This window comes from Dendrobium catenatum, unplaced genomic scaffold (genome assembly GCF_001605985.2).
Source record: "Dendrobium catenatum unplaced genomic scaffold, ASM160598v2 fragScaff_scaffold_231, whole genome shotgun sequence".
NCBI lineage: Eukaryota > Viridiplantae > Streptophyta > Magnoliopsida > Asparagales > Orchidaceae > Dendrobium > Dendrobium catenatum.
In genome coordinates this window covers 10,136,958-10,202,004 of record NW_021318693.1, presented here as the reverse complement: position 1 = coordinate 10,202,004, position 65,047 = coordinate 10,136,958, and the positions used below count along the sequence as shown (strand labels likewise).

Here is a 65,047-nt window from a genome sequence, read left to right as displayed (position 1 = left end):
AGCCTTTTGAAGGGCAATGAAATATGCAGATTGGTTAAAAATTACTGATCATTTTCTATCAGCAAATCTTGGTGAAGTTTGACCATTTAAAGTGAATTGGATAGCTAAGCCTGATAAATGAAGATGATTCGAATCTCGTAGAGCTTGAATTGTGTTCTTGCAAATTTTGTATAAGTTTTGTATAATGGATAGAACTATATCTTATTGGTTGATGGAATTTGTTTCTTTCGGTGGATTTGCGCTTAAATACCCTAATTGCCCAAAAAAAAGTTGTGTCAGGTCTTTTGCCTTTTGACATTTGATGGGTTTTTTTATTTTGGAAAAATTAAGAGTGTTGTGTCTTGGACTATTCGCAGCGGTGGAGAAATATAAAGTTGAACGTTTTAGCTTTGTATGAAGATTTAGCAAACAATCAGATAAAAGAGAGGGTGTATTGTTTATAAGAGAGATTAGAGTTTTTACGTAGAAACCTCTAAAATAAGGGAAAAATTATGGGGCGTGGCCTAGTTTGAATGAATCCATTAGTATTTGCACCCAATTACAAATGAGCCATTTCCTTGGGGGAAAGGCCTTGGTTTGATGTAACAAATATACATAGAGTGCATTACATGGTGGGAATTGGAACACTTAGTATTGATAAGTTCGTTTGGTTGGCAGGGTTATAGTCGGCGGGCAATAGATGTTAGAAAGACTATAGTCGGGTGACAATGGTCTGAAGGACCATAGTCGTCGGACGACGGAGGTGGGAAAGATAGTTGTCAGGCGATGTAGGTCGGAAGGACCATAATCAGCATTCAACGAAGGTTAGAAAGATCATAGTTGGGTGACGAAGGGCGAAAGGACCGTAGTTGGCGGACGACGGTGGTTGAAAAGACTACTATCTGATGACAGAGGTTGAAAGGGTCGTTGTCGGCAGGAGACAGTGGTTAGAAAAATCGTTGTCTGATGATGGAGGTCGGAAGGACAATAGTCAGCGGGCAACGGTGGACAGAAAGGCTGTTATCTGGCGACGGAGGTTGGAATTATCTAAGTCGGCCAGTGATGGTGGTCAGAAAGACCGTTGTCTGGCGACGAAGGTTAGAAGTATTGTAGTAAGCGAGCGACAATGGTCAAAATTAATATTGTATGGTGATATAGGCATTAAGGACCATAATCAGCTGGCGATAATGGTCAGAAAGACTATTGTCTGGCGACCAAGGTTGGAAGAACCAACGACAGTCGGTGGTTAGGTGTAAATCTGGTTTAAGTTGGTGGCCGAGTGTAAATCCGACGATAGTTGGTGTTGAAGAATTTTTGTTATCCTCAAACGGATTGTATACTTTATGATTCAACACGACATAAGAATGATGATATATTACCCCGAAGGATAAAAATATCATTTTCCTATGAACTCAATGATAAAATTTATAATTTAACAAAAATTCCTCCATTCGATGTTTGGTTGAATGAGGTTTATTTTATTTTTGGGGTACAGATGTCCCATAGGGGCAAGCTCCTATGGTTAATTACATCTCAAGCTTTGGTGCTTGAGAAAATTTTTGATTAAACTAGTGGTTTTCTTTCTTTTTAAAGTCTTTTAAATATTGACTAAAATTTAGTTTTTGAAAATCCGTGAAAGTCTTGCTTAAAAGTTTTGACCCTTCAGAAATTTAAAGAAAAAGAAAGGATAAACTTTAGAATCAGATTTTGGAATGAGTGCCAAAGGAGGTGAAATAGGAGCACTCGATTCCGAGAAATCTCTGAGGTACTCGGATTATTCTATGTTGTGCTTTACATTTTAGAAGTCTAATCTTTATTTAAGTTGACATTTTTATTAGAAATTTGGGGCTTACATTCCAACAACACATGTTGGAGGAATTGCCCGAAAGGTGAGGGTTTATAGGGTGATTTGGAATCAACCAATGCCTCAGATCCTAAAACTAAGGTAGGATTACCGAGAGTGTGTGCCTCGAACCTAAGTCTAATGAATGCAAAAAAGACTTATAAGCTACTCCTCACATGATGCATAATTAGCATGACCCCTGGATTTACTGTCATGCCTGGAGAGGACTACCAGCTAGACCCACCTAAACGCTTTTAAAATCATGTCTTTTGGTCTCAATGCATTTGAAGAGTGGAGGGTTATTTTATTTAGAATGTAGGGCTTATAGCTTGGCTTTGAGGCCAAGATGCCTATATATGTAGGATATGCAGAATGCAGACTCACAAAGAAAGTAGATTTTTATTATCTAATCCTTAAGTGATGACTTTTCTACATGAGACATTTTTTTTGCTATGCATGCTCAATTTAAATTTTTGGACAACTTGGCTCCTTAAAAGGGAGCCATACAAATTTTCTTGTTTGAAAAACATGATGCCTATATTTATTTTAAGTTGTTTACAATTTAAAGGGTAAAACAATTATTTTATCCTAAGAGCTTATCGTATCACAAGTCCATGTCACTCCCAAACAAAATAATAGAAGAAACCTAGGAAAAACATGCTGTTCTATTGCACACTTAGTAAAAAAACAACATATGTATATAAATCAATCAAAATAGAAGTGCAAGTAGTGTCCCAATTATTACAAACATGTTTGACAGCTGAGTTTCCTTCCATTATACAATCCATTTAAATTTACAGTCTCTGCTTGTGGGGGTCTTCAAGCTTTAACTCTTCAGTGGATCCTTAGGCTTCACCTCCAAGGAAGCACATCATTTTTTAATCCACTTTTCCTTCTAGTCCGAACCCCACAAGTTTTACATCATAGATTTAATCAACTATATGATATAAAATAGAAAAGACTCAAGTCTGCAAAATAGAGTTAGAAGACAGTTTATATGATAATCACATCACATCCAAAATTTCTCTAGCAATTAGAATGCCAAGTATCTGCTTATACCATATTGGTCATGCCTTTGGAGGGGGGTTAAGCAGCGCCTGCAAGCAAACAGTATTAGAAAAATCATGACTTATTTTACCCCATTTTGGACATAACCACCTGCACAAAAAATATATATATATTTATATACTAACCACTTAAGGGCATGTGCCCACAACGTAGACAATCCAAAAAGGCATTCACACCAAATCATCAATTAAATGCGCACACAAAGAAAAATCATAATTCTAGCATGCCTAAGGGGCAATGCACCTGTGTGTGAGGCTTGTGTGGTATGTCACATTAATGGTACTTCATTTAGAGTTTGAATCTAAGGAAGAGATGTCCAACGTATAGCTTTTGGGCTACATGTTGAAGAATTCTCCTTAGCTTTTGGAGCTAAGAAGAGAAAGTAGGAATCCAACATTTATCTTTTGGGCTAAATGTTGGAGAACTCTCTAGCTTTTGGAGCTAAAGAGAGGGAAAATCTCTTATGATTTGGAAGTTAAAGGAGAGTTGGGGGAATATGCAACTTATGGGTTGCAAATTCATGAATGTCTTTGAACACTTTGATGTTCAAAGAGAGGGTTACACCCTTCCAACTTGAGTTTGGAAGAATGGATGGAGATAAGACTTTGAATCCTATGTTTGGGATGAAACTACTTGTTGCTTTTGGTTCAACAAGTATGTTGATTTGGAACATGATTGATTCACTCAACATAGGTTAAGTGAAAGAGAGTTTCATACGACTTTTGAGTTATAAAAAGGAGGGGAATTTCTCTACAATTTTTGGTTTGTAGAGAAGAAAGAGGGGATAAAATGCAACTTGTGAGTTGCAAAGTTATGATTGTTCCTTTGGGTATTGGGTATTCAAAGGAAGGAAGTGGTCTACCCAACTTGTGTTGGGTAAATAGGAGAAGGTGATATGCAGAGTTGGACTACAAGCCACAATGAGTTCTCTTTGAACTTTTAGATGCCCAAAGAGAGAAGTTCACTCTTCCAAATTGAGTTGGAAGGATGAAAAGGGGATATTCTCTACAATCTTTGAGTTGTTGGAGGAGAAAAGAAGGTGCAACTTATGAGTTGCAAACTTCTGAATGCTCTTTGAACATTTGATTTTTCAAAAAGAGGGATACACCCTCCTAATTTTTGAGTTTAGGAGAGTGGAAGGAAGTTTGAGTGCTCTCCTATAATTTAGGTTTATATGAGAGGGTGGAGGAAATGCAACTTAGAGGTTGCAAATATGAGGAAACTCTTTGAACGATTGGTGTTCAAAAAGAGAGGATATCTGTCCAATTTGTGTTCGAAAAATATGAGAATGAGACACATAGATTTGCACTACGCATTATGAGAGTTCATTGGACTTTTAGGTGCCCAAGAAAAAGTATTCACTCACCTAACATAGGTTAGGAGAATGTTGAAGATATGAGAATAATATTCTTATATTTGATATAGGAACATGAGTTACTTTTACCCAACAAGGGAATTTTGTGGATGTAAACTTTCCCATAACTTTGAGGTTATGGGAAGGAGGTATAACTTGAAAGTTACAAAATTTCTTGAATGTTTCTTTGAACATTTGGTATTCAAAGAAATGGATGCATTTTCTCAATCCGGATTTGTACAAGTTCTCCTATAATCTTGGCTCATAAGAGATGATGCAACTTAAAAGTAATGTTGCTAGTTGATTGTGTAATATCATACTATTTGTTATTATGATGTATTGTAACTATTAGTTTATCCTGTGCTATTGTAATTACGCTCAATAGTGATTTGGTTTTAATAGATCTAATTTTATTTAAATTCTGAACAATTATTTGATATGATAAGCATAAATCAAGTTAAATCTAGGTAAATTATTTAATTACTTATTTCAGTATTTATATCATTCTGAGATGTTATTATATTTATTTGGCTTTTATCACCTTAATTAAACTAATTAACTTGTAATTAACATAAGATAATATCTCAATTAATTATTAATTAGTAATTTAATTAAATCCAATCTCTTTAATTTAATTTAATTACACCACAAAAAATCAATTTAGTTAAGTTAATATTTTTTATATTTTATTTAATTAATTAAGTAATAATTTTAATTAATATTTTAACCAATTTTAATTAAATCATAATTAGCCTGAGATATCATGCCAATTAATAATTTATCAAAATAATTATGTACAATTTTTTTATTCAATAATATTAAGATAAACAAGATTAATTTACTTAATTTAATGTAAATAAATTTATAAATAGTAATTAATTAGTATGAAATTTTTAATTATGGACCAATATAATAACATTAATTCACATATTAATATTAATAAATAGTATTTAATCAATCTACTGTTGTTCCAACCCTAATGCTTTAATCCTCTTGTACGTAATGGTGTCGAAGTATCGTTGGGGGCATTAATGGGACTGGCAACCTGTGAAAGAGAATGGTTGTTCATACCCACCGATGCTTAGCTCGGTTGGGAACCCCCAATCCCGAGTTCGATTTCCTCGAGCGGCAGTTGGCCCTTAAGTCGGGGCTCCAAAGCGCCGGCTATAGGTTTGTGGCCTGGGTGGCCCATTAGGTTTGCCAGGATTTACGGGTCGCCAAGTGCGCTCGACGAAATCGGGTGTGACAGCTGACGGTTCCTCGTCATAAAAAAAAAGAATGATTTTTCATGATCGGAGCTTGCCAAAAAAGAGATGCTGGAGTTTTAAGTTGAATCCGTCGAATTATGGGATCAAGTAAATTTGAGATTTAAGATATAACGAGGGAGAAACGCTAGGGGGCTATTTTGACACAAGTGGGATTTCACTCAAATAGGATTTAGTAAATCATATGAATCCAAATTTAATAAATTCTAAGGCAGTTAAATCTTAATAACTATTTAGCATGACATAGGTTAAACACGATTAAATCTTGATGAACTAAACAATTTGAATACTCATTATAGGATTTAAGTCTCAAATAATATTTTAAAAATATCAAGTTGTTTGTAATATTTTTAATTGATTAATATTAATTCTAACATTATTTATTTGTATCTTATAATTATTTAGCATGACATAGGTTAAACACGATTAAATCTTGATGAACTAAACAATTTGAATACTCATTATAGGATTTAAGTCTCAAATAATATTTTAAAAATATCAAGTTGTTTGTAATATTTTTAATTGATTAATATTAATTCTAACATTATTTACTTGTATCTTATAATTATGATCCAATGTTATTAAATTTAATTTAAAATTCATAGTTTTTTAATTAAATTAATTAAATCATCTTATATATATTAATATTAATTATTATTTTATTATATATAAATATTTAATTTTTAAAAAATTTCTTTTGTTTAATTGATATTAATTACTAAAGTTAATTTATATTATTAATAATGTCTTATTTAAATATTAACTTATATCAATGAATATTAATATATAATAAACCACCAAACTTCATTTAAAAACATTACCTTAACAAACCTAATGTCTCAAACCCTAGCTCTTTTCTCAAATACACATCCGAATACTTGAATCCGCAGTTCGATCCCTCAACACGGGAAGCAAGAAAGTCACACCGAGGCTCGTGCTGCAGAAAAAGAAAGAGAGTTTGTATGGCTTTTGGATTTGAGTTGAATCCATCCAATGTCAAGATTGTTATATATCAATATTTAAGATACATCACGGGAAAATAAGGTTTAAGATTTTGTGAGATTTAGTTTCTTTGTAAAATTTTTTTGTTTTTTTTTTAAAAATTTTTATTAATTTTTTTTAAATTATAAAATTAATATATTGAAATTCGTTTCAAAACAGTAAAGAAAGTTGATCCAAAAAAGTCTTATTTATTTGGACATTATTATTATTATTTTAAAGTAACTTTTTAATATAAAATATTAGTTAAATTTTTTATTGAATATATTATTTAGAAAATATAAAAACTGTCAAAATGAACATTATTTAAACAAACAGGGAAAACAAGATTCCTTCCTCTAGGATTAATCATAGACCAATATATTAAAATTAATCATATTATTATGCAGAATATATACTACTAATTAATAATTATTTAATTCATCTCTTTAATTATTAATATTTTAAATTATATTAATTAAGAAAATTAATTATTTTTCCTCTAGGTGCTTGCTTTTCATCGACTTCGTTAGCTTCGCGTGAAGAGACTTTGCACAAGTCGCTTCTCGGCTCCTCGTTGCAACGAGTTGCTCGACGTCGCCTTCCAGTTTCCGTGGATCGGAAGTACGACATTTTGATTGGAAGCAACGACGGGAGCTCGCTGCTGTGAAGGCAACTATCTTTCTCTCTTTCGCGCTTTTCTTATGCCCAAAAATCCCGCTAATTTCAGGATTTACTAAATCCTGGATTTACGGTCAAAGGGAGAGGGAGGAGGATTTATAATTCGCCGTGAGATTTAGTGGGCGTCTAATACCGTTTGGCAGGATTTGCTTAAATCTGTTGGCAACACCCGAAGGGGTTGTTTGGCAACAAGTGGGATTTAACTTTAAGTGAGATTTAGTAAATCCTGTAAATCCGGATTTTAGTAAATCCGAAATGTGTTAAATCTGAAAACTGTTTGGTTATGTCAAATGTTAAATTTATTAATCCATAGAAATTGTTTGGTATATATTTCAGGATTTATGGCAGTTAGGGATTTAAATGTAAGAATATAATTATAATTAAAACTAATTTATAATTAAAAATAAAATTAATGTGTTATAAATTTAATAACATATTAAGTAGAAATTATTCATTAATTATTATTTAGCTATTAATTTAATATTATATAATACATACATATTAAGTTATATTAATTAAGCTAATTACTATTTAATATTTAATTATTAATTGTACAATTAAGTTAAACTAGATAATAAATTTATGCACTAATTATACAATTAATTATTTAATTATTTTACATATTTATTAATATTTTAAAATATATTAATTAAGTTAATCAATAATAACTTAGAGGCGTTTAGGTTTGCCTTTCATCTTCTCTTTTGGTCGTTGCTGTTAGGCTTCTTGCTTCGCAGGAGGTTTAGAGAGTGCATGCGTCGCTTCTTCGTTTCCTTCGTGACTGTTCAACTTCGCTCCTTCGACGTCTTTCCCTTCCTGTCGGATCGGAAATTTCGACATTTTGATCGGAAGCAAGAACGGGACCTCGCTGGCTGTGAAGGTAACTTTCTCCCTTTCGCGCGCTTCTTCGGCTAAATCCCGTTAAATCCGCCGAACAGAGGGATTTAGTAAATCCGGGATTTAAGCCGTAAATCCCTAAATCCGGGATTTACGGAATCCCGGGATTTAACGAGCACACAAAAACCGTTTGGCTGGATTTAGCATAAATCCGACTTAAATCCCACTGTAAATCTGATACCAAAAAGCCCCGAAGTGTGAAAAGAAATAATAAGGAAGTCACGGCTTTTAGTCATTTGCAGTGACGAGCTTAGCAATTCTCGCCCTTGAAGTTGAATAGATGACGAATGTAGGGAGCATTAAGTCCACCTCTCTCAACGGGGTGAAGATATACTCCGTCTCCGGCCAGCGTTCCTTGCCCTCATGGCTCCCGCCTAAGAAGCTCAAAGCCCTCCGAAAAGACAAAGGTATGCTTTCTTTTTGTTGTTGTTGCGTTCTCATGTTAGGTCGATAAGGTTACTTGATTCCAGATTTAGAATAGAGTTTATGTGATACCGTTTTGTTGATGGCTAGACTGCTCCGAGGGAAAAGAAAAAGGAAAGAAATTGCTAAAGCATTGTCTAATAAACTTAAAACATGAAGAATTTAACTTCTGTGACATAGTTTCTCTCCCTTTAAATCAAAATTCATGGTTTTCTTAGGTCTACGCAGGTTTTCTACCAGAATAACCAATTTCCTATGTTTGTTTCAATATAACTTAATTAGTTTTTGGAGCTCAATAACTTTTGTTTCTTATGTATTTTGGCTGTGGCTCAGGCAGGGTTGAATTAAAGACTGATATTGAGTGCTTTGTCCTCAATTCATACGACTGACCTTCCAAATTATTTTGAAAATACTACTACACGAAAATATAACCTTTCTACCGTATCAACTTTTATTGATTAGGCTATACGTTGATTAGTCTGTGACTATCAACACTTATTAAACCCTTTGTTCCATTGCCCTATTTTCCTTTTTTTGTATTTTTTCCCAAGTTTGATAGAAGCAGTGTGAGTAGCATTTAATGATGCCATTTAGCAGACCCTTGTGCAAGGGTTATTATTTTGTTCAATTCTGATAAAAGGAATTTGTGCTAGGGTTATGAAACGCACAATTTCTACCGATGGATAAACCATGGACATGTCCTGCTAGGATTTCCTCTTTGCTTTATGTTGGCATACTATATTCTATGATCTTTATGAAATCTGTTTGCTTGCTTGTAAGTTCGTTCTTATTGTCACGCTGAATAGAATTTGTGACTAAGCTATTAAATTTTTTTCTGTAGAGTACCTCCGAAGAGTGGATTTGATCCAGGACTTGAAATTTGAAACTGCGACAACCAAAATTAAGGTGACTCCTGATGGAGAATACTTAATTTCATCAGGTATTTTAACAGAAGAATTATTGTAAATATTTAATCATAGCTTATTTAGTTTTTTTACAACTATTTAGGATTGTATTTAAAATGATTGTAAACAGTTACTTCATTTAATTCATTTCAAGTTACAAGATCTTGAAATTTATTTTTTTCTGAACTTTTGTTGATAACTTTATTCTGTTTAGACTTCTTTTCATCCTCTAGTAAAAGGACATAGCCTTTGGTGATCAGTTTTGTGGCATAGCTCTTGATCTTCTTTTTATTCTTGTAGTATACTTATAATATTTATGAACATGGTTATTGTTAGGTTTTACGAGTATGACCTTGGATGTTGAATGTATTCCACTTTTAAACTTAGGAATTACTAAATGGCTGACAACAAGGGTTGTTGTTGTTGATGAGCCTTATTTGCTGGGAGAGCACTAGGAGGCAAAATGTATAGAATTCCTAAATGCTTTAAAAACTGGTGGCTGCAGCAGACAGTCACGGTGAGGAAAGACCCCTGAGAAGTGATGGATGCTTCCTTCACTGTACCCATGACCAGAAAGTATGTGATTTCTTATTCCTGGTGCAAGAAGAGACAATTTAGACTTTGAGTCAGTCAGTTTAATTTTACCCTAGGTTTAGATTATGTTTGTTTTGTTGTTGGGTTTGGCTTAATTTAGAAAATCATTCAATGTAGTTTGAATGGGTAAATGGTGTTTAGAATAAGGTGGAAAAATTGGCTGGTCTTTTAGTTATTTAGATTTCAATTTTTAAAATTGAAGTTTGAAATTTGAGTTCCAAAGGGATATAGAATGTTTTTGGAGTAGGTAGTTGTGGAAGAAGTTAGAAGTCTTGAATTTTGAATTTAACATCATAAGCAGGGATTCCTTAATTGGTGGAATGCCTGGAATTGAGGATTTCTTGCTGGCAAGGAATCTGGGATTAAGGATTTCTGGTTGGGTAAGGAATATGTACTTGTTGGAATTGAGATTTTGTGGTTGGGTTAGGTTAGATGTAGCTATGGAGAAATTTGGCTTTTGTACGATCAGAGACTGGCGGGGCAGCAATAACATGAGGAAAAAAGTGGCAGAGGCAGCATATTGGAATTTTAAAAGATTGGCAGAAGTTTTAAGCGGAGAATGGTGAGCAACACTATGCTTAATGCTGGACAACAATGTGAGAGCTAAATCAATGATCAAACTGATAAATCTGCAGTGCAATGCAAAGACATCTCTAATCCTTTTTGAATGCCAAATTGATAGAGTGACAGCCTATGGAGCTGAAAATAAAAAGGTTTTAGTAGTATATTTGATGGTTTAAGGGTGTAATGAGATTGGGAGAGCAGTTAACAGGGAAAAAACAATGTCTGGCTGACTATAATGGATGAAGAAGAGGAAATTTTGCTTGACCTTGCTCTGATACCATGTTGAATGTGGGAAAAAATTTGTGTTATTGGTTGAGAAGAGTGCCTACATGTAGGCTAATTACTAATGGGGTAAATTTGAAACGTAGGAAATAAATCTGACAGTAGCTTTAATTATAAGAATAAAAACATACATAGAAATATATATACGGCTTATAGGCTAATTGGAATTTTCCCATAACACTTGCTAATTTCATACTTTTAAACATTAACAAATGAGTCTGAAAAGATTTGAAGAAATGAAGTTCCTTACTAATTAAAAAAAATGAATAAAATGAATTAAAACTCCGTTGTTTAATGGAGAATTGCATTGGATGCTTGGAAGCTATAATGTTGCACTTTTGCCACATGATTGGATATTAAGAAGGATGGAAGGCCAGCAGTTTAGTGTTGATAATTTGTCTGGTGGTTGCATGGTCAGAATAACCAATGACTTTTGCATTCGGTATTGGTTTTGAAACATTTGGAAACTGAGTGATATAAAAACCCGAGATGGAACCTTGCAAACCATGTGCAAAATATTTGAAAATTAAGGAAATTATGTGGGTCTACTGTCCCTACAGTCGATTTTATATGCATTACTTTACCCTTCTAAAATTTCTGCTGAAAAACTTCCATAGCTAAATCGTTAAAACATTGCATTTATATTTTATCTAGATCTCGAAGTAAAGATTAATTCATTACATTTTTTTTTTGAGGTTCTTTTAAACTGCTGTTAAATGGCTGATTTACTATGTTACAGATAAAGTATTTGAAAACTATGAGGCTTACAGTTAATTGATGTCAATGTTATATGAATGGAGTGAAAATCCTCTATCTTAATAAGAGAATATAATTTAATTTGGCTGGAGGTATGCACACCAAAGTTGGCATGGTTATGATATGTAAGCTAAATTTTACTGGAGCAGCTATAAGATTGATGCTAGTTTTGGTAGATGTATGTTAGAGCACGCACTCATACTTGATAGACTACTGAAATTGTTTCTATGTGCTGTTAGAAAAGATATGTATTACTTGGTTGTTTACGTAGTATCCAATATTCTAATCATGTTTATTCATGGCAGGTATTTATCCTCCTCAAGTGAAAGTGTTTGAGTTACGAGAAATGTCATTGAAATTTGAAAGGCACTTGGTTTCAGAAGTAATTAACTTTGAGGTACTTTTATGCTCTGTCTAAGCACTTACAGATGATTTCCAAAAATGATTAATGTGTACATTCTTTTTGAAGATGTAAAATAGTTATTTCATCATATAATATTTTAATTATTCATTGATGGAGATTTGAGGATTTATGCTCCTAAGATCAAATGTCTGTTCTCGTTTGTGATCTTATGGATTTCTCTCAATTGGATTCATTGGCTCTTTGGACTATTCAGTGGTATCTGTGGCAAGGATAAGTATAAATGCAGTTCATTTTCTTTTAAGGAAAGAACCAAATTTGTGCCTGACCTGAAACCAGCTTATCTACATGAACCCTTCAGCCAATTGATCTGTGACCAAGTCCTTTGAATTACTTACTTTAAGATGGGAAAATACATGATTATAAATACATTATGTGAATCATGTAATAGGGAACTTTGATTTAATAAACTTTTTGATTTCTTCTTTCAATCTTTTGTGCTTGTTGGATGTAGATTCCTTTGAGTGCGGTGCTAACATGATAAGAAACTTATTGGGAATGAAATTTTTTTGTGCTGGCATGAGGCTAGGATTTTTTTCTTCTTGGTGAATTTTTTCTTAAATAGTATTTTTCTTGAATTTTTGCTTATGATTTTGGTCAAATTTGTAGTAATTGGGCTTTTGTGTTTTTTTTTTTTTTTTCGCGGTTCTAATTTTCATTGGTTCCTTCAAATATAATTGTTGGTAGCATTATCATGTTTTGTCGACTCAACGTATTTTGAGTTTACACCTAAAGAAAGTTAAATTTTTTTTTGTATTTAGTTATCATTTATCTTCCAATACTTATCTATTATATTATCTTAGTTGCATTAAGAATCAAAGACCATTATGATATCCTACATCATTTTGATGTACTTGGCCTATGAGATTGATATGAGGGTTCTTGTGAAAAATTATAGTTTTTCTTTTCAATGAGACTTCATAAACTTGGGGAAAGACAATACATTAGGTCCTAGTCTAACCCAACCATTTAATGCCCATCAAAATCATGTAGGTTGGTTTGACTGGTGTGCTAGTCTTATAGGTTGTTGATGTTGGATGACCAGAGGTGTAGGTCTTACAGTGGGAGAAGTCACCTATCTTAGTGGGTCTTACAATCCTTTCCTATGAACATGATTGCTCAAGAATGCTAGTATGCAGGGGTTGATGTAATTTTTAGTTGTGTTTGCCTAACCCTCCGCATGAATGCAAGATAGTTTATGCTATGATGTGAACCTGTTAGGATATGTCAACGAACCTGCATATGGTCTGCAAACTATATATTATTTGTTATAATGCCAAGGGGCAGCTTTGACCACCCCCTTTGGAAACAATGGATGCAAAGGTTCTTTTTTTTAAAACAAATTTTAAATAGAGGATTTGGTTTTCCTAGATGTTTCTACTGTGCATCGTAGCAAGCATCACCCAATAGTAAACATCTCAGGTGTCTTCCCAAGTTTAGAATGCTGGAGCTTGTATTCGAGTCTCACATGCCCAAAGGCCGAACTTGAGACTTTTTGCCTCATCCAAGGGTCGCGTTGGTGAAGCCACTTTTCCTAGCTTATACACTTGAGGTTGAGTCTTTCATTAGTTGATCATGCTTTAGCTGCCGAGTCAGGATCTTTTTCAAGTTTAGTACATCGAATGGCCGAGCCTGCACACATTGCCCTAAATCAGTATCGGTGGAAAATCTATCTTAATTTTAACATAATAACAATTTTTGGTTAAAATTTCATACTTCTCTTCTTTTAGTTACATTCATGTAAAAATAAGAATAACTTAAGAGGTTATTACTCTATTCACTTGATTAATATGAAAATCTTTTTTTTTTTTGCAAATGGTCAACAACATAAATAAGAATTAACGACGCTTGTAAAATTCAAGATGAAACCAATTAAACAATATTGGACAATACTATTTCATTTTCTCAAAAAATTAAATTATTTCCTCTTTCAAAGGGACACATCTACAATCTTACAAATTTGCCTAGAGCCAACCAACAACATAGGCTAGAAGTAAAAATTCCTCTAGGATACATGAAAGATGAAAGATTTTCTTCAAGAAGATTTTTGAGTCCAATATGATCATAGCTAACTTTCCATAGATATATACCATATTTCAAAAAGAACTTGCTGATGCCAAATTACAATAAAGCTTTGAAGAGTGTGCATTCCTTCATTTGAGTTATAATCTGGTGCGATAGAAAATAGTGCAAAGATATAAATCTTCCTTTCTTAAAACTTCGATAAATATAATGCTAAGATTGCAAATTAAGAGACAAACTTTCTTTCTTAAAACATAGACAAACATAAACTAGATAACAATATTATTAAAAACAAAGACACACTACAACTTATAAAAACTTAAGAAGAAGGATATATGTGGAGTGGAAATCATGGAGAGAAGTAGTAGGTAGAAAGTTCAAGACGAAGTATAAGTAGGGTAGAGGAAGATAGCTTGCAAGCTAGATAATCCGCATGTTATATATTCCAAATATTCTTCTCCAAAATAACCTCTCTAAAAACAGCAGCAAACAACCCCATATAGGGAAAAATGAATCCAAACAGCCTCCCACAAGTGCCACCCAAGAAACCAATCAAAACAGGGGAAAAAACCCAAAGAGCAAGGCACGACCAGCCCAAGAACCGAGCAGCCAGGTATCCCAACAGCCAGTCCAGGAAGCAAACAACCAGCCCAAGAACCAAACAGTCAGGAAACCCAATAGACACCAAGATAAAGGCATGTCCATCGCAAGAACCGAGCAGCCAGGCAACTCTACAGCCAGCCCAGGAACCAAACAACCAAAGAAACCCATCAGCCATGGCCTCCAAACACCAAGCAGCCAAAGAAAAATTGGCCAAGCCCAATAAAAGAAAAAAATAGCCCACCAATAAATGCCATTAAAAAAATTGAAACTTTTGCCTACATCAATTCTCCGTTAGTGGAGAAATCTCATCTTTTCCAGGAGTAGTTTTGTTAGTAAGAAATGACCCAGGTGGTTTGTAGCAAACTGCATCTCTATTCCATCTCTTGATAACTGAATGGGGCAAGCCATTATTCCTGCATTGTTTACTAGGATGTTTAGGCATTTATTTGTTGAAATGAATGAGGGCGCGAAGGTCTCGACTAAGTCAAGGGAGCTGTGATCCATCTCCATGACATGGAGCTTTGCACTTGGATTTTGTTCAAGGAGGTTTTCTTTTACCCGCATGCCACTCTCAATTGTTCTTGATGGGATTATGACTTCAGCTCCTCGCAATGCTAAAACTCCTGCTGTCTATTTTTTTAAGGAAGAAAGGAATAATAGCACGGCAACCAAGGGCTCTGATACCAAATTGGTGCGATAGAAAATAGTGCAAAGACACAAATCTTCCTTTCTTAAAACATAGATAAATATAACGTTAAGATTGCAAATTAAGAGAAACTTTCTTCCTTAAAACATAGACAAACATAAACAAGATAACAATATTATTAAAAACGAAGACACACTACAACTTATAAAACTTAAGAAGAAGGATATATGTGGAGTGGAAATTGTGGAGAAAAGAAGTAGGTAGAATGGAAACTGTGGAGAGAAGTAGGTAGAAGTCCAAGACGAAGTAGAAGTAGGGTAGAGGAAGATAGCTCGCAAGCTAGATAACCCGTATGTTATATATTCCAAATATTCATCTCCAAAAAATTCTCTCTAAAAATAGCAGCAAACAACCCTATATATAGGGTAAAGGGAATCCAAACAGTCTCCTACAAGTGCCACCCAAGCAACCAATGAAAATAGGAGAAAAAACCCAAAGAATAAGGCACGACCATCCCAGGAACCGAGTAGCCAGGCATCCCAACAGCCAACCCAAGAAACAAACAGCCAGGAAACCCAACAAACACCAAGGGAAAGGCATGACCAACCCAGGAATCAAGCAGCTAGGCAACCCAACAGCCAGCCCAGGAACCAAACAGCCAAAGAAACCCATCAGCCGTGACCTCCAAACACCAAGCAGCCAAGGACAAATGGGCCAAGCTCAATAAAAGAAAAAAAAACAAACCACCAATAAATGTCCTTTTAAAAAATTGAAACTTTTGCCTATATCATAATCTAAAAAATTCTTCAAAATTTAAATTTAATTGTGATTCTCTTTCATAAACCATAATAGATAGCATATTTTGATTCTTTTGGAGTGTATTATTTGTTATTAAGTGTAGAAAGAACAACTTAATTTATTTGAAACTAGGACCATGCAAAACACATTTTAATTAAAATTAAAGGATTGGCGTAACAAGCTGAAAAGTTAAGGCATATCCAATGACTAATTAACATAACGTACATAGAAAGGAAATGCCGTTTTAAACTTGGAAAAACAGAATTTTCTTATAATCTTTTTAAGCAATGGACAACTTAGGGAGAAGTAGGTGATGCACGCAAAAATTTGGGAGAGGGCCCCAAATTTTTGCAAGCAAAATAAACTCTTCCTATAACTTAAAAGATACTAAAAACATTACAAAAATTACATAAGATAAAGCGACAACACTTGCACAAAACAAAACACAACTTTAATATTATAAAATGACTTACAAACAACATATAAACTTTGACATAAACACCTTACAAACTTATGACTCTTACAGTCGACTCAAACAAGACACCTAAAGTTGCTTTCATCAATTAGAAGAAGGATATAGGTGAGGTGGCACTTGCGGATAGAAGAAGAGGTTAGAAGCCAAGATGAAAGGTGGAGAAAGCTCGCAAGCCTTCCAAAGAAGTAGAAGAAGAAGTGGACAAGCTCTCAAGCTTTTCCAAAAACCCTCAGGTTTTCTTACTCCAAAAATAACATTTTCACTCTTTTAATCATCCAAAAACATCTCCTATTTATAGACCAAAAGAGGGAATACAAACAGCCACTAAAACTCTTCAAATACTTAATTAAATGAGGGAAATGAAAGTCCAACAACCACAACACTTAAATTCCCAAACGGCACAGCAAACTGAGAAGGGAAACCGCAGGAACCAAGCAGCAGCCACGGGAATCCAAGGGGCAAGGCACGGGGACCAAGCAGCAGCCGCGAGAACCAAAGGGCAAGGCACGGGAAAACTACCCATCACAGAAAACCAAGGGACAAGCACGGAAATCCACGAGACAAAGGGGAATGGAAGATACACAAGGGAAGAAACCAAAAAGTCATAAATAAAGGCAAGGGAAGAAACCTAAGAGCTATAAGGAGGAGGGGATGAATCTAATTAATCTTCAATTTATGAGTTTAAAAGGCTCTCTACTAGATATTAATGAGCTGAAAAAGAAGAAGAAGCTCATTAATGAGCTGATTTTTTAGTAGAGATAAATAAACTCACAAAATTTAAATCCCAACTTGTTTTGACCCCTCCCTTGCCTACATCAGTAGGCGGATATGCAACAGGACTTGGGGCTTTATGGACAATTAGAAAATTATGAAACTTGTATCTCAACATGCAACTAGTATTGATCACGTAGCAACCTAATTGTATTTGCAATCCCCAAATATAATCTTTGATGCCTTCGCTAAGCATTGGCTGCTCTTAAAGATCACGCGTGCATTGTGCCATTCCATAGAGTCATGTTGCTCTTCATAAGAGTCCTCTCACCTCGTCCACATTTTTCATCCCTTGTTGTGGCGGCCGCTTTCACCACTCCCGTTAGCCCCTCCATAACTTGATCGAAGTTTGCAGGATATGGTGTTACATGTGATGAATACCATGTTCGGTTATAGCTCGTGTCTAGCTTGTGTCTGACTATCCAAGAAAGTTGTTGGAATCATACCGAATAAAACAGTATTCGTACCAAATTCATGCTTCAACATAAAAGGACAAATTATTCGAAACTTATCTACAGATTCTAACATGCAAGTTGAGCATGACTCACGACTAATGTCCCCTCGACATCAAGTGAGACCATAGATAATGTCCAAACCTATGCCATAGGAGGAGGTATCGAAGTCATAGAGAGTAGTCTTTTTTGCTATGAGGACGAAAAAGATGGTTGATGTTGTCTTGCAACATGTTGTTGCTGCTAATGCTAAAGTTTTTGCAGCATTCTTGGTAGATGCAATCGGCATTGCATCTTGCAATTATTGGGAGGAGAACTAATATGAAGAGCCTGCATGAGAACTTTATTTGCTAGTTTGGTTCCCGTTGATTTAATTGAGCACTCACATTCACCTTTTATAATGAAAGAAATTGAAGTTGGCTTCAATGCTAACTGCACCGACATCCCACTAACTAATTGCTAGGGGAGAAATAGCTTGGAAGCTCGGAATTGAATTAATAATTTCATTTGGAAATACAAAAACATTTCCCTCTCCAAGAACGGGCAAACAAAAACACTGGCTTCAATTGAGTAATGAAAATCTTACGTCTTATGTACATATATTCAAATATGAAGATTATTGATGATGGATAATCGAGAGCAATACATGCAACTACTTGCAGCCATGTGGACCTATCATTCATAATACAATTAAAATTTAACAGTAAGAAGAATAGCATTAGCTACCAATCATATTATAATTAACTGAGCATAGGGTATTGCTTTATTTTAAAATAAGAGAGAGAAAATCTGCATAAGGAAATCTCTTCCATATGTGAATACTTTGAACCATTATCAATAAAATGTTAAATATTTGTTCTATTTTAATATGACAACGATCAAAATATAAAAAAATAAATATTTTTTAATTAAAAGTTAAAAGTATCTATCACACAAAATTCACAAACAGGAGCGTTGAATGCTTTTAGGTTCTTCAATTTTTTTTTCTTATAACCTCTCTCATCTCTAGGGTGCCTAGAGAGATGCCTTTAAAATGATTTCTCTCTTCTTTTTCCCTCTATCATATGTAGAACTATGGAAAGTAATACATTGAATGACTCCCAATGGAAGGTCAATCAATGCAAAGAGGCCGGCCAAGAGGGAAAATTAATATGTGATGCTTTTGGAGGGCTTTTGATGTAGGGTTTCCTTAGACTTGCTTGGGTTGGCTAGGGTTTGTCTTCTAAGGTCTAGAAGAACCTGCTAAGGGGTAGGTATCCTGGTGTCTGTGCTAGGTGAATCTGAAGCAAGGGGTGAGTGCTTTTGATGTAGGGTTTCCTTAGACTTGCTTGGGTTGGCTAGGGTTTGTCTTCTAAGGTCTAGAAGAACCTGCTAAGGGGTAGGTATCCTGGTGTCTGTGCTAGGTGAATCTGAAGCAAGGGGTGAGATCACTTATACTAGGTTTGATCAAAGGTTTATTAGGACCTAGGGCTTTGACTTAGGTAGGTCTTAGGTTCTCCATAGTGTAATATAGGGTCTACTGGATCTAAGGCATTAGCCTAGGTCAACCGAAAGTCCACTAAATTGAGTGTAGTATAGGGTTTGACCATGTTTTACTTTCTCTGGGATAGAGCAGGCTAGGGTTGGTCAACTGTGCTAGGTGGGGATGGAGAGCCTAGGTTGGGGTCACATGCATCAAGGGTTGGCCCAATATGCCCAAATGGCTCTTGAGTCCAACTAGATCAAGTTATGGTGCATGTTCTTACTTCTTAGTGGTTTGGTCTAGGCTAGCTAGGGCAGGGTTTAAAAGGTTTTGGTTGCCATATGTGAACTAGGGTAGCTCGGTGCATGCATTTAGGTCCATTACTATTCACTAGGTGTTGGTTTGATTAGTGATAAATTAGGTTTAAGTTGAATCCTTGGTCAATTCTAAGACATGGCTAGACTAAGCAAGGTTAATGTTGTTAAAGGCCAGTCTCTTAAGGTTTTTACTAGGGGGTGTACAAAGCAGAGGTTAGTAATAATACTACTTGAATTAATTATTTATCATACTTTATTAATTTGTTGATCTTTGAGCCATTATAATCATGCTCACCGCTTTGTTCCCCTTGATCTGCATGCCTGTGTTAATTGTTTCACTATCCACCTCCTTTTGCGCTGCTACGCTTAAATTTCTTGTCAACAATTGCCCCATTGTTTCTATTGATTTCCTTGCAGTTGTGCCTCATGGTTATCTAATACCTCACATATAATTTGATCTATCTCTTTGTGGCCTAAAGAAATCATTAGATTTTTCTACTCTGTGATCATCTCGTGCCATCATACTTTAAAGATTGACACTAATGATATCTTCGTTGTTACTGCCGTTGACATCATCTCTCATTTTCTCCATCAATGCTTATTCTGTTAGCATCATGAATCAATGTGAACATACTTTGCAAATACGTCCGTTAACATCACTGGTCTTTGCTAATGCCCTTTGCCAGCATTGTTGTTGACAAAGGCACATTGTTACCGCCCCTTGTTGGGTACCTCATATTCACAATTTTAGTCTATTTTTCCATGGTGCTAATATATTTGTTGTTTCACTGCGTCAGCAAGCCTTTCTTTTTGTTTTTTCTTTTTTCAACGCAATGTTTGATGTTTTTATAGTGTTTATTACCTGACTGAGCTAACTAGAGTGCTGTTAATTAATTAGGTGCTTGGTGATGATTACTCCAAGATTGCATTTCTCTGTGCTGATCGTTCCATCTGCTTGCATGCCAAGTACGGAAGTCACTACAGCTTACGAATCCCAAGGTTGGTTAACAAAAAAATATCCTTGGATATGCTGGAATATATATGTATATATATATATATATATATATATATATATATATATATATGCTTAATAAATTTAATGAAATTATCATAATATATATAAATATATTATAACATAAATATGAATTTATGTGAGGGCATTGTATTAGAGGATATAAATTATTTTGAGATTGTAAAACTTAAATTGTAATAAATGAGGAAAAAACTTAAAATTGATCATTGTAAAATAGTTGAAACATGTGCAATCGTACCAACATTCTTTAAGTAAAATAATTAAATGCAAAATAGCTATCTAGTTTAATATCTAACAAAAATATTAATTTTCACATGCCTGTGAAACACATAAATCTATGCCGACACTAAGCATTTCCAGTCACATAGCGAATGAAGGAAAAAATGAATAATGGTGTAGTGTAGTCTCAACACTTCTCATCATCTTCAATCTCTGACATGAAGCAAAATCTTAATCCCCCATGTCTGTAATTTTGCATTCAACTACCACTGATAGTTCAGATTATAGACTGCTTGTCATTGGATTCTGAAACAGCTTTACTTTTGTGAAGGAATTTATTTAAACAATATTCATATAAGTATCAATATGATATATAACTCATAATAACATATCCATTTTTTTTTTTGCATACTATAATGTTAATCTTATTTTGAAAGCATTTAAATGCTTATAATACTATTTAAAATGTATAACTTATTTACTTTATATTACATTTAATTTTTTTGATTTTATCTGCAACTTTTAGAAGGATATATAAGTATTTATGAGTTATATATCATATTAATATTTCATTAAATTTATATTAAAAATTAATTTATTTTAGTTGTCAAGATCTTCAAAACTTAATTTTAGATCACGTTCTGTGCATCAGTTAAAGTTTTATACTGTTTAAACATTTAGCTACCGAAATTGTATCAGTTTTGTAGATTAATTGTGAAAGTAATGTATTGACCTATGCTTGAAGATTTTCGATTTAATTTAATATATTTTTTGGTTTCTTCTCAGGATGGGAAGGGATATGAAGTATGATAGCTGGTCCTGCGACTTACTTTGTGCTGCTTCCTCACCAGAATTATACAGAATCAACTTGGAACAGGTTTCCATGTCTCTTTTTCTCTTCCTTTGAACCAAATAGTTTCATTGCAGGTCATGAATTAGTCCATGATCATTTCACAACTCAATAATCTATTCTAATGCCATTTATTAGTGTGAAAAGAATTGATTTTGTCTTTTTCTATTATACTCATAGGATATTTTCTATTTTTGTCAAAATTGTCTCTGCATGTACTAGCAACGAGAACAACACACCAACAACAATATCGAGCCTTTGTCCCACTACATGGGGTCGGCTATATGAATCATTTTTCTCCCTTTTGACCTGTTAAAAGTCAAATTCTCATTTAAATCTAATAAAGAAAGATCATTTCTAATAGCAAAATCTTGAGTATGTATTAGCAACGACAATTGATCTGAAATTTACTTTCTTGAGTTGTTAGTGGTTGAATGTATATCTGGAGATTCAAGTTGGATGCTTGGGCAAGAATGTTATTGCAAGAATGTTATTCATGAAAAAACTAAGCTGGTTTTAGTCTACGTTTGCAATCATTTAAGCGACTTGCTTAATTTGAAACCTTGATTTCTAATAAATATAACCTTGCTAGGTACTTTTTTTTTCCTGATTGATTTTTTATGGGCAAGAGAGTTGATTGTATTACGAATATGAATGGTGCATGAAAGGGCCAAGTTTGATGTAAAATGGACGGTAGATATCCTTAAGGCGATCTGAATGTGTTAATTAAAAACTGCATGTGATTCGATTTTACTTTTGTGAGAGTCAAATAACTGAAGTCAAAATAGGGCCATTAATAACATTGTTCTATGTTTATTTTAAGGTTGTTGCCATACATGATCTTGTTCTTCCCAATCTGCAAAAGATACCCTTGCGTTTTTTTAAGTGGGCTTGTGATTTGTATTATAGGATTTTTATTTAAGCTGGGGGTTTCTGGCATGTAAACAATAGACCAAAACTTTTCAAATGTGTTTTGTACATGTAATTTTAGCTGGTATCTGACCCAAATAGTTGGATAAGACTAATGACGACGATGATTATATATACTTTTGATTTATGGGTGTAGGATGGGCATGCAAAGAAGAAGGGCGGGCATTATGCACATGCATACTGTTTCACCGCACTTGCACACATATATTGGTTTTCACTGCAAGGACTATCGCCATCTTAGTTGTCTAATTAGTTTAATTGCTGTATGAATTTTAAGTATATTTTCTTGCAAATCATGCTAATGTATTTCAACAGGATGAATTTGCACCTAGTCCGCTTACTATGAAAACCATTCAGTATTATTCTTTTTCAACCACTGTTTATCTTTTGAGGAACAACCTTATTATTTGAGGCCACATAAATTTTGTTATGTTTTGCTTGCAACTCCACATTGATCTAATTTTTCCCACTTATTTATAGGGCCGTTTTTTGTCATCAATCAGCTCTAATTCACCAGCTATCAATGTTGTTTGTCGTAGGTAAGTCTTATTTTGTTAAGTGTTGATGTTTTTTTTTAACAATTACTTTTAACATTTGTTTATTGTAGTATGATTCATGGCCTTATTGCTTGTGGTGGTGACGATGGATTTGTGGAATGTTTTGACATGAGAAAGAAATCTTCAGTCGGCAGAGTTAATGCTGTTGTGCAATCTGGTGATTCAGATCAGGTTGTTTAGAGAAGATTACATGGTTATTCTGTTTTGCCAGATAAAAAAGGGCAAAAATATGCCATGTTTTGCTACTCATATTAACTATTCTTTTACATTTATAGGAGATTACCGCCGTGCAATTTGATGAAGACCATGGGTACCTGATGGCAGTTGGGACCAGTGCTGGGAAGGTATAAAGATTGGAAAACATAACTTACATGATCGTCTTAGTTTTGGGATATCCTCCACAAGTTATGACCTTATTCTCAGTCACATATTTTAGTACTTCATTTGCTAATGTGTTTCAACTGGACAGCTTTTGAAAACCCTCCAAAAAGTGAAAATTTTCTTTTTAATTTGAGCCAAGGACTTCTCGCTTATTGAAAATGCCCTTGTTAAGAAGCCAGCCCATTTTTGCCTGTAATGATAGATTTGTTTTGTTGTTTTAACAACTCAACATTAAATTATTAAATGATGCATTAATGGGGGTATAATTTTTGGGGTCAGCAAAGGTTTCTGCTTTCTTTTTTTTTTTTTCTGTAAATAGTTTAAAAATGTCTACATAGGTTTTCTTTTGGGGCCAACGATGAATTGCAAAAGTTAACACTTGATCTCTTGGATGACTGCATGATTGCTAACTCTTCGAAGGAGAGTTCTTTGCACCCGGAAGGATTTTATGTAGTGAACTTACCAATAAGTCTGATTTAGTTTGCAAAAACCTTATTTTTAGTAGGCTGATTCCAATAAGTAAAGCCATCTATAATAGCATTGAACCGAACCATATTTTAGGCCTTTAAGGCCCATATTCATTTTTGGACAAATTTGTAATATTTATTATTATATTGTTGACCTCAAAGGCAGAAAAAAAATAAAATTATATATATATATATATAAGATCGATATAATCATTACTTGTCGCATATTCTTGCTGAAATCCTGCATCGAATCCCGTTGCTACAGTAACGCAGACCTACTATTCGGTGTTGTTTTAGACACGCAATAGTCGCCCATCCTATCGAGTGCAGAAATCCTGCTCTCCCCATCGTTAAAATGCAAGCCAGACGAAGACTCACACTCTAAGCTTCAGCAAACTCCCATTTTTCTCCTTCCCGCTACAACCGACGCCTCTACACTGAAGCTGCAAATCCCAAGTTGAAATCCACACTATCGTCGGCCCTTCCTCGCTGTCGACCTCCATCCTCCCATCACTGCCTTTCTTGACAACTTCAAACCCACGATACAGTCAAACTCATCCCCGCCGTCAAGCCTTCCGATTCCCATCGACTTCAAGCCAACGAAGCTGGCTCGATCTCCATCCTGAATCCTTCTCCGATAAAGCCGCTACCCCGACCTCCTGTAGTCGAACTCTGCCTGTTGATGCAAGCAAGGCTTACATATTTGGGCATTTAATTATGGGCTGCATTTTCCGTGGGATGACTTGGGTTTGATTCATGTGGGTTTGGTCTATTTGGGAGCTGGCCGGTTCTTGGTTGCTTGGGTTGGCTGTTCGGTTCCCCTGCCTGCTGGGTTGTTCGATTCCCTGCCTACTGGGCTGTTCGGTTCCTGCCCGCTTGGCTGTTCGGTTTCTGCCCGCTTGGCTGTTCGGTTCCTCTGCCTGGGTCCCTCAGTTCTTGTTTCTGTCTCAGTTCCTGGTTGTGGTGGTTCGGTTTCTAAGAGCCTTAAATGCTACCTTTTTTTTCCTGTTTGTGGTTGGTTGTTTGGGTGTCCTTTTGATTGCTTATATCCTATTTAAAGGAGAGTTTTATGAGTGATAATTTGTGGAATGTAAAACCTACAGGTTTTCTAGCCTGCGAGCTACCTCCTATCCCCTTCCCCTCTATGACTTCATCTCGGTCTTCTTTTCTATTTATTCTCTCCACAAGTTACCATTTCATTGTATCTTTCTTCTCAAAATTTCTATTAATAGTAATGTGTCCTCGTTGTTTTTTAATTGTTGTTTTGTTTTAATATAAGTGTAACCCGGTGCGACACCTTCGGCAAGGCGGGTAAGCCATATACACACTCTTTGTACCATGGTGGGGACAATTTTAAGTACCCGTACGTGGCTCTGTACTTGCGGGAAAAGCAAACTGGTTTTCTTTTGAAATAGGTATTGAAGACCCATACACTCCTTTCTCTGGCGTGGTTGGATTGAATATTTCACGGCCGCGATGTCTAAGGACACCTATCGTACTCACTAATATCTAGCGTGGCGGGAGGCTCAGTTTCTCGTAGTTTCCCCTAAACGGGGGAGATGTCGGGATGCTGCCAAAATTTTGAGTGAACATGAGATCGTACTTGGACTTGATTGAACTTAAAGGATAACAGGACTTGTGAACTCGAACTCAAATAAACTAAGCAAAGAACTTGAACCTGCACATGTAATGACAAAGAACTTGGACTCGAACTTGTGAACCTTTGAACTGAATTTGAACTTGATTGAATACATACATGGGACTTGAACGAATACAAAGGATATGAATTGTGATTCAAATGAATGAGCTACAAGGACTTGTATTTGAACACAAATTGAACCTGCACATGTAATGACAAAGAACTTGGACTCGAACTTGTGAACCTTTGAACTGAATTTGAACTTGATTGAATACATACATGGGACTTGAACGAATACAAAGGATATGAATTGTGATTCAAATGAATGAGCTACAATTCTATTTTACTTTATTATAATCAAATGACTAATCAAGACTTGCAACTTGACTATGAAAGACTTGCTCTTTAACTTGAACATGAACTCAAATTGGGCTCAAACTCAAACAAATCACAATAAGCTTGATTTGAGCTCAAATAAAAGGTAACAAAAGGCCCAAAGTGAAATTAGGAAACATTTGACTTGGACTTAAATGAATGATAGGGAGCAAACTCAAACAAATATGCAATTATTTGTGCCAAGACTTCAAATGAACATGATTTGCTCATGAGCAAGCGAGACACTTGTGAAGATTTTTTCTACATGCTACAAACCACGAATGGAGATAAGGAATTCGCAATCATAACTTGTCTACAAACAATGCGCAAGGCACTTGCAAAGGACTTGTGGTGCAATAATTTGTCCAATGTTACAACAAAGGACCTTCAACTTACATGAGCAACATAAAGCCCGTAGTATCCACACCAGTGGGTTCACAAGTTTATACAAAGGAGCTGGATGGTGCTAATGAAACAAGCTCTTATTTAATATAGCCACTCTCAAAGATGATGAAGAACTTGTCATAGACAAGTATCCAAATATGAACTTGCAAATCCAAATTTTATTTGAACGATCAAAAGGAACCTGGACTTGAATCAAGCTTGAACTGAATGGACTTGAATTCAAATGAATGGACAACAGGGGACTGTGCTTACAAGTAACAGTGGAAAGGTTGTAGCGAATACAAACTCGTTGGTGCTAGAAGATCTGTGATTGTATAACACTGCATTCATAAACAAAAGAATGAATCATTATGTTCACCACAACCTGCCTATGGTCAATATTTGTCAACTTACAATCCATCAATGGATGATATCAAATGGCATACAATGAATGCTATGACGTCCCTATAAGCGACATCTGTGTCAATCATACATAATCAATAGCAAGAGAACTGTGGAGGATATAACCTTCCTTTTACCAATGCTGAAATACATCAGCCTTGTCAACAAGCAACAACAATAGAGAAATTGCAAATACAAGAGATACTCTGTGAACATGGACATGCAACACATCAGTACACAAGCAAATGAATGAATCCACCATGAAGGGGAACTTGACTATCACCAACGACAATCGACGGGTAGATTAATGCATCAATTTGATGATTCTCAGCTACATATGATTTCACTGAATCTTTGCAAGTGATAACAATAAATGCAAACATACACCTATGCCGCCATTTGCAAATAGTTATGGAGAGAGCGTCGTGACAAACAGTGGATACCCAGCATCTTTGTGATCGACCATCACTCAGCATGAAATAAACACGTTGATCCCTATATGGATAAAGGCAAAATGTCTGCAACTTATTCAAAGTACCTATTAGTTAACAAAGATATTCTGACACCTACACAGTCAATAATTATCTAACAGCGGTTTAATACACCCGCTATTACCATTACATCAAAGACTGCAATAATTATTTTATGAATGGGTGCCTTCCACAGCTATCTTAGATGGTTCAAAGTATCTTTGATTGCCGCGATTGTTAGTTCAGGGAAATGACCACCAATCTCAAAGTACAAGACATAGTCATCCAATGTTGAAATAATTGATCTTTATTTAAGCCAACAACGGAAAATGATGATGATGTCATAATCAGGAATTTGCCTATTGATTTCTATATGAGTTCTGGGAAGAGAAAGTCAGATCAAATCATTATCTCTAAAGATGGAGTGAGTGAATCTCAATTCAACTAGATCCTAGACATTGAGTTGGATAAGATTATTGAGGCTTGCAAACCTCTTGACAAACAGTGGTCATGCCTCCAACGTATTACTTACGGGCAAATACATAAGGGCTACGACAAACACCAACTTTGGTGGGCTGTCATAGTATATCCGCCAGAAATCCAAAAATGAGCACATGCACCGCAATTTGTATATACATAGATACACAAAAGGGGTAATTGCAATCACAAGACTCGCATGGGTCCTGATGAGAGTGTTTTGGAACACACGTGACGTTTAGAGATGCTGCGCTGGTCTATAAATGAACGTAGTTCTAGCCCAATCATTCTATATAGATAGATAAGAGTTGACACGGCTCGAATTATCAAACATATAGACGGTCAAGACGTCGACCATAATACCTATTTTATACGGTCATATAAGGCTTTCAACAAAGAAAATTTATTAACTAAAATATAGGTCCCACGAAACCTAATCCTCTATCAACAGCTCGACAGAGTTGACAAAGTTCAATCCACAAATTTAAATGACCCCATCACTCGATGATGGCCGCATTGAATGTAAATCTCAACCAGAGGGGTTCATTTCAAACATTTCAAATGTCATCCCAAATACCCGAAGATCCAAAAAAATCTCGAGATCATCCAAATCTAAAATATTTAAAATTTAAATTCATCAATTCAAACACTTAAAAGAAAATCCATCCACCCTCCGCAATAGTTTGTCGAGGTAGACAAATTGAAATTTACTTTAGCTCACATAGAGGTAATGCTTAGTCAAAAATATAAGTAGGATCCATTATCAAATAATATCATGTCAATAAGGACGTGGTATGTGTCCTCTAACCGATAATTTTGTCGTCAAATGGCACCGCAGGATAAACAGTTATGACCCAGAGCCTTTTGAATCGAGTTGTTTTGCTACCAAATGACACCACGAGATACCGGTTATGCCCAGAACCAATACGTTCCTTAGTGGTATCAAATCCTTGAGATATGCATCAATAGAATATGATCGATAGGGCACAAAGCCCTTTGTTAGTTAAGGTAGATTCAAATTTGTCCCCTAAGATAAACATTTACCCCAGTTTTACAAGATCTCCTTAGACGAAGCAACCCATGGTTGCCGACAAGGATCCTTCTATTAGGTTGGGTCGATTACCTCCTCTGACTAAGTAGACCAGAGACCACGATGGCCCAGGACAATAGAACCATGGGATCTTGATCAGGTCCATCATCCATTCCCCCACCATCTGCTTTAAGTGCAAGATGGTGCAATTCCCAATTTTAAATATCATATTTCCAAATTCCCAAGCCCATGCTGCTACTATATGCCAGATGCACGTATTCTCTACATATCTGATTGACGACTAGCCTTAATCGAAAGTTCTCTCTCGTGATCGAGAGGGGTAATTAACTATGGGGGCTTGCGACTATAGAAAATCAGAACTCAGATCATAAAGTCCTCGCAAAATGAGGGCGAAATCTGTAGGAAGTGTCTTATCTGTAAACTCATCTGCCTTCCCAAAATTTATCCTGGTACTTAATCCGTTAAAAGTCCCCCGAAGAAATAGAAGCGGGGGAGGCCGGGGCCGAGTTTTTGGAGCCCACATATATTCATTTTATTAAGTATAATTATCCATTTGTTTAATATTAGCAACAACAACAATAATAACATCAAGCCTTTATCCCACTATGTGGTATCGGCTACTTGAATCTTTTTTCTTCACTGTGTCCTATTAAGACTCAAATTCTCATTTAAATCTAATAAAGAAAGGTCATTTCTAATATTTTCTAACCATGTCTTTTTATGTCTACCTCTGCCTTTCTTAACATAAGCCAAATCTAATACATCTACTATCTCTAATCTTATTTTCCATTGGACCTACTACGACCTTTTCATGTATATGCTTGTTTTGTATCATGTCTTTAAGTGTAAAACAACTCATCTACCTGAGCATCCTCATCTCTTCAGCAATTAACTTAATATTATGCTTCTATTTTAATGGCCAACATTCTGCACCATAAAGCATTGAAGGTCTCACCACCATCTTATAGAATTTTCCCTTAAGTTAACAATAGGCTTGATGCATTCCTCAACTTCAACCATCTAACATGAATTCTACTGATAATAACTCCATCTATTTCAACATCACTTTGAACAATAGACCCAAGATATGCAAAACATGTACTCTTATTAATGACTTGATTGCTCAAATTCGCAATCTCCCCCACTAGATCTATTACTACTAAAACCTTTAGGCTCTAAGGTTGACCTCTATAATTCAAGTTCACCTTCAACTCACTGTCTAGTCTTATCAACAAGAAGAATATCATCAACAAATAGCATACATCTGGGTACATCCTGTTGCAAATGTCTAGTAAGTACAGTCATGAATAAAGCAAAAAGATTTGCGCTTAAGGTTGATTCTTGATGTAATCCAACTGAAATAGGAAAAAGCTTGGTCAAACCAACTTGCGTTTGAACACAAGTAACAACTCCTTCATACATATTCTTAATGACTTGAATATAAGTATGATTAACCTCTTTCTTGTCTAGAACTCTCCATAGCATTTCTCTTAAAACATTATTATATGCTTTTTCTAAATCAATAAATATCATATGTAGATCCTCCTCATTCTTTGTATACTTCTCCATCAAACCTCTCAATAAATGTATAAGTTCCATAGTAGGCCTACCCAGCATGATTCCAAATTGATTTTGAGAAACATTAAGTTTTGAAAGTGTTACGATTTATTTTTAAAGTTTTAGTTTATCTTTGTTTCCCCAGTTTTATGGATAGGGAGCCATGAAGTGTATTCATTATCATTAAATATTGATATCAGATTAAAGAAAAATATTCTAGAGGCCAATTGAGTGTTCTGATATAATTGAATTTAAATTTGATAGAAGGTTGACCGCAAACCATATCTATTCAACCCTGTGCACAACGTTTATTCTTGCTAGTGCCAGAGCTTGAACTCTCATTCATGGCATTTGGCCTGCCATTGCTCCGATCAGCCGTGGAGACTCTTCTTACTGTTTTGTTGGCTTTGGTGTGGGTTCTGATAATCTTTCATTTACTGTGTATAAATAAATATATAACTTATTTTACATTGTGCTTAATTCATCAAAATAGAGTCTTGAGCCAAAAAATTGTGTCAAGAATACAAATCATACGGAATAATTTTTTGGTCTAAGAGATAAAGCAGAAGGTCCCTTCTCCTTGAGAAAATCTCTAAAGATGTTGAAAAGACCATCTTTGAAGATATCCTACACTCCCTCCAAATTTGCCAAATGCCCACCACAGTCATTTTTAGAGGAAAAAAACAAAATAAGGGTTTAATCTTGGCTAAACTTTTATATATACTTGTAACTAATATTGACCCATACGTTATTAATAATTAATAATTAATAATAATCATGTAGTTATTTAAAAAAGATTTAAAAATAATGTCTGATTGCACATTAGAAAAACTGGTAAGCTAGTTTATTAATTCACAAGTTCGTGCTGCTATGTTTGGAGAGGATCCTCATAGAGTTTTTGCCCACCAGTTAATAAAGCAAAACAAATGTCATCAAGAAGTTAGTAAAGTTGAAGGGTGTCAAATGAAATTTTGATTAGAATATGAGAACACTGAAAATGAAGTAAAGACCAAAACCTTTAAGTAAAAGATGTTAATGATGAATGAGTTTGATTTAAGAACATTCTACAACAAAGAAATAAACTTCCCAATTCTTGAGAAACATTCATAGGAAGTTGATGGTCATACCTTAAGGTTAAAACTCCAATGAAGTTTCATTTTGGAGCGAAATTTTTAAATAAAAAAGAACGAGAAATTTAGAATCATAAGAAGAATGTGAAACAGAATGAAATTATAAAATTACAGGGTTAACTAATAAAGTAGACCAGAAATCATTTATAGGAATGCATCATGACATAAAAATAGCTTCAGAAATCCCATTTGAGCCAAAAGTATACCAAATTATATTTCGGGTGAAGGAAAGACATGATATAAGAATCAAGAAGATGCCTCACATAGATCTTTGTAGGAGATACTGACAACACAGATTGATCTCTCTCTCAATTTATATATTATTTTGACCTCTTCTTTTGCAATCAAATTTAGCCCATCTTTGCTTCCTTTTGCTGCAGCTTGAATTCTCATTCATTAAGATATTTTCCATTTTAGGCATAACAAGCCTCCTGATTTTATCCCTTAGGTGCAATTATTTTGGAAGAACAATCATTTTAGGGGTGCTCAAGAATGATCACATTTAACTTCAGAATTTTTTTGATGAAGCACCAACTTACAACCAAAATGTGCCTTGATGGATGAGTTTGGGTGATTACAAATTTGATTACAAGGAGATTATTCCTGAAATGGAGGAGATTGTAAGATTATTTAAGTACAATGCAGTAGAACTTTTAACGTGAAGGTACCATTTAGCATAACAGTTGATATTCCATCATGAACTTTGAAGTTGAGTATTTTCATGCTAGCGTTCTCCTAAGATGGGTTGATATTTCATCATAAACTTTAAAGTTGAGTATTTTCATTCTGAGTGCTTCTAAGATGGAGGGAACTTCTTAGAAAGTTGCGACAAAGGTACACAAAATATGAGTTTGTTAAACAAAAGAAAACAATATATCAGTGATTGGGAGCTTGAGCTCTGGCATTTAGAATTTGTTTACTTCATCTATGGGTCATTTATAATAGTGAGACTGGATCAGATGGCCTAGTCAGATTAGCTTGTCCAGGAGTTGTTTAATAGTCCTGGATGATTAGACTAATGACCCACATAATTTTTTGAAGTGATTAAATATAGTAAATTTGCCCGGTGGTATAACCAGATGGATCAAAGTGGTTGGCGCTTACACGGCTCATTTTGAAGTCTGAGGAGAGCTCTTCCTAAGCTTATCCCAGAGGATAATCATTCTGCAGAAGTGTTTTCTACTTTTTATTGTTCAATGATTTGATTGGGTTAACTAGCATTTTATGAGTCACTCGTTTAGTGATAGTTAAAATTTATATGATGTTGCAGCATAGAAAGCCTTGATCAAACTTTGGAAATTTTTGCGCAGGCATAACAAAAACCTTTGAAATGTAAAAGAAGCAAATTTTCTTCGCCATATATTTTTTGTAACCCCTGACTATCCCCTGAAAATCAGTTTAGTTTTCTGTTGGTTGTGACTGCTAGTGATAGTTTATTAGAAATACGATCTTATATATTAGTACTCCTTTTGTTTCTGGAATTTATTTACAATTCATTCTCTCACCATTTTTGTGACTTTTTTCCTGAGTGTTTCTTTCATAATCTAACTCTTATGTATACATAACTAATATAATCTCTTCTTAATTTCAGATATCTATCTATGACTTGCGAATGTCTGATCCAATTCGAATCAAGGATCATATGTTAGTGCCTTTCCTTACAAGTACTCAAACTGGCTTGCAAGATAACATTCATCTTCTTTTTAAACTTTTGCTACTGTAGGATTTAGAGCTTTGGTAAGTATGTGTTGTGACCTTTCTGGCTGTTTTGCAGGTACGGAAGACCTATATTAGACATCAAGTGGCATCAGACTCTTAATTCTGTAGATCCTAAATTGATCAGCACTGATAGCCATGTTGTTCGAGTTTGGGATCCTAATACGGTGAGAATTATGGTATCTTGGCGCCTTTTTTTGAATGAATATAATTTTATCTTTTTCAAGTTTTAATTCTTAGTTAAGACATGTATTTTGCAGATTTATCATCTCATCTTTTCATGCAAATGCATTGTATATGACATGTTGCTAAAACCAGTAGGAAACATATTATTTATGTCAAGTTCATGTGGTTTGGATGAATGAATTTGATTCTTGACATTTTTTATTGTATGAGAATACTAACAAACTGTATGAACTTTCTATTGGTGTTGGAATGTCAATATCATTATAGTATATTGCTTGGTTTAGATTGCTTTAGTTTGGAAAAAATAGATCTCGCTCATAATTACTTAGTTCCTATTGCTATCTTGTAAAGGCCATGACTAGGACCTTATGTTTAACCATTATTCTTTCAAAATTATATCTCTTACAACTGTCTCCTCACACTACACCTTGTGCTATGACAGGATGCTGATCTGTCTTTTTTGTTTTCAGGGGGATAATTTGATTAATATAGAACCAAGTGATGGTGCCATCAATGACGTTTGTGTTTTCCATGAAAGTGGCTTGATGTTATTGGCTTTGGATTGCAGCCAAATACCGGCCTACTTCATTCCAAATTTAGGGCCTGCACCAAAGTGGTGCTCATATTTGGAGAACCTTACTGTATGATGATTTTGTCTCTTTTTCTTTACGAAATTAATGGAAAAAAATGTTCTAAACTTTTCTTTACTTCTTATTTTGCTTCCTGAAGGAAGAGATGGAGGAGGGATCACAAGCTACTATTTATGATGATTATAAATTTTTAACAAAGGAAGACCTTGAGAGGTTGCATTTGACAAATCTAATTGGCACAAATTTGTTAAGAGCTTATATGCATGGGTTCTTTATTGACTATCGTTTATTCAAAAAGGTTTGCATCTCTTGCCTTACAAATTTAAAATTCATAAATGCTTTCTTAGTGAACAATTTCTGGGTTGTCATTTGTATTGAATACTTTTGTTGTAAAGCTGCTCATTTGGGGCATTTCTCCCATAAACACTTCTGTTGATGCCCGTAAGTTCGATGTTTCAAAATGGATATTATGATTCCTCCTTTTATTGTCTTATTCATCCCGTCAGATATCCTATGTCTTGGAAAATTGAATTTTTCCAACAGTTTTTCATAAAAAATGCAAGCAACCATGGGTTCATGTAATTTTATAAAGTTTATCAATTTTGCATTCATTATCAAATTCTCCTGTAGCTTTATGCTTTTGGAATTTTGTAGAATAAATTTCCTTATGCTTTTGGAATTTTGTAGAATAAATTTCTTTCTTGCAGTTGTTGAAAGCAATATGCGATGCAAAGATCTTAATTTTTAATATTTTATATTATAGATTAGATACTAAGGAGGGAGAAAGATATATGTATAAGTTAGTTAAACAAAAAGATAGGAGTAGTAAGGATTTAGTTCAAGTGAAGTGTATTAAGGATGAAGATCAAAAAATACTTTTCTTAGAAGATGATATTCAACAAGGGTGGATGTAATATTTTTCTAGACTTTTTAATGAAGAATGTGAAAATACCTTAGCACCTTAAATGATAATAAAGATTTTATTTTTATTGGCATATTAGTAAAATTGAAGATAGAGAGGCTTTAAAGAAAATGAAGTGTGGAAAAGCTGTTGGACCAAATGATATTCCAATAGAGGTGTGGAAATGCTTAGGAGATGAAGGAATTTCATGGCTTACTAAACTTTTTAATACTATTTTAAAGACTAAAAAGATATTAGATGAGTGGAGAATGAGTGTTTTAATTCATATTTTTTAGAATAAAGGTGATGCACATGATTGTGTGAATTATAGAGGAATTAAGTTAATGTGTCGTGAAAGTTCGAATAGGTTGTTAGACCCTTGTTGAAACTTATTCACTATGAATTAGGTTGTTAAAACTAAAAAATTATTCCCAAGGCAACCTAAAGGGGGGGGGGGGGTTAATTGATAATTTAAAAATTCTCTTAGATTTTAGAAAATCGATTTAAGATATTTGACACGATGATAGATTTTCACAAAGTATTTTTTTTAAGCACAAAAATTTAAAGTGCGGAAAATAAAAATGCAGTAAAAAGTAAAAGAATAAAAGAGTATAAAATTTTATAGTGGTTCAGTCCAACTAGACCTACATCAATTCCCTGAAGGCTCATTCTTCAGGTATTGCACTAAATCAAAAGTCTCTCCTTTTGCTTCTACAACAAGGCAGAGAATCCCTTATAAAATCTCTCTTCCACCAATCTGGTGCGGCAGAGTACTAACGTCATTTCTCACCCTCCTTGTGATGGTAGAGTACCAACGTCCTTTCTCTCCCTCCTGGTGACGGCAGAGTACCGTGATCTTCTTTAAAATTCTTCTCTCAAGAGGCTTCAAGGAATTAGGGAGAATCTTGAAGAATAGATAATAGATTCTTACTTTTGGGCAACCTTGTGAATCCCCTTTCAATTTCCTCTCAAAAGAGCTCTCACTCTTCACTCCTAAAACTCTCTCCCAAACACTTTTCTTATCCACTCTCAAAAGAAATTCACAGCAAGATTTTGAGTGCCAGTTTTTAGGACACTTATATATGAAAGACAAGAAAATCCGACCAAAAAATTAAAAAATTTCAACTTGAACGTACTCATGCCTTACAGTACGATCGAGGATCGACTGTACGAACAATTCAAAAAGGCATGTACGATTGTACGAACATGATTTCGCACTCTGTCATTCGTCCGTACGAACGAACATCGTACTTTACGAACAATTCAAAATTGAACAAGTTCGTCTGGTACGAATATGTACGAACCCATTTCATATACTGTGAGTCATCTTTATGAACCCAACATCGTACAATACGAATTGTTTTAACAAATCATGCTTCGTTTGGTACGAACATGGACGACCCCATTTCGTACTCTGTGAGTCATCTGTACGAACCCACCATCGTACAGTACGAACAATTCAAAAAAATGATGTGTTCATATGAGATGAATTGATACGCACCCATTTCGTACTTTGGAAGTCATATGTACGAACCCCACTTTGTACAATACGAACTGTTCAAAAATGATGTGTTTGTATGGGATGAATTGGTACACACCCATTTCGTACTCTGGAAGTCGTCTGTACGAAACATTATCGTATAATACGAACAATAAAAAAATTTCCTAGGCATGATTTGATTAACTTTGTTTTGGAGGAATTACCATGACAAACCGTCCAGTACGATTAGTTTTAAAACTTGAAGTTTTGATTCACTACCCCAGTGTGTGTGTGCACGGTAACCCAATTACAATCACACTCTCTCAGACTCAAGAAAAATAGAAAAATTACAGACTTCATTACATGAAACCCTAATCTAATTTGTCTTGAAGTCTTCGACAGTCTGGAGTGTAATTTCTCTGGAATGTTAGTACAAAAAAAAAATCCAATGTATGTTAGGAGAAACAGTAATAATAACAATTATATTTTGGTATCATCAACAAATCACATGATGTAAAACTTAATCTTGAAATCTAAGTTGCAACATGTTATACTTTTAAACCATGGGAGCGAGTTATGGAGCGCAGGTTGCGGCGTGATACTAATGTTTCTCAAAATCAATTTGGATTCATGTCAGGTAGGTCTACTATGGAAGCCATACATTTATTGAGAGGTTTGATGGAGAAATATTGAGCGTAGGTCTACTATGGAAGCTATTACTTGTGTTCGAACACAAGGTGGTTTGACCGAGTATTTTCCTATTTTGGTTGGATTACATCAAGGATCAGCCTTAAGCCCATATCTTTTTTTCTTTAGTCATGGACGTTCTCACTAGAAATTTGCAAGATGATGTACCTTAGTGTTTTCTTTTTGCTGATAATATTCTTTTTGTTGATAAGACTAGAGAGGGAGTTGAAGGTAAATTTGAATTATGGAGGTCAACCTTAGAGTCTAAAGGTTTTCGCTTGAGTAGATCTGAAACTAAATATAATAAGTGTAATTTTAGTAGCAATAGACCTAGTGAGGGGATTGTGACTTTGGGCGTTCAAGTCATTAATAAGAGTACACATTTTAGGTATCTTGGTTCTATTGTTTAGAGTGATGGTGAAATAGATGTGAATATTATCAACAGAATTCAAGTTGGATGGTTGAAGTGAAGGAATGCATCGGGCTTGTTGTGTGATAGAAAATTCTCCCTCAAACTTACGGAAAAATTTTATAAGATGGTGGTGAGACCTGCAATGCTTTATGGTGCCGAATGTTGGCCATTAAAAGAGAAGTATAATTCGAAGTTAAGTGTTGCGGAGATGAGGATGCTCATGTGGATGAGTGACTTTACCATTAGAGATAGGATGCGAAATGAGCATATATGTGAAAAGGTTGAAGTAGCTCCAGTGGAAGATAAGATTAGAGAGAATTCCCTTAGATGGTTTGGTCACATAAAACGGAGGCCTTAACAGAGAGAAGCCAGAGACAGATGATACAATTTCCTTGCCTCGGCGGAGAAGAATAGCCGCCGGAGCACCGTCGCCATTTCCACTCCTTGTTCCTTCATATTGGCATATGCATGCAGCCAAGAACAAGTAAGCTCGTTTGGTTTACAATTGAGATTCTTTATATAAGCAAGTATCTCATCGTAAGTGGACAGGTCTGGTCCCATTCCGGCAGTAAGCATATTATCATAAATCTCCATAGCTTGGTTGAACAACCCACCTCAGCTGTAGTGGAAAATAGGGAAGAGATATGATGAGTGCAGCCTGCTCTTCGTGGACTGCTGGATTTCCGGTGGAGCAAGGCAGCTGGAGGTTTGTTGGTGGTGCTCATGAAGAGAGATGGAGGGGAGATGACAGAGGGAGCTCATGAAGTTGAGCTGTGGGAATTTAACATGGAAGAGACGGATAAACTGGAGAAGCTCGTGACTTGAAGAGAAAAGGAAGCTTTATCTTTTAACAGAGGAGGTGTTCCGTGGAATTTGTTGGAGGCAAACATGACAGAGCATATGAATAGAAAATCGGAAGCAGGAGCTGTGTATGAGACTTATCCGTAAAAGCTCTTGAAATGAAGTAGTCGCTGGTTTTACGGGAAAAGACAACAGCTTGTCAATTATCCGAGGTTTTCACCGGGATTTACTGGATTCTTTTGACAATGTATGAGAAAATACATTAATTACCTTGATTTGATTTTATCTGATTTTCACCATTTTGATTAGATTCACGGGCAACACTAATAATGACCTGCCAAAATTAGTATTAGCATTAATTGAGAATATCCATGATGCATCAGTCAATGAAATGAATCTTGATTTGCGTGATTTCCTCGAAATTTGCGTATTTGCCTCGTTTAACGTGTTGATTTGCCGAATATCAGAATTATACAAATTAATAGTGAATTTAGGGTATTGACGATGTCCCAGTCGCAACGAAGCAGTCTGTTTTGCGATCGGACATCATTTAGGAGGCGACGAGGCTTAATTCCCTCGAAGTGCTCGTTGTCTCGATTTGCGCGCAAAACCTCATTCGAACAAATTGGCAGTGCATTCATAATATTGACGAAGTTCCGGACCCAATGACATAGTATGTTTTTGCGATCGAACATCGTTTGGGCAACCTTGAGACCTCTTTTCTCGGTATGTGTGTTTTGCCTCGAGATTCGTGCCACCATTATGAATACTTAAAATTGAATAAACAAAATACAGTTTTCAGAGGTTGACAACATTTCGGACGCAATGGCGCTGTCCGTTTGTTGATCTGACATCGTTTGGTCTTCGACAAGGCTAATTTCCCTTGTAATGCGTGCCTTCGCAACATATTTAAATCGCCTTTGAAAATTGCGACACCGCCTCAAACGATCAAATTTGATTAAATAGAATGTAGACTCTTATTGTCGACGATGTTCCAAACGCAATGACACAGTCCGTTTCATGATCGGACGTCATGTCGTCTCCGAATAGGCAAAATTCCTTGATATGCGCACCTTCACATCATATTTGAATCGCTTTAAGATTTGCACCACCACATCAGAAGATTCAATTTGATTAAATAAAATATATATTCTGAATGTTGACAACGTTCTGGACGCAATGACACTGTTCGTTTGTCGATCCGACACTGTTTGATCAACCTCGCACTTTAATTTCGGGTGTTGGTCGTCCCTTTTGACTGATCTTGTCCAATTCAATTGCGAGGGGCTTCAACCCAATAGAATTCAGTGTCCTGGTCGCAACGACGCCGTCCATTTAACAATCAGAGGTCGTTTGACCCTTCAAATGATGCATAGCGCCAAGGTGCGTAATGCTTTATTCACCAAAATGGGTCCTTTCTTGCGCGGTTTGAGGTATAGGGGTCAACAGCCGACCACACGTATGGGACAAAGGCTTGATGTTGTAGTTGTAGTTGTAGTTGTTGTATCTTGTCAAGGTCATTGGACCAGCCTGTTTTTCTCTTCTAAATTGATAAATTGGGTTGATGCCATTTAAAAAAAGAGTTTTCAACAGAAAAATTCCACAAGGGATGCTTCCAATGACTATTTAAAATATTGGTGCTCCAGTTCTTTTTCTTGCCTTGCATTCTATGTCTATAGTGCAGTTCCCTCACATGGTATTGCTCTACGGAATTTTTTGTGGTTCCTTCGGGACGTCAATTAAGACATTTAATAGTAGCAGTTGTTTTGTTTTTTCCTCTGTTCTTGTGTGCATTGCTTCAATTTGTCAGTCAATGAGTCTCATACTAATGCAAGAAGGTTTAGGAGCAGGCTATTATTTCAACTATGATGTTGCAATGAATTTAAGTCCATATAGTTTTCAATACAAGGAGACGAATTTCTTCATAATTAGATTGTTTTACTTATATCACACTCAAAGAAATCACATCCAACTTGTATCTCAAGATCTCAAATTAGGATAATATATTTATTGAATCAACTTGTATCTTATTCCTAAGTTTGCCAATTCTTGAAGTGGATAAGATCACATAACAAAAACTAATGAAAGAAAGTACACGCAAAAGCCATATGATCTGAATAACCGGAAGAACCAAGTTAAACTTGTAGGATAGGGTCTAGGAATCTCTCACATAGCGTAGGTGCTGGAAATCACATGTAGGATATGCACTAAAGCAATCAGGAAAAGAAATAAATGAAGTCAGACCATATTAGAAGGCCAGAAACGTCACATTCAAATAGAAGAACTGTAATAGATGAAAGACACTGTAGTCTTGAACATAGCAATATAAACTCAGTTATTGTCTTGTTACAATTTGTTTAGCTTGAAAAAATTTGACTGCGAATTTATTATTTGGTATTCATCAAACAAATTTAAGCATAATTTATTGCTTATTGTAGAATAATTCATGATTCATCAGAAAAGTCACGCTCAAATAGAAGAACTGCAATAGAGGAAAGACACTGTAGTCTTGAACATAGCAGTAGAAACTCAGTTATTGCCTAGTTACAATTTTTTTGCTTGAACAAATTTGACTGCAAATTTACCATTTGGTATTCATCAAACAAATTTAAGCATAAATTTATTGCTTATTGTAGAATAATTCATGATTCACCAAAAAAGTTTACCACACCAATGCGCTAGATATTTCTAGAATTCCCCATTCATAGTGGACATAATTTCTTCATTCAAAATAGGTTCAGTAACAAGTTGTCTATGATTATCTGACAATGTGATGGATGCTGATTTATGAGGAGACAAGAGTGAAGAAACATGAAATTGATAGTAGGATCATGAAATATGGTCAAATTAGATATATTGAAAGTTCGATTAATGCCAAAACTTATTTGAATTTTTTTTTAGGAGTTAGTTCCATTATGCTGCAAGATTTTATATGACCTTTTTTCTCTCTTTAATTTCTTCTAAAAAGTCTTTTTGAATTTATATCATTTTTATTTTATCACCAAGTAGGAACTCCATATTATTTTTATTCGTGTGAGTATAAAGCTTATAATATCATAATTATCGATCCATACTCTTTGAATACCTTATACAAATCATGAAAATTATGCAATAGAATTAAACAAATAATAAATATTCTAAGAGATTAATATGTTTCCTACGGGAGACTACTAATGGCCTATAACTAATCCCTTGAAAATAAATAGATAAGGAAACTAATTACAAACAAACCATCTATTTCTAAAAAAGATCAACTCGAAAGGCTTAAATATGTGTTTTGATGAATTATGCACATTTAGTATATGATGGATTTGGTTTGAAATTCCAGGTTTCTTTGAAGGCATTCGCTATTAAGTATTAAGTATTAACAAACCTCTTTTAAATATTGTGGCACATTTCTTGCCTTGGTGCTCTTTCTATGGGTTTTTATGCTATTAAACCAAGATCTATAAACAAAATCAATATCAATCTAATTATCCATCATATGAATAATATTATTTGATAATTATTCAAGTTTTATTTTCAAATTGCTTATTTGATTCATCTGCTACAATAAATGTGATTTGCTCTTTTTCAAACCTAGCTGCTCAATTTCTATTGAAAGTTTACGTTAATGTTATGGCATGGTAAATTTTTTTTCTTAAAAATGTAATTCTTAATCTTGTTCAAGTTTATGAATATGATTTAATGTAGGTGCATATTTAAATATAAAACCATCACGATACAAAGACCTTAGCTTTTAGTGATTTATATAATATATTAGATATTAAGAAGGGAGATAGATATATGTATAAGTTAGCCAAACAAAGAGATATGAGTACTAAGGATTTAGTTCAAGTGAAGTGTATTAAGGATGAAGATCAAAAAATACTTTTCTTAGAAGATGATATTCAACAAAGGTGGATGAGAATTTGGATTCATGCCGGGTAGGTCGACTATGGAAGCCATACATTTATTAAGAGGTTTGATTGAGAAATATAGAGAAAATAAGGAGGATCTACATATGATATTTATTGATTTAGAAAAAGCATATGATAAAGTTCCAAGAGAAGTGCTATGGAGAGTTCTTGAAAAGAAAGGAGTCAATAATGCTTATATTCAAATCATTAAAGATATGTATGCAGGAGCGATTACTTGTGTTCAAACACAAGGTGGTTTGACCAGGTATTTCCCTATTTCGGTTGGGTTGCATCAAGGATCAGCCTTAAGCCCATATATTTTTGCTTTAGTCATGAATGTTCTCACTAGACATTTGCAAGAGGATGTACCTTGGTGTATGCTTTTTGCTGATGATATTCTTCTTGTTGATAAGACTAGAGAGGGAGTTGAAAGTAAACTTGAATTATGGAGGTCAACATTAGAGACAAAAGGTTTTCGTTTGAGTAAATCTAAAATGGAATATATGAAGTGTAATTTTAGTAGTAATAGACCTAGTGAGGGGATTGTGACTTTGGGTGATCAAGTCATTAATAAGAGTACATGTTTTAGATATCTTGGATCTATTGTTCAGAGTGATGGTGAAATAGATGGAGATATTATCAGCAGAATTCAAGTTGGATGGTTGAAGTGGAGGAATGCATCGGGCTTGTTGTATGATAGAAAAGTACCCCTCAAACTTAAGGGAAAATTCTATAAGATGGTAGTGAGGCCTGCAATGTTTTATGGTGCTGAATGTTGGCCATTAAAAGAGAAGCATAATATCAAGTTAAGTGTGGCAGAGATGAGGGTGCTCAGGTGGATGAGTGGCTTTACCCTTAGAGATAGGATACGAAATGAGCATATACATGAAAAGGTTGGAGTAGCTCCAGTAGAGGATAAGATTAGAGAGAGTAGTCTTAGATGGTTTGGTCACATAAAACAGCGGTCTTCCAATGACCCGGTTAGGAGAGTAGAGGTATTAGATTTGACTTATGTTAAGAAAGGTAGAGACAGGCCTAAAAAGACCTGGTTAGAAAATATCAGGAATGACCTTTCTTTATTAGATTTAAACGAGAATTTGACCTTTAATAGAACACAATGGAGAAAAAAGATTCGTGTAGCCGACCCCATGTAGTGGGATAAAAGCTTGATGTTGTTGTTGTTGTAGTACATATAACTTCAGATTGAAACTGTAAATTATATTGTGCAACTAGTATATCTTCTAAAGATGAATTACAGTCTCTCCAATATAATAAACTTCAACAATACTCTTCTCTTTTTTTATTGTGTATATGGTGCTATGTTGAGGAGATTTGATTGATTGTCTCTTTAAATTTATTTGTTATAAGTGTGGTACATAATAAAATGATTATAACATACATCAACATTTAAAGATCTTGATAAAATATAATAATATTTCATTAATGAACCTTCGCTTAATATGTTTAATTAAACAAGTATTGATAACAAATTAATCTAGAGTAAATTATATTTAGCTGCAAGATGTTTATAACTTTTATAATATTTAAAGACACTAGAATTATTTTATTTACAACTCCTAGATTGATTATGCAATTGGTCCTTATATTGTAGCCCATGCTAGTTTTGTTTTACTTTCAACACTTTGTTAGAATAATTTACCACGTATTACTAATTTATTAATTTTGTTTCAACAATTTTAATTTTCTTATAATCAAATAGATGTGAATGTTTAATGAAGTCTTAAATTATTGATCCACTTTGAGAAGATCATACCATCTTCAAATGTGAAAATTTAATTTTGAACCTCACAACAGTGATAGTTTGTTTAAACCACAACTTACCCGGTCTTATTTAAATCGCATCATTATTAATTTTTTTAATTGCACCAAATGAGATGTCCTACATTTAGTGGACATGATAATGCAAATAAAGTCTCACATAGAAATATGGATCATAAAAGAGTCAAACATTCGATCGAAAATCACACCATATTTGAAAGAACAATCATATTTTATCAAATTTGAAATATTCAATCATTCCGACTACCCAATCACTAATTAGATATTTGAAAATAGAACAAGGAGTGTAGACTTTGTGTTTGTACAAGAAGATAATTTAACTCTAAAAATTTGTAGCCTCCAACTGCAACAAACTAAAGAATCACATCCAATCTAACCATCAGGTTAAGAGGAAAGTAAAGTACTTATAAATAACACATTTTACATGTCTCCAATCCCGCTTTATTTATTATCACAAATTTACTCAAGTTACAAAAATATCAAAATAAGTTTGGCAATGACGATGTTGAATATATTCCAGAACTGAAGATATGATTAAAGGATGTGTAGAACTTGCGCAAGCTGTGCAATGGAACCCGCCATGTCTAAGTAAACAGTGACCTCTAGGGAAGCACGTACTTTTCTGGAATTGATTAACTCACGGGTCTAAAGAAATGATACGTATAAAAGACAACTTGAAACCAAGTCAGGCCCATCACAGCCCAAGAAACCAAATGACAATCAAGCAGCCCATTGTGAAGGTTTAAATAATAAATTACAGCAGCGGCCTAATGCTCACAATGACAATGAACAAAGCCACGACCATCAGAGAACCAGTGACCAATACCAAATAGAGGAAAAAAACTGAGAACCACACCAAGTAAATACAGCTAGTCTCTACAGGGATCATCATAGGCATTCTTAAAAAAAAAATGTAAAAATCAAAATGGTTACTAACTCAGCATTAACTGAAGTAAAATCAGAACTCAGATTTGCGTCACTATATGTTTAATTTTGTAATTTTATTAGCCATCCTGAGCTACTTAGGTATTATGGTGGTGCTATAACTTTTAGGTGGTCCGGTATTATGGAATTAGTGAAATTAATTACTGAAGGAATTAATTGCTCTCTTGGGCCACCCACTTTAATGCACTCTATTTAGGCTTTCCTATTGCTAGGAATTCTTGTTAGAATTGCTTGTTCTATTTGATGTAGTATTTGGTGGTTGGGCATTGTTGCTTTTATAGATAGTGGATGAATTTATTGTATTTGTACTTTCTCGGACTTGTAATATATTTAATTTACTGTGTTGTAAGTGTTTGCTTTTGTTTGATTGCTTTTATTTTAATTGTACTTGTGATCCTGATATTTCTAGTTTTATTCTGTGTCACCTAGGATTAGTTTGTTTCAACATATGTGTTTGCAAGTGAGTGAAACTCAATTTCAGTATTTGTTTCTCCCGAATTGAATTAAAGTGAGTTCTTATGCTTGAAACTCGCCTACAGAAAGGTGAGCAATGAGTTTCACTTGTGAACTCTTGAAAGTCACCTTGCTTTCTTACTATTTTGCATAAACTACTTATATAATAACATAAAGTTAAAAGGAGCTTCAGCGCGATATTACTTATATTCGTAATCACAATAAGATAATACAAAGATAGTGGATAAATATGATATTTATTGCAATCCACAAGAACATTGAAATTGAGTTTCCAAGAAGTGAGTGCATGCAAAACAAACAAGCTTTACTTTTTGAAGCTCACTTTTGGAGGTAAGCTCCATCCACTTTAAAATACTTGCATGGAAACAAATTGGCCCCTAGAGGACTAGGTTCCTGAGCATTCAAACCTTTCTTCTGCTCCATAAGAGGCTTATGCAGTTGATGTGCTATAACTTTTAGTTGGTCTGGGTTCCTTTTTTTGTAACTTTTTTTGTCTGCATTTCTTGTGTACATTTGTCAGAATTATATCGTTTCACTTTCATGATTATTACCATGTTTGTTTTTTATTGTTTTTGAGTTATTATTTCTCTTACAATATTTTTTTTTTCATTAAATGTTACTTTGCTCCATTTTTATAAATACTGTTCTTAGTAATTGTATTTATCCTTGTAATGGACATTATTATTTTTAAATACAAAGTTATAGTGCAATATTATACCTGTTTTATGTTATATTTTATGAACATTTTAATAACTTAAATGGATTTTGGAAGCCTCTATAAATTTCTTCGGGTTTCTAAAGAAATTTTTATAAATCTGCAATGATATTATGAATTTATGATAGCAATTCAATCTTTTTTATAGGCACAAGCTATTGTAGATCCATTTGCTTATGAAACTTATATAGAGAAGAAGAAACAGGAAAAGATTGAGGCTGAGCGCGCTTCTCGCATTACGGTAACTTGAATTTTTTTTTTTATGCTAATATGCTGCACATGCATTGGATCTTGCTTATAAATTCAATTTTGCAGATTAAAAGGAAGTTGCCCAAAGTAAACCGTTTGCTTGCTGCTAGGCTTCTTGAAAATCAAGAAGCGGAAGGTGAGGTGATGATTGCAGATGACCATAATGCAAAAAAGAAATTGTCAAAGAAAAATAGAGGCTTGACGAGTGATATTTTGAGAGATGAACGTTTTACTGCAATGTTTGAGAATAAGGTATATGTGGAAACTGTTTTTGTTCCTTGTGAGAACCCTTTTTACTTCTGGTTCCTTAGTGATATATTCCTCACCCCACCAAAACTGAATTATGCTTTATGAAAGTCTGTAATATTGTTCAAATAGCAGTTTTTCTTTTTAATTTTTTACTTTTTCCAACATTTTCTCTTATGGTCATTAAGTTTGATTGATACAATACATTCAGCAGTACCATGTATTCAAAATTCAAATAATAAATTTTTAGTGCTTTGTTCACGAAATCTAAATAATATTTTTTTAGCTGTCTTACTGGGAGTTGATATCAATCTAAATTTTGGATTTATAATTCTAAATTCATTTTGAGAAGTAGAGGTTTTGCTTTTATCTGCAACGAAGTTTTCTTCTTGTGCCATTTAAACACAATTTGTATTACTGTTTTTAACTAGTTACTTTATTGCTATAAATTCCATGTTTAGATAGTTTTGTTTGGTTATCGTACGACATCAAAATGATTGTATCTGAGAATATGGATTTCACTCATGATCTTTCCACATCCCAATGATTTTATCTGGTATATCGTTCTGTTGAATTTTTTTATCACTCTTTTTTTTTCTGATAAATTTCTGCGTATTTTGCAGGACTTTGAAGTTGATGAGCTATCACGTGAATATCTTTCACTTCATCCTCAATCTACCAAGAAGAATTCCTCTCTGATTGAAGAATATTTTGACCCAGTAATGGAGGATGAGGAAGAAGGTACCAGTAGCTCTGATGCTTCAGTAGCTTCTCAATCATTAGAAGAGGAGTCTGATGAGGATAAAAAGCATAAGAAGAATCCAAAGCGTGTGAGGTAATACTGCTATCAATGATCTTGTATGTTTCTTCTTATTCTTAGTAGAATTTGCTGTGATAAACAATAATAGCCTGGTAGGTAGGAAAAAAGGGATTTAACCTAGTTATTTAGGGGTCTTCATCTGCTTCCAATTGATGACGCCATATCACAGTAAAAAAATCATGCAAGTATTGTGGAAAATTTAATTTCCATCAATTGCACCTGCAACAATGTTCCACTGAGCGTAGCAATTGTCCACTTTATTCACCTCATACAACTTCGGCGATGGGTGGAGTGCTTCCTTATTAATTCATGAACTATTATATTATTCCACAAGTTATTCACATATTTTGTATGTTTCCTATTAGAGCTATCCTTTTTTTTTTAAATTTTTTTTATTAGAGCTATCCTATGATTGTGTACATAAACAAATATTGGAATGTGAAAAATAATAAATTCTGTTTAATTCTTATCATGGAAATCAAATCGTTAGACTTTTTCAGCATTTCTATAAGTCATAACCTTTATCGTTGCATTGCCTAGAACTTGTAAGCCTTCTTTGTTGCAGGATCTTTGTTTTTTGTTCCATCTTGTCCTCTATTTGTAGCCTTCATTGCTGCAGCTTTATCTTTATCTTTCTTTCTTTTTGCAATCTATTACTTCCACATTTTTCCTTTCCATTTAATCACTCATGTTCCTTTGATCTTTAGCTTTTTTTGGAATTAAAATCAGTAACCCAAATCCATTAGGAGAATTACAAAACATTCATTGACATATCATTTGAATGAAAATAATTACTAAGATATCATTTTTTTTGTCTAAGGACTAATCTTGAATTATGAAAATTTGAACAGAAGGATGGAAAATCAAAGCTTGGAACTCATTAACAGAGATAGGATTCTAAAGAAATTGTAGTTCTTTAGTGACAGTAATGTGGCAGTCATTATTAGAAAATTTCATGATAAGATTGTGATAATTGTGTGAAACGGAGCTTAAGGATAAGATTGTGATAATTGTGTGAATTGGAGCCTAAGGATTGTAACAATTGCATTCTAAGAGTGATATTAGTGCCGTGAATAGATAGAACAAATAAATCTAAGAGCACTTGATACCCTTGTATGGTAATTGCGACTTGAGAGATTTAAAAATTGCTTAATAATAAATTGCCAATGCCAATAGATACCTTAAGTTGTTTAATCGGTTGTGGTTTGAGATGGTGTTGAAGAAGGCTATCTTGAATAAATTTTTGAGTGCTTCTACTATCGATTAAAATACGAATATTTTGCGGGTTAATATAGCACGTCAAATGGAAAGCACCTGTATTGAATTGTGGGAGCTTTGGTGGGTAGGACCAATAGCAGTAGGCTGTGGGAAGTTGGGTGAGTGAAGGTGGTTTGGGTGGTACGCGAGGATGCTTGTTGGGGGAATGGGTAGGAAGTGGTTTCCACCATTGGGACGAAGGTATGGTTAGAAAATCTTGAAATTTAGATTTGTGATGATGAGCCAATTTCATTGTATTTAAGAGATTAATTGGTTTATTAATAAAAGTTCCCTAACCAATTCTTGTTTAAGCTCAAACCTTTAATAACTAATGAGAGTTAATTCAGATAAGTTGAAAATTTTAAAAGAAAGATTTTCTTAAAGCCGTTTGGTATTTAAGAATGAAGTTTGTTTGGTTAATTTGGAAGGTTTGCTGTGGAGGTCTTTGTATGAAGAAATATCAGAACATTTTTGTTAAGAAAGTATGAATTTGGACCAAGGGTTTTGGCCTTTCATTCATTGCCATTTATACCAAGTTGTTACAGGGCCTTCAAGATGAAAAGAGCACTGGTTGATTGGATTGCATTGTGCCTAAAGCATTGGTGAAATTTAAATTCTTTATTTTGAATCACAAGAGCACTAGTTGATATGCTCCTTGGCGCATAAAAAGCTTAGGGGACACCTTTTGAGTTTTGAGTAGGCATAGACTCCTAGAAGAGAGAATGAGGGATAGAAGAAAATAGATTTTGTATTTATTTCCCAAATCTATACTACAGGGCTGTATTTAAAGTCTAAATTTTCCTAATGGCTGATTCGATTTGGGCTTATGGCTAAATCGATTTAGACCTACTAATTAAAAACAAACGAAGTAAATACAAAAAGGATTAATTAAATATTATTAAAAGCTATTCCTACTGCATGGTTAAAACTTTAGGTTTTACTTACGGCTAGGTTGAAACTATTGTTGGGACAATCAGTTGACTGATGTTGTGGATCATGGCTTGTGTTAGGAACTTTCCCTCTTCAAAGATATACTCAGTTGTGTGTATTGTTATGTTTAGAATGTTCTTCAGTATTTCTAATTGAATCTTCCCACTTATTTTGAATTTTAGTTGGATCTAAGCGAATAAATTGTTTCCTAACAACAGTGCTTGAGGAAGATGATTGGAGTTGATAAAGAAAGAATTGATTTTATAGAATTCAATGACCAAGGAAGCTGCAAACTATCAATTATTTAATCTTTTCTTTCTAATGCTAAGCCGTTGATCAGCCTAGTGTTACACTTGATGTCACTACTCATATCTCCCGAGGCTTTGTCTAAGTTAAGTTCAGTTGGGTTACGGTTCAGGAATGCATGTTTAAAATCTATATATGTTCCTATTGAATCGAAAAGGGTAGGTTTTTATAGGTTGGGCTGGCTAATAAATAACCTAGTGTTTAGGGTTTAGGATCTGACAAAAAAGGGGTTCATTTGTTTAGGGTTTAGTATTGTTTTAACACGAAGTTGTTGATCAGCCTACTGTTACACTTGATGTCATTACTCTTATATTTCTCGAGGCTTTGTTTGAATTATGTTCGATTTGATTTGCAGTGCATTCACAACCTAGTGTTTAGAGTTTGGGATCTGACAAAAAAGTGGGTTGGTGTGTTTAGGGTTTTGGGTTGTCTTAACACTAGGTCGTTGATCAGCATAGCATTACACTTGATGTCACTACTCTCATACCTCTTGAGGCTTTGTTTGAATTAGGATAAGTTTGGTTTGTGGTCCAAGAATGTGTACTTACCATTCCGATATGATGTTCCTATTGAATCAAAAGGGCAGGCTCTTATGGTTGGGTTGGATTGGCTAATAATAACCTAGTGTTTAGGGTTTTGGATCTGACAAAAAGCGGGTTCGTGTGTATGCGCCTTGCTCATAGCTATCTTGACATTGTAAGAAAAATGATTGACATTTGAAAGTTAGGTGAAGACTCTTTCACCCTAATCCATACATGAATAGACTTTTTTTCGCTAAGAACCATAAAGGTGTCAAAACGAGTCATCAACCATTTACTATGCGTTCCACTTGTCAATGCTATGTTGCGTACGCTTGCGCTCCAAAAAATGGTTGTGTACAAGCCATCCGATTAATTATAATGTTCTTTGGATTTAAATATCCCACAAGTTATAGTTAAATTCTTCCCTCGCTTCAATTTCTCAAGTAAAATTGTTCCTGAGATGTTTAGAAGCGATGTTTTTGTCCATACACATCCTTAAAATAGAAAATTTTGATCCAAGAGCAATTTTATATATATATATATATATATAATTGTTTAGAAGCGATGTTTTTGATGCAATTTCTCTTCAGTTACCCTTTAGCTTCCCTTTAGGTGCCCTTTAACTGTCCTTTAGGTGCCCTTTAGCTGCCCTTTAGGTGCCCTTTGTTACCCTTTAGCCGCCCTTTAGCCGCTCTTTAGGCGCCCTTTAGTTGTTTTTTAGGTGCCCTTTTCTCATTCATTTATTTATGAATATTTACCCTTTTATACTTACGAAATCATTAACATTAATAAAGATTACTTTCTACATAAATAATTTTATATATGTTCGACCATGTTCATACAAAGTAATTAAAATAAATGTGGCCATAAGCATAATCAAGATGAAGTGCAATAATAAAATATTTACTAATTCTTATAATCTTGGTTGGGTATCTCACATCGCTAGGAATTTGTTCTCCTAGATTTTGTCTTCCTTTCCTCTTTTAAACAATCTCTATTAAGTTCATTTTCATTCAATAGTAATCATTTTCTTTCTTTTTCTAATAAGTTCATCTTGAGATACAAACAAAGTTTAGATGATTATACATTATTTGTGAAACATGACTTTATGGGGAGTTTTTGTGCTCTAGTTAATGCAAATAACATCGTCATAACATGGAGTGACTTGGAAGTTAGACTTTAAAGAAGTTGTTCGAAGAATTTGAAGTCAAAGAATAAGGCAAGCTAAATTAATTCCTTTGTATTGAGATTGCACACTCTTGACATAGAATCTTTATATCACAATAGAAGTACAAAACAAATATGTTGAATGAAACTAGTTGGGTGCATGGATGTCGAGAGCCTCTTATATACAATCGTAAACTTGTAGATGCTCTAGAAGGCAATTATAGAAAAAAATCTTCTATCAAAGATGTAGAGAAAGTTTATCTACCCATTACATACTATATACGATATTACCTATGTTGTTGGCATGGCAAGTCTATTCATGCATAATCATAAAGAATCACACCTTTGGGTTGGACATCGAATTTTGCATTATTCGAGAGAAACTACAGATAAAAGAATTCATTCAAAAGGGTGAATGATCTGACACTTAAAGCCTGCATATATGTCGATTATAAATGATCTATGGTTAATATGAGGTCAATTTTAGGATATTGCACATTCTTTAGAGGCAACACTCATGACTTGGAAATTTGGAAAACAAAATTCCGCATCATGATCTAGCACACAAGCCAAATTTATATCCATGGCACTAGTAATCAACTAATTATTATGATTGAAAATTATCCTATAAGATTTGAAGGTTAAATGTAAAGATCCCATTTGGCTTTATTGTGAGAATAAGTTAGCCATCAATATTGCATATAATTCTGTGCAAAGTGATCGAACAAAATATAATGAAGTGGGTATACATTTTATAAAAGAGAAGCTAGATGGTATAATATGTACTCGGTTTATCATTATAGATAGGCAATCGGAGGCATTCTCATCAGAGGATTGTCATGAGTAATAATTAAAATTTGATATGCCAACTTGGAATGAATATCCACTCATTCATTTTTTGGGGGAGAATGAAAAAAAAAAAAAAAAACAATCTCCATCAATTCCACTTCCCTAAATATTTCAGTGAGGCAAATAGTCCTCCACCTTATTCATTTCATGTCCCTTGCTTGAGATTATTAGTGCCATCTCATCTATTCGTGGATTATTATAATTGTTCACTAATTATTATTGTCTACCTAGTAATTCATTGATTATTGTAATTATTTTATAATTATTATTCCTTGATTTTATATGCTTTTTTAATAGAAGCTGTCCTATGATTGTATAAATATTGTGCAAATATTGGAATAAAAAAAAAATAATTTCTCACCAATTCCTTTCATATATATTAGTTCTGCATGTATAACACTGATCAAGAAGTGGTGTAGTGGAACGAACGCAATTAAACTGAACTACGGAATCATAAGCAATCGATTTGTTTGAGCTGTGTACTTTTACTTGATGGATGTTAAGTACGTTAGATTTCAACATCCGCTACATTTATTTTTCTTTCAAAGGTTATACGAAGGTTATATTTATCTGCATTTCTTCTTCTAATATTTCCATAAAGGTTATACGAAGTGAAGGATGAGCGCCACGCTGAAGCATTTTGGAGCGCAGTTTCCCTTGCAAAGGATGATGCCCTTCCTCTGGGCGAGAGGGTTGCGGCACTCGAGAAGAGATCTGCTGCTCCAAGTAATGTGAAGCTTGGTCTCGGTGGCTCGCGAGAGATTTCCTTTTTGTCTACCAATACAAAACAGCAAAAGAAGGTTGAGAACCCTCCTGAGGGGAAAAGAAGGGGCATTAAACCACTTGGGTTGAAGCCGGGCAAAGCAGAATTCTATGGCAGAAAAAGGCAAAATGGCCGCAGCAGAAGGCACTGACAGGGCATGTGAAGATTGCTTCATTGCTTATATAATGGTAAATTAAGGTCTTTCTGATGCCATCTTACATAGCAATGCAAAAGAGGGACAAGTTTTCTTCCCCACCTTAGTTCACTGATCTACCCAGTTTTGATGTTTAATCTATTATTCAATTATTCGATGCGATGTTATTGTGGTTGATCTGTAATACAGATCAACTTCTTTTTGTTTTATTACTGCTGTACATAATTTTGCATGTGTTGATAAAGTTTGCATGCATATTTTTTAATTAGTTTAAATTTTGTTTTTGGTGGAATTTAGCTGTAATTGTTTGACATTTTAGCTCCAACGGGTTTGTAGCTTCTGCTATTATTTTATTCTGTGGCTAGCTGCATAACGGGAGAAATTATTCTGTGCCAGCTCCGGATGTTGAGCAACTTTTTTTTTTTTTTTTTGCAAGTGACTCCATTTGCACAAGAACTGATAGAAGGAAATGCTGGAAATTGCAAGGAGAATTTTTTGTAGGAACTTCGGAGAACTGTAATTGCCGGATATTGAAAATCAAATAGGCGCTTGAAATTTGAAAATTTCCGGCATTTCACCTTTTTGCCTTACTCTGGGTAGGCGGGTGGCGGTCGGGCTGACAAGATAGATTAAAATTGGGTTGGTAGTCCTAGCGGACTATCCACGTGGCATTTTTTACCCAGGCAAACCACTCGTAACAATTTTATTGGCGTTCGGATGTAGCTTTACGTCTGAAGTCTGCACATAATAATTTCTCGCATAACGGACCTGTTAGAAGAAAATTTAGGCTCTCTAAAAGAACAAAATAGGAGAATTGGTGACACAACTAAAAAAAAAGTAGGCTATAGATTAGTTTTATTGTAAAGTACAAATCTGATGAGGCATAAAGGTAGACTAGTGGCAAAATGCTATACTCAAACATGTGATTGATTATTTTGAAACTTTCAGTATTGTTATTAAAATGAATTTTGTTTGTAGTCTCTTATAATTAGCAGGTAATAAGGATTGAAAATATAATGATTTGAGTTTAAAGATTGCTTTCTTACATGTTGATTTGGAGGTATTATATATGGAGGTTCTGTAATGCCCTCAAAATGATTAAAATAATGTACGCATTAACTTCCTATGAATATTAACTTATTTTATTATAAGTTTATATAGATGTAAATTAAGTTAATATATTAATCAATTTAGTTAATTAATAATTAACTTGATAGTGGATAATACTGTAGCATGCCATTTATTTAATATATATATTCTACTGTAGCTATTCCACTAATCTCAGCATGCAAGGGATTGATTTTTGGCATGCTGCAATCTGACGGCTAAGGGTGAGTTTGGTGGACTAAGTGGAAAGAGCACTGAGATATAAAATATGTTTTAGTTCACTTCTCATTACCAAATTTTTTTTACCACATATAAGTCTATCTGGAGTTTGCTAAGCTGTTGTAAGCGGGTTCTAGAGGATTCGTGAAGGCTCAGTTGGGAGGATAAAGTCCAGGTAAAACAATTTATAGTTACTAAAATGAACTTTTGCTGAAATCTATGATTACAAAGGATGGAATTTAATAATGTTTGCTGAAATCAGTTGGTGGTAGTTGAGTTCATCGTGGTAGATTGCTGGACATAGGAAAAGAAAGAAAAGGATTACTATTGAATCTCTGTTTAAAATTGCGCAATAAGAGGCGCGCCTCTGCGCAATTTGACCCAAAACCGCCTCGAGGCTTACGCAATTCCTCTCCTGGCAGAGGCGTACGCCTCACTTGAACTGAGGCGCGCCTCAGAGGCGCAATTGCGCAATTCTGGCTGAGGCGTACGCCTCAAATATATGCTTAGTATCGCTCAGTATATGCTCGGTATAGCTAGGTATTTGCTCGGTACTGCTAGGTACATGCTCGGTACCGCTCAGTATATGCTCGGTACAGCTAGGTATTTGCTCGGTACTGCTAGGTAGATGCTAGGTACTGCTCAGTACCGCTAGGTACACATGCTCGGTACTGCTAAGGAACATGCTCGGTACCATTCGGTATCTTCCCATAAAAACAACTTACGAACTTCAAAAACAAATAGAACTTCAAAATTACTCTTACAATCAAATTTTTCAACTTCTAGAATTAAGAGTGTAGGCTTATCTTATCATGTTTTTCGCCTTTACTTGTGCGGGCCTATCCCCCATATATAACTTATTTCACTTTTTATATAGTCATCCTTTTTAGCCCTAATGATATATGCTTTTGATGACATAGTTGCTCTTTAGGTTCTCTTCAGTTACCCTTTAGCTTCCCTTTAAGTGCCCTTTAACTGCCCTTTAGTTGCCCTTTAGGTGCCCTTTAGCTGCCCTTTAGTTGCCCTTTAGTTGCCTTTTAGCTGCCCTTTAGGTGCCCTTTGTTACCCTTTAGCCGCCCTTTAGGTGCCCTTTAGTTGCCTTTTAGGTGCCCTTTTTCTCATTCATTTATTTATGAATATTTACCCTTTTATACTTACGAAATCATTAACATTGATAAAGATTACTTTCTACATAAATAATTTTATACATATTCGACCATGTTCATACAAAGTAATTAAAATAAATGTGGTCATAAGCATAATCAAGATGGAGTGCAATAATAAAATATTTATTAATTCTTATAATCTTGGTTGGGTATCTCACCTCGCTAGGAATTTGTTCTCCTAGACTTTGTCTTCCTTTCCTCTTGTAAACAATCTCTATTAAGTTCATCTTCATTCAATATTAATCATTTTCTTTCTTTTCCTATGTCCAGCAATCTACCACAATGAACTCAGCTACCACCAACTGATTTCAGCAAACACTATTAAATTACATCCTTTTTAATCATAGATTTCAACAAAAGTTCATTTTAATAGCTATAAATTGTTTTACTTGGACTTTATCCTCCCAACTGAGCCTTCACGAATCCTCTAGCACCCGCTTACAACAACTTAGCAAACTCCTTATAAACTTATATGTGGTAAAAAAAATTTGGGAATGAGAAGTGAACTAAAACCTATTTTATATCTCATTGCTCTTTCCACTTAGTCCACTAAACTCACCCTTAGCCGTCAGATTGCAGCATGTCAAAAATCAATCCCTTGCATGCTCAGATTAGTGGAATAGCTACAGTAGAATATACCCTTTTATACTTACGAAATCATTAACATTGATTATATATATATTAAATAAATGACATGTTATAGTATTATCCACTATCAAGTTAATTGTTAATTAACTAAATTGATTAATCTATTAACTTAATTTACATCTATATAAACTTATAATAAAATAAGTTAATATTCATAGGAAGTTAATGCTTACATTATTTTGATCATTTTGAGGGCATTACAGGTTCCACAAGGGTTTGGCTCAAACAAAAAACAAAAAGTATATAGACTAAAATATATTATATGCATTAAAGCAATCTCCAAGGGAAAATTCAGGAGGCTCACCAAGGTATTGCACATCATGGGATACAAACAAAGTTTAGATGATTATACATTATTTGTGAAACATGACTTTATGGGGAGTTTCTGTGTTCTAGCTAATGCAAATGACATCGTCATAACATGGAGTGACTTGGAGGTTATGTAGACTTTAAAGAAGTTTTTCGGAGAATTTGAAGTCAAAGAATAAGGCAAGCTAAATTAATTCCTTTGTATTGAGATTGCACACTCTTGACATAGAATCTTTATATCACAATAGAAGTACAAAACAAATATTTTGAATGAAACTAGTTGGGTGCATGGATGTCCAGAGCCTCTTATATACAATCGTAAACTTGTAGATGCTCTTGAAGGAAATTATAGAAAAAAATCTCCTATCAAAGATGTAGGGAAAGTTTATCTACCCATTACATACTATATATACGATATTACCTATGTTGTTAGCATGGCAAGTCTATTCATGATCATAACACCTTTGGGTTGTACATTGAATTTTGCATTATTCGAGAGAAACTACAGATAAAAGAATTCATTCAAAAGGGTGAATGACACAACTCTCCTTGGTCTATTGGTTGAGAGCTAAGGCTTCCAATTAAGAGGTCTAAGGTTCGAGTCTCTGTGTATGCGTTGTGTGTGTGAGTTTGCCTTAAATGGCCTAAATGTCCCAAAAAAAAGGGTGAATGATCTGACACTTAAAGCCTGCATATATGTCGATTATACATGATCTATGGTTAATATGAGGTCAATTTTAGGATATTGCACATTCTTTAGAGGCAACACTCATGACTTGGAAATTTGGAAAACAAAATTTCGCAGCATGATCTAGCACACAAGCCAAATTTATATCCATGGCACTAGTAATCAACTAATTATTATGATTGAAAATTATCCTATAAGATTTGAAGGTTAAATGTAAAGATCCCATTTGGCTTTATTGTGGAAATAAGTTAGCCATCAATATTGCATATAATTCTGTGCAAAGTGATCTAACAAAATATAATGAAGTGGTTATACATTTTATAAACGAGAAGCTAGATGGTATAATATGTACTCGGTTTATCGTTATAGATAGGCAATCAGAGGCATTCTCGTCAGAGGATTGTCATGAGTAATAATTAAAATTTGACATGCCAACTTGGAATGAATATCCACACTCATTCATTTTTTGGGGGAGAATGCAAAAAAATCAATCTCCATCAATTCCACTTCCCTCAATATTTCAGTGAGGCAAATAGTCCTCCACCTTATTCATTTCTTGTCCCTTGCTTGAGATTATTAGTGCCATCTCATCTATTCGTGGATTATTATAATTTTTCACTAATTATTATTGTCTACCTAGTAATTCATTGATTATTGTAATTATTTTATAATTATTATTCCTTGATTTTATATATTTTTTTAATAGAAGCTGCCCTATGATTGTATAAATATTGTGCAAATATTGGAATAAAAAATAATAATTTCTCACCAATTCCTTTCATATATATTAGTTCTGCATGAATAACACTGATCAAGAAGAGATGTAGTGGAACGAACGCAATTAAACTGAACTACGGAATCATAAGCTATAAGCAATCGATTTGTTTGAGCTGTATACTTTTACTTGATGGATGTTCTGTACGTTAGATTTTTCACCATCCGCTACATTTATTTTTCTTTCAAAGTTTATACGAAGGTTATATTTATCTGCATTTCTTCTTCTAATATTTCCATAAAGGTTATACGAAGTGAAGGATGAGCGCCACGCTGAAGCATTTTGGAGCGCAGTTTCCCTTGCAAAGGATGATGCCCTTCCTCTGGGCGAGAGGGTTGCGGCACTCGAGAAGAGATCTGCTGCTCCAAGTAATGTGAAGCTTGGTCTCGGTGGCTCGCGAGAGATTTCCTTTTTGTCTACCAATACAAAACAGCAAAAGAAGGTTGAGAACCCTCCTGAGGGGAAAAGAAGGGGCATTAAACCACTTGGGTTGAAGCCGGGCAAAGCAGAATTCTATGGCAGAAAAAGGCAAAATGGCCGCAGCAGAAGGCACTGACAGGGCATGTGAAGATTGCTTCATTGCTTATATAATGGTAAATTAAGGTCTTTCTGATGCCATCTTACATAGCAATGCAAAAGAGGGACAAGTTTTCTTCCCCACCTTAGTTCACTGATCTACCCAGTTTTGATGTTTAATCTATTATTCAATTATTCGATGCGATGTTATTGTGGTTGATCTGTAATACAGATCAACTTCTTTTTGTTTTATTACTGCTGTACATAATTTTGCATGTGTTGATAAAGTTTGCATGCATATTTTTTAATTAGTTTAAATTTTGTTTTTGGTGGAATTTAGCTGTAATTGTTTGACATTTTAGCTCCAACGGGTTTGTAGCTTCTGCTATTATTTTATTCTGTGGCTAGCTGCATAACGGGAGAAATTATTCTGTGCCAGCTCCGGATGTTGAGCAACTTTTTTTTTTTTTTTTTCAAGTGACTCCATTTGCACAAGAACTGATAGAAGGAAATGCTGGAAATTGCAAGGAGAATTTTTTGTAGGAACTTCGGAGAACTGTAATTGCCGGATATTGAAAATCAAATAGGCGCTTGAAATTTGAAAATTTCCGGCATTTCACCTTTTTGCCTTACTCTGGGTAGGCGGGTGGCGGTCGGGCTGACAAGATAGATTAAAATTGGGTTGGTAGTCCTAGCGGACTATCCACGTGGCATTTTTTACCCAGGCAAACCACTCGTAACAATTTTATTGGCGTTCGGATGTAGCTTTACGTCTGAAGTCTGCACATAATAATTTCTCGCATAACGGACCTGTTATGCATACTTAGTTGAATGGATAATAGCCATACAGGCAACAAAATTGTTTAGAAGTTAACAAAAAGGAAAGTAATTATCTCCAGCTACTGCTTAGTAAAAAGTGACAAATGAATAAACACACGGAAGAATAGCTGTGCAACCATCAAAATACATGGATTTTGAGATAGAGCTGAGGAATTCTTCGAGGCTTATGTTCTCTTAATATTGGTGGTTGGTATTCTACGCATTTTAATTTGTTTTTCATCTTTAATTTTCATACTTATTATTTCTCTAATTCAAAAAGTGAGTTATATAGATGAGTATGATTTTTGGCAAATTTCATATATGTGATGTGCAAATTGAGTAATTTGGATTCGTTCAGGCATCATATGACATAATTGGCATAAATAGAGGATTTGGGATTTCTTGGTGCCTAGCCTGGCACTTGGGTTGCCTACGTTGGTGCAGGTGTGTAGTCCAAAAATTTTGAGCTAGAAATAGAGGAAAAATTATTACATCCGGTGAAAATACCGAGCAATACCGAGCATACCGAGTGTACCGAGCGCGCTGTACTGAGCACGGTACCGAGCAATTTAGTGACGTGGTGTTTTGTTATTGGTTTTCTGATGCATTCGATAACCTAACGGAATAATTACTCGAAATAGAGTGCAGGGTGTGGCACCATTAATGCATGAACAAAACTAGGAAGAGAAGAACAAACTTTAAGTTTTGTATTGGCTAATCTGAAATGACATAATAATGGGTGCAAAAACAAAGAAAGGAATGCTAATATGTTAGAATTAGTTAAGACAAATCTTCTTGAAGGTTGAAGATGTTCTGGAGATGGTTCTTGATGTTGATTTCTTGATCAGAAGAAGGGGACAGCAGCCTTGCGATCAAGAAGAAGAGAAGAACAATTTTCTTTGTCCAGGAAGGAAGGGGATATCAGTTGATTGGCATGTCTGGCTAAGAAACAACAACCTACAGATGGCCTGCTAGAGGGGGACAAAAAATCATTACGATTGCTGGAAGAAGAATTGAAGACTACATGGGGTTCTTAATGCAGAATTCTGGACACAGGAAAACAATAGTTCTTGATGGCTGGTGGTAGCCTTCTTGGTGTTCAGACAAAGAACAACAACAACCAGCAGGTGGCCCTAGAAGATGGCTGTTGCTGGCTGCAAAGTTTTAGGAGGAAGGCTGGACGCTCGCGGATTGGGGCTGGAGGGGGCTAACGGGCAATTGGATCGGAAGAGGAGGAAAGGGTTTTAGACAACCATATGGTGGGATTGTAGGATACAGGACACTAGAGAATCTCTCTAGCTAGGTTTCTAACTTATCAAAATTTGAAATGATTTGGTTGAGTTTTCCTATTTATAAGCTCAAGGCTAGGAAAGGGAATTGAAAATAAAGATACCGGCGAGGACGTTAGTTATTTAAGTGGGGGAGATTGTAAAACTCCTTAAGTAAAAAAAAAAAAAAAGTAGCAACTAAACTCTTAAATATCGAGGCACCTTTTGGTGTAATAGTTGAAATTTTATTAAGAAACCCCGTAGTTAAGAATGCTCATTTTGGAAAATCTTTGGATGGGTGATCTCATAGGAAATTATAACAACAGGAAAAAATCATGAGGCCCTTAGGCCAAAGTGAATAATATCTCGATAGTTAAGAATTTGAGCTATTACAAATGATATTAGAGCAATACACCAGTCGAAAGATGGAAATTAAGTGTTATATAAGATAAAGTGCTACGCCATGGGAGCCACATCTTGAACCTTGTATGAGACACAATGATATAAGTAGGAGTCATCACTTGAACTTATAAGGGCCACCTCTAGAATCATATATGCTTGGTGGATAATTCTGGGATAAAGATACTAATGAGAATGTCAATTGCTTAAATAGAGAAGATTATGAAACCTCTTAAGTTAAAAAACCTAAACTCTTAAATATTGAGGCACCTTTTGGTTATGGTCAAAATTTCACTAAAAAACTCTACAATTAAGTGTGCTCATCTTGAAGAAATTCTAGGATGAGTGACCTCTTCAGAAGTTACATCAACTTGATAAAATTGTGAAGCCATTAGGCCAAAGCGGACAATATCTTAATAGTTAAGAGTTTTGATGGTTATAAATGGAATCAGAGAAATACATCAGTCAGAAAATGGGAACTAAGTGTCATAAAAGATAAAATGTTACGTCATGGGAGCCACTACTTGAACTCTGTATGAGATAAATTGCTATGTTGTAAGAGTCACCACTTAAACTTATAGAGGCCATCTCTAGAATCATATATGCATGATGGATGATTCTATGATAAAGATACTGATGAGGACATTAGTTACTTAAGTGGGAGAGATTATAAAACCCCTTAAGCAAAAAAAAAAAAACTTAAACTCTTAAACATCAAGACTCATTTTTGTGTAATGGTTGAAATTTCAATAGAAAATTCCATAGTTAAGCTTTGCTCACTCGGAGAAATTCTGAGACGAGTGACCTCCTTGAAAGTTATACCAACAACACAAAATCGTGAGGCCATTAGGCCAAAATTGATAATATCTCGATAATTAAGAGTTTGGCATGTTACAACACAAATCCTACCATCTAGTATTTTTGTATGCATCTAAAGAAGTCTTGATGACAATAAACTTTCTTGAAAATTTTAGTAAATATGATAAATTTTTTGGAGTATCTAATTATGGACATCGTCCCGAGCTAAGCTTCTATTACTTGAGCAAAGTCACAATCTAGACCTCGAAAGGGCATTAACAATCTAAAAATAGATCAATCTTCAGTCACAATCTAATCCGACTAGAATAGTTTTATTATGTTGAGTTGTGACAAGCAATTCCTAAAATCTAATTTTAGAATATTTCAGATTTTCTTTCAATATTCATTTTACATAAATAACATACTACATAGCTACTAAAATATTCATAATAGTGTAAATGGCACATCCACAAGATTGCTTTTATTTTATCAAAATATATATCTATACTTCAATACAATGCTATCAAATAGAAAATACATAACTAGAAAAGAAATTGTTCATGACTATACAAAAATTAAAATAGAGAAATGCATATCAACTCAGATCTAATCTTGAATTGCTAATCAACAACTTTTTTCTCTTTCCTAGATCCTAAATATCATAAGCAAAATCACAGTATGCTACAACAGCTTAGCATGCCACACAAACTGATCTAAGTTTTCTAAATTTTTTTTGTGAATATTTAAAAATAATTAAATATTATCTAATAAATCATTGTACTAAAAAATAATAATAAGAGCATAATTGTTATCAAATTATTTAAATAATAATACTGAGTAGATAAATAAACTAAAATTCATATCACAGAGCAACTCATATCGCAAAGCAATTTATATCATATATCCTGATCCCAAATAAAATCTCAAAAGATGTTGGCCCCTTATGACTCCTCATTATGCTTATATCACAACAATATATCCATAAGCACCAAAACATGGCTTATAGCCATCAGAATATGGCTTATAACCATAAGAACATGCCTTATAGACAACAAAATATTTCCTACCATGGACATATTCTTAAAGGATTTTGGGCCCTTATATCTCCTAGTAGTCATAATTCAATCATATAAGTACATATTTCATCATATTAGAATAATTAAAGCATAATTAAGTATGTGTCAAAATTGAATAATTTTTTGCAACAATAAGCAATAAAAATTCCTATTGAGTAAAATTTCACAGCTTCAGAACATAATCAAATCATTAGAGATTGTGTAAAATATTATTCTAAGACTTCAATTTCACAACAATATTATTTTTAAGTTTCTAGATTATTTTTTATTTCATAAAACTACACATTTCCAAAATATCCCTTAATTGTTTTTTAGAAAATAATAAAAATAGGTATAATCTCTTAATTTTTTTTAAGTGTAGAGTTATTCATGTTTTTCGCTAATAAAAATGGCAATTTAGTAACAAAATAAAAAAAAAACTTTATATTTTTTAAATTTGAGATCGGCATAATGTGACCTAACTTGATCCGAACAACTTTTTCAACTTACTTGACAGCTAAAAACGATTGAAGGTGACCTAAAAAATCCTCTTTTTCCTCTCCAAAGCCCTCTTTTTCTTTCTTTTGTAGTTGTCAAATGCTTGATCAAATGGATGGAATGGTACTTTTAAAATATATTTAAAGTGCTCAAAAAGGCCTAGCGCTACGGCGCTCAATCCGAGCACTTAGGTGCTACTTCAAAATCTCAAAACTCAAGACCGGAGCATTGCAATGTCAATATTTAGCGTCTGGTACTGTAGCAGTGCTGAGGCACTCGGACAACTAGCGTTGAGGCGCTCTAGATTTTATGAAAATTCACACCAAACATTTAGGACTCATTATAGATCACACGCAATCATTTTCATGCACTAAAACACTCCCAAAGACATGCAAATGATTTAAAAACTAAAATATTTAAATATTTACATTTTTCCAATTTGGTCAAAATGGGTAAACTAAATGTTGAACTTGGAGATGTCATATCTTCACCTTTGCTTTAAGATACATATGTCATTCAACTCCTTTAATTAAAATACAATCAATCCCAAGGGGATTCAACTCCACCTCTTGTGCAAAGGTTAACTTATCGAATAGTGCTCTGACAAATAACCTCAGAGAGATCAAACATTCTTGGTGGAATTTCATCAACTTTTATTAAAACTTATTGACATCAAGCAACTCTCTCATAAATAACCTCAAATACGTCAACTATTATTGGTAGATTTCTCTCAAACTCTTACACTAGATTAATATAATAGAGAAATATTTTTGACAAACAATCTAAAAAATGTCAAATATTTTTGATAGATTTCTCACAACCTATGTTACAAAAGTTAATATCATTAAGAAATTATCTGACAAATAATCTTGGATATGTCAAACATCTTTGATAGATTTATCTCAATCTTTTTCACATAGTTTCACATCAGCAGTCAACACTCAAATAGACAACCTCAAATATATCAAGTATCATTGGTGAATTTTTTTGATCTCTTCGACATATATTAATGTCATCAAATAATATTCTAAAAAATAAACTCAAATATTTCAAAATTCTTGGTGGATATCTCTCAACAACTTCCATCACGTATTAAGGTTTTGAGTGGCGCCTCGTACTACCAACCCAAGAAAGATAAATTTTAAAAAGAATTATTCATGAGCCTCCTTTACATAAATAAGTAGCTTGGTTAAAATTACATCATGCTAAGAGAGGTAGGCATCCAAGAAAGTTCAATCCCCTACTCAAGGCTAGTTTCTAGAATCATTGTATTACTATTATGGAAAAGATTGATTTTCAACCACTCGATTAGAAATATCAATCAAAGCTTGTATGAATACATGAAGAAATATACATTTGTATAAATAGGAAGTCTTATTTTAAATTTATATACATAGTCATTACATGATATCAACATCACAAAAAAAATTATAAAT

At 34.4% G+C, this 65,047-nt stretch overlaps 1 protein-coding gene across 2 annotated transcripts; it reads left to right on the top strand.

Moving 5' to 3' along the window:
- Positions 1 to 7,868: 7,868 nt before the first annotated feature.
- LOC110109385 (nucleolar protein 10) lies at positions 7,869 to 53,691 on the top strand. 2 transcript variants are annotated; one of them, XM_020840440.2, is made up of 17 exons: positions 7,869 to 8,048; positions 8,308 to 8,472; positions 9,330 to 9,428; positions 11,895 to 11,986; positions 20,455 to 20,555; positions 21,595 to 21,685; positions 23,069 to 23,127; positions 23,196 to 23,316; positions 23,421 to 23,489; positions 33,070 to 33,122; positions 33,253 to 33,361; positions 33,851 to 34,021; positions 34,110 to 34,268; positions 46,233 to 46,325; positions 46,400 to 46,585; positions 47,203 to 47,414; positions 53,031 to 53,691. In XM_020840440.2, exons 2-17 carry the CDS (start codon positions 8,346 to 8,348, stop codon positions 53,341 to 53,343), a joined length of 2,055 nt encoding a protein of 684 aa, XP_020696099.1. In that variant the 5' UTR covers positions 7,869 to 8,048; positions 8,308 to 8,345; the 3' UTR covers positions 53,344 to 53,691. The 2 variants fall into 2 exon arrangements, with proteins under 2 accessions (XP_020696099.1, XP_020696100.1); XM_020840441.2 differs by having other exon boundaries at positions 8,298 to 8,472.
- The last annotated feature ends 11,356 nt before the right edge of the window (positions 53,692 to 65,047 follow it).

Bases quoted from the DNA above. Each gene is read 5' to 3' on its own strand.
- LOC110109385 (XM_020840440.2), top strand. From the start codon at position 8,346: ATGACGAATGTAGGGAGCATTAAGTCCACCTCTCTCAACGGGGTGAAG. The intron at 23,490-33,069 runs GTATAAAGATTG...TCTTAATTTCAG, and splicing joins TTGGGACCAGTGCTGGGAAG to ATATCTATCTATGACTTGCG. The intron at 46,326-46,399 runs GTAACTTGAATT...TCAATTTTGCAG, and splicing joins AGCGCGCTTCTCGCATTACG to ATTAAAAGGAAGTTGCCCAA.